General features: G+C 40.3%; 3 protein-coding genes across 14 annotated transcripts in view; 2 read left to right on the forward strand and 1 right to left on the reverse strand.

Moving 5' to 3' along the window:
* Positions 1 to 6349, reverse strand: part of elavl3 (ELAV like neuron-specific RNA binding protein 3) — a 12535-nt gene extending 6186 nt beyond the window's left edge. For 5 of the 12 annotated variants that reach the window (XM_037689115.1, XM_037689112.1, XM_037689109.1 and 2 more), the window contains exons 1-2: positions 5819 to 6349; positions 1 to 166 (exon numbers count right to left, since the gene is read on the reverse strand). The exon at positions 1 to 166 is cut by the window's left edge and continues 54 nt beyond it. In XM_037689115.1, coding sequence (XP_037545043.1) covers positions 1 to 166; positions 5819 to 5827 — 175 coding nt within the window. In that variant the 5' untranslated portion in view covers positions 5828 to 6349. The remainder of the gene's footprint in view (positions 167 to 5818) is intronic. The other 7 variants (XM_037689114.1, XM_037689111.1, XM_037689106.1 and 4 more) reach the window with 4 other exon arrangements.
* A 9252-nt stretch (positions 6350 to 15601) lies between these two features.
* On the forward strand, positions 15602 to 43632 carry LOC119421757 (dedicator of cytokinesis protein 7). The gene is made up of 50 exons (XM_037689116.1): positions 15602 to 15855; positions 17238 to 17325; positions 18134 to 18309; positions 18517 to 18585; positions 18736 to 18862; positions 19211 to 19423; positions 21094 to 21179; positions 21280 to 21346; positions 21637 to 21786; positions 21870 to 21950; positions 22144 to 22300; positions 22432 to 22562; positions 22882 to 22975; positions 23508 to 23670; positions 26183 to 26300; positions 27713 to 27783; positions 27882 to 28020; positions 28119 to 28220; positions 28324 to 28410; positions 28919 to 29150; positions 29267 to 29431; positions 29554 to 29726; positions 30158 to 30259; positions 30600 to 30686; positions 31105 to 31200; positions 31744 to 31884; positions 32160 to 32273; positions 32372 to 32542; positions 33050 to 33189; positions 33334 to 33503; positions 33606 to 33754; positions 34035 to 34217; positions 36426 to 36552; positions 36627 to 36711; positions 36803 to 36899; positions 37002 to 37136; positions 37304 to 37456; positions 37555 to 37713; positions 37797 to 37897; positions 37976 to 38168; positions 38243 to 38386; positions 38510 to 38641; positions 38734 to 38748; positions 39110 to 39235; positions 39995 to 40084; positions 40310 to 40546; positions 40620 to 40763; positions 40906 to 41012; positions 41108 to 41281; positions 43244 to 43632. Exons 1-50 carry the CDS (start codon positions 15806 to 15808, stop codon positions 43272 to 43274), a joined length of 6342 nt encoding a protein of 2113 aa, XP_037545044.1. The 5' UTR covers positions 15602 to 15805; the 3' UTR covers positions 43275 to 43632.
* A 6114-nt stretch (positions 43633 to 49746) lies between these two features.
* Positions 49747 to 71431, forward strand: part of kank2 (KN motif and ankyrin repeat domains 2) — a 26098-nt gene continuing 4413 nt past the window's right edge. Inside the window, exons 1-9 of the mRNA XM_037689117.1 lie at positions 49747 to 49848; positions 60922 to 61006; positions 65323 to 65401; positions 67582 to 68943; positions 69232 to 69417; positions 69505 to 69613; positions 69814 to 70359; positions 70447 to 70534; positions 70828 to 71047. Of these exons, the coding sequence (XP_037545045.1) occupies positions 65365 to 65401; positions 67582 to 68943; positions 69232 to 69417; positions 69505 to 69613; positions 69814 to 70359; positions 70447 to 70534; positions 70828 to 71047 (2548 nt within the window). The 5' untranslated portion in view covers positions 49747 to 49848; positions 60922 to 61006; positions 65323 to 65364. The remainder of the gene's footprint in view (positions 49849 to 60921; positions 61007 to 65322; positions 65402 to 67581; positions 68944 to 69231; positions 69418 to 69504; positions 69614 to 69813; positions 70360 to 70446; positions 70535 to 70827; positions 71048 to 71431) is intronic.

Here is a 71431-nt window from a genome sequence, read left to right on the forward strand (position 1 = left end):
ACAAGCTTTTGAACTCTTCCTGGGTCATGTTCTGAGGCAGATAGTTGACGATCAAGTTGGTTTTGCTGTCGTCTGTGGAGCCGTTTGTGCTGATGACTGGGCCATTAGGCAGACTGGTTCCACTTGGACCGTTGGACACCTGCGTTTCCATGGTGCTGATTATCTGCTGAGAAAGAGGGCGAAGTCAGACTCAGAACTCAGACACAGTGGTATAAATATATCAGACATTTATTATTTAACGTATTATAATCCAAATGCTAATGTAAGACATGTGCATAGCCACAGACGGTCCACTCTATATCTGTCAGAAATGCAGGTTAATAATCAGCATTGCTAAAATGGAGGTGGACAGGCTCTGATTTATCATGCTCCCCTCCTCCTCATTTGCTCCTCTGCTGCTTCCTGCCTCTGGTCCTGCAGATGTCACAGTCCCTTTTCCTTATGTCTCCCCTCCCTCCCCCACTCTCTCTTCCAGGGTCAAACACCATTGCATCATTCTAATGGGATGGATAATGGTAGGAGAGTGAAAGAGATGTTCGATGGATTTAACACTCCAACAAATAAGGCATTTATAGTTGGTAAACACAAAATCACACATTCATTCTTCTGTTTTTGTCATCAAACTGCTTTTTTTTTATTTTATTTTAGTTTTGTGTCTCTTTTGTGTGTATTGAGTGAGCCATACTGTCTAATTTATGTCAAGTAAACTGTCAAGAACCATTATTGAAGAAAACTTCCTGCTCCAGTTCTTCCTCAGCACTGAGCTCTTTTCGTCTGATCAATATTTTGAATGTTGCGCTTCTCTAGAAGAAACTTTGATTTGTAGGGGGTGATTTGAAATCAATTCAGTTGAATTTTACTTTGTTAATTGCAAACATTTTTAAAGTGTATAAGAAAAGGAAACAAACAAAACATCCAAGGAGTTATAAAAAAGACTTATCGTAGTTTCACGTTTATTTGAAGCTAAAATACATTTGTATGAAAATATTTTGCGGGGTTTTACTTTAGTTTTAAATTGTCTGACGTCATCCAGTTTAAATTTAAACGTCAAAGTATAAAAGTGCACTCATATGGATGAGTCATGCAAATATTCATGAGCTTTATAAAAACATTTTCAACATGTCTGCAACGTATTTATTGTGTTGATTTAGATGCATTTGGTCACATTTAGTTGACCACTCTGGAAAACATCTGTACAAACAGCTGCATGCTGTAAATGGATAATATTCCACTGTGGCATTGAAGTGTTGATGGTCACTTACTTATGCTATGAGTCAAAAAGGAAAAAACAAGCCCCATTGAAGCTTCTGGGGTTGTAGAATGTAGACCCAAGAAACAAAACTAGTTATTTAATAAGTCTCAAATAATTTAAAATAGATTTTGAATGGTATAAATGCCACGTCATACATATAAACTAATAACTGATACTGTTAATAGCTTTCTGAAAGTTAAAAAGCAGCAGTTTATGCTTCTTTAAGTGTCTTTTTTTTTAAATAAATATTTAAAGAAAAGGTATGCTTTTTTCTTATCAACTCATGTAACTCAAGCAGCATGTTTTTATTTGTACAAACAGTGTGCATCATAAAAGCAAACCACTTAAACTAAACTAAACTTCTTGTTTTTTTATGTCTCATTTGATGGGTTCATTTTCTTTTCCTTAGGTCTATAAACTGGTTTGTGTACAAAAATAATTTTCCCATCGTCTCTGCATCCAGCTGTCGAGCTTCGAGCCTCACCTTGACTCTTGTTGCCCAGGTAACAGCCCCCTCAAAGACGACATTGTTTCTAACGTCTGACAGGATGTTTTATCCTTTATGTTGAACGTTTGTCTGATGTGCATATATTTACATATGTTTAGATTGTATGTCTTTGCAAAAGCAACAAATCTCAATAAGTCAAATGAATGATGACAAAAGGAAAGCAGCGTGGTGATGGTTTAAAAATAAAATAAAATACTTCAAACACATCAGTGCACCGGGAGTGAATAATGTACAACCAGCAAGCTGTCACACAAAGATTAATGATGTGCAACTAAGACAGAGCCTGAATTTGTTTTATTATTTAGCAACAAAATGTGGAGTTAACCTGCTTTCTTGTAAGTGTTATAATATTAATGCAGTACATTGTTCTATGATGCATTTGACGAAGAGAAGCAACTTACTGTGCCCCAAAAATAACAACATTTACAAAAAAGGGGAATAAAGAGAGATATTTTAGGGACACATTTGACTCACCAAGTGGAAAACCCTCAGCCTTGCAGCTGAAACTTCACCAGCAAACTGTGTTGAATTATATAAGTCACTAAAAACTGGTCGTGGAATATAAATATTTGGATTTCCATAAATAAACTAGAAGCAACAAGATGCTTTTAAGCTATTTTAAGGCAGCTTGAGCTTAGTTTTAAGCTTTTATTTTATAATGTACAGCAACAAGTACAATATTGTGGCCTAGCTTTGGTTTTACAGTAAGCTATAGTGACTTAATGTGATGGTATAGCAGTAAAACACACAAGTAATCAGAAAATATTTAGCAATTGCAATAACAGATACAGAGATTTACGACTAAAACCACAACTAATAACTAATTAGCTCAGTGTAATTTGACTTAAATACTTCCAATCAGGATAAAAACAGAATTCTGATAATAACTCTCCAGCACTTCTGAGTCCCACACCGCTGCTTTTCTTTCTATTTCAGGGGCTCTGTGACACCCCCCTTAATATTTAATGGAGTGCCTCAGCTTCGCCCACACATGGTTGCAGACTTGCACGCATGCAGGAGCCCAGCCGCCGTCGCCAAACAAACACACACCACCTACACTGTGCACAATTAAATTACAAAACACGCAAACAATCCAAGGCTGCATGTAAACGCAGCCTGTGGCCTCATGCTTTCTGGTGCATTTTGTTCATTTCTGCTCCAAATGCAATACAGCATCTCCAAGCTGTCACAGTTTCTTAGTTCATGTGTTTTTCCCAGTGTATGTCACAAAGTGGATGTTTCATGAAATGTGTGAAATTATGTTCTCACAGTCAGGGGCCCCATTTAGTTCCAGCATGTAAGTGTTGGTGAATCATAAGCTTGATGCACCAGTAAATGTATTTGCTGCATGCCATTTTAGGTTAGATAGGTCTAATCACTGCTTTAAGCTCAAAGAAGTAAAAAATGTTGTGTTTAAATAACATTGTGTGTTATCTTAATATATAACCCACATTGTCTAAAGATCTTTTTTTTTTCTGGAAGAGATCAAATAAATCCAAGCACATAGGCTAAAGTGTAAATGAGCCTTCTAAATAACACAGATTACAGGATTATCCCAAACAAAGGGCATTTGCCACACTCTCTGCAGCTTAAAGGATCATGGTGGCAGTTGGATCACAACAGGACGAGCAGAGTCACAGTTTATTTATTTATTTATTTATTATTTTTTGTCTCAATTTTTCCCCTCTCAGCTCAACAGAAGACAAATAAAAAGCTAGCTCTCTGGGTGTATGTGACAGAGATGATAGCAGACAGCGTCAGAGGCCTGGAGGAGACGGATCTGTCTCACAGGTCCTGGAGCACGAGGGGCGCTATCCAGCGTGCTGAAAAGGGAGTGGCTTTGGTCAGGCTCATTTCAAGTCGAGGAAAACAACCAAAGATCATCGAGTTTATTTTGTATGCTTTGTTGAAATTTAAATAGTTTGACATAAATTCTAATATGGTCAAATAATACATAATGTCCTAACATTTCCTGAGCTGTCCTTTAGACGCCCGGCTTGTGCGCTCTGCAGGCATTCACGGAGCGCAGCGCCTATTTGCTGAATAAATGTATTGAAAGGAGCAAACAAAAGAGCCACCCGTTCCTCCTCTTCTCTCTGGCAGAGGCTATGGCAGCACTATGAATATTAATGTAAACAGTGGCGCTTTGTGCCGTGGCCACAGGCTGCAGGACTCTCCGGGAACAATGCTCGTTACAGTTGCAGCTCCAAGTCAAAAAACGCAAGAAAGGGTCAAATATCCAACTAAAATAAATAAATACAGTCAGTTTTTTTCCCCTTTTAGAGTGGGAGCACTTGGATTATAGGCTACAATAAAATCCAAATATTTAGACAAGTTAGTGTTTTTATAAATATATATATATTTGTTTATCCTGGATAGTAATAAAAAATAAACGTTCTGTAAGGTTCTTCTATACAAGATTTATACATATGAACAAAAATAATTGTTTTTCCTTACAAAACAAACAACATAACGCATTTATAAGGATAATTTGAATGATTTGCGTCTGCTAAAAAGGAAATAAATCAAAATGTAAGTAAAGATCCTTCACGTTTCAGCTTGAGATCACAGCTGGTTTACAGTGGTGGCCTCGCCTGTCCTTGTCCTTGAATTGTGTAAGAGCCTCGGAAAGGTTATCTGACTCAACGCTTTTATTTGCTTGGCACTGCGGTACAGGCGTGAGGGACTGCGGACCACGTGGAGAAGATGCTCCCCACCAAAGAGGCCCGAGAGCAACAAAAGGTTCAACAAAGAGAACATCTAACGTGCGTCAAGTGGACAGACTGAGCCAAAACAAATTTCTCTGGTTCAGTATTGCCACGCGCCTCTCTTTGTGTTGGTGATTTGTTCATTTTGCGCACTAAAATTAGCCATAAACTAAATATTTTAGACCTGTCATTAATATTATTTCAATGCAACTTAACGAATTTCTTCTTATTAAAAAAAAAAGTAAATTTTTATAGGCAACGCTGAGGTTGTATCATTCCTCGTTTCCTTTAATGATCCATTTTTCCTATTTTTATGTAAAATGGGTTGCTTTTAATTGGTTTGCTTAAATAAACAATGCGCAATCAAGTCAAGAGGCTAAAAGAATAGGTCGTTTGAGGCTTCAGGGCCCTCATTTGATGCTCCAGTCCAGCAGAGAGACACGCCCAACCCTGCCGCCGGCGCGCGCCTCATTTATCATCGCCTCCATCTCCTTCTACCCACCATGCGCCCTGTGAGGCATGGCCATCTTGCAGCTATACGACGCGATTCCTGAGGAAATTCGCTTAAAATGGTGATGTTCGCGCGCGGCCTTGCGCGCCGCGGCCTCGTTTAATCGGTTGCATCGCAACGAGAACCCTGAGGATTTGGGACTTTGTTTGATTCAAAGCGAAACCAATGGATGCGTAATCTCTCCCCTCCCTCCCTCACCGAGTGACTCGACCCTTTTTTTTTTTTTGCCTTGCTGGATGGGCCCTCAGCCTCCGAGGCATCATGTTTTGTCCCCAGCATCCCTGTGCAGCATCCGGCAAACCCCCCCCCCCCCCCCCACACACACACACACACACACACACACACAGCTGAGCACGGCGCCTTATTGCGTTTCTCCATCTCCATCACTATTATAGCATGTCCAAATAACGCAACGCGCGTTGACTTTTAAGCTTCACAGAGGCTGTGGTGGTGAAATGTAAAACCCGAGCCATCTAAAATGGCAGGATAATGACTTTCTCCAGCGCAGAGGGTGACTGCAGGCTGGAGCGCAGCATGGCGCATCACACACTGCCTGCATCGATCCTTAATCTTGTTAAAAGAATACTGCGTGGCATATTGGACGACAGCGTAAAGGACACTAATTCCAAGTGTGTGTCGGCATGTGTGCGCAACCACGCCGCTCTGCTTGAAAATATACTGATTTCTGCCCCCCCAAAAAAAGGCACGAGAAGGCGCGATTTCCATTGACATCACATGTGCACATGCAAAACAAATCAAAAGGCGTGCGATTAAAGCGTATGCGCGATGATACAGCATCCCCATCATGAATGGAAGAGGGAAAATAGAGCCATACGTACAGTAACCATTCTTGACGTACAACGAAAGATATCTAGGTCCTTCTTTCCACTGGTCTTCAAGCTGAAAGCTGAGTCTCTATCAGGCCTTTTATGATATGGCCTTTAAAAATGAAAAGAAAAAAAGAAAAAAATGAAAAAACGACAATCTTCGCCAAAGGATCTCAGCCCTCGGAGGTTGTAGGTGTCCTCTACAAGGATGAAAATGGGAAGAAAGGTGTTTTCTTCTGGATGATGGTGGTGATGGAGAGCGTCCTCTCCGTGTGGCGTGGGCGATGGTTCAGGAGGAGAAAAAAAAAGAGAAGTGATCCTCGGCAGGGTGTGTCCAGGGGAGGGTGTTCTGGCTCGGCTGTTTTGTATGTGTGTGTGTGTGTATGTGTGTGAATGTGTGTGCGTAATTCCTCGCTACTCTCGCAGTCTCCTTCTGTGCCTCTGCTGCAATGTTCTTCTTTTATGCGTCCTCCTGGCTGGCAGAGCGCGCTTCTGATTGGCTAATTGTGCAGAGAGGGTACTACATGGCAGCCATTGCAATGCGCCGCTCTCCCATTATCCCCTTCAGGAGAAATCACCAAGAGCCCTCCCCTCCCCTCTTTCCTCTCCCATCCCTGCCCTTCCATCTCTCCACTCCCTCCTTCTCACTGCCCTTCCTTTCTTCCTGCCCTCCCCCTCCTCCTCCTCTTCGCATACAAGCAGAGCAGAGTGAATAGGACTCCACCTGCACTTTCACAACAGATGGATGGAGCAGAAGACACTGGACGTGCCTTTTCCCTTCTCACCATTTTGCACTCAGTCCTGCATTTCCAAAGCTCCTTCCTTTATCTGCTATTCCTCAATTAGCCCTGTCTGAAATGATTGCAAACAACTACACCCTGCAGGCCTTTGTCTTTGTGAATAAAAGCAATTCACTCAGCCGGCTCTCACATTTTTGCTCATATTCACTCAATTAAAGCAAATGGGAGGAAAAAGACAGTTAAATGCAAGCAAAAACAAAGCATTAAATCCATATTGCAACACCGAGTGGTTGATTTCTAGACTTTTTGTATGCAAGGCAGATGGTTCACCATAGAGTCAGGTGCAGACGTGGGAATAGTAAATTAGACACCCCCAGAAAATTCATTAAAATCCATTCAGCCATAACAGGAGAACTGAGATTCCTTTGACTCTGATCAAGCTGCATCAAATTATCTTTTTTATTTTATTTTATTACCAGAACGACTGTAGCTAGCAGTGGTATTCTTTCTTATTTTACTAACACAGGATCTCCTCACTGAGGCGTTCCCAGCCCTCTATGCCCACCTCCTGCTGCTCCCTCCCATGTGCCTGGCTGGATGGTAAGTGCTCACCGAGACATGCTGTTTGGACTCATCTATAATGTATCCCCTGCCCCGAGACATCATGTGTGACAAATGACCTATTTTTGTGCAGACCCCCAACGGGCCTTGACCTGGGGCTGGGGAGGCGGGGTGCAAGTTTGCATAAATTAGTGCATGCATGTTTATTTGCACAAGGGTCTCTGAGTTCATGTGAGGATGCAAGACCTTAAACGGTTTGAAGAACTGATGTCTTATGGATATTTTATGACTTTTGATTGAAGTGGCACCGATGTGATCACTTCCTTTGCTTTGCTGTCCGTATTTGACCTTGAGAAATCCTCAGATAGCTCTGGCTGTGAAGACTGATAGAAGGAGAAAAAAATGTTTGCATTATTGATGCTGGTCACTTGGCCTTGATTGATTATGTGGATGGATATTAGTCAGTACTTGAAGAAAAATAGCAGGAAACACAAGTAATTCACTCCCTGCTTCTGCCATGTTTACGTTTGTCCTTCCAAATCTCTCCTGTACAGCCCTCTTTCCTTACTGTCACAAGCCTCTGAACATTGGCTCTGTCTGATATTTACATAATTGCCTTACATAAGTAGCAAGCCTGGCTCAGAGCTTGGATGATATTAGTGGAGATGAATATTGCATGAGGAAAGTGCTCGTTAAGCGTTAATAAGAGGATAGAGATGGAGCCCCACTGTCAGTCTGTCTTAACCCCGCCCCCACTGTTCTGACAAGCAGTGACTCAACTCAGCCTGGATGCGTTGGAGCTCTTGAGTCAGTTTTCATAGAGAGGGAGGACAAGTGTGTGTCCATGTATGTGTGTGTGTCTTCCAGCGTGCATGGAAGTCTGAGAGGAGATGGCGAGATTCACTCATTAGGTGCTTGTGTTTTTTCTCTTTTGTTGGCTGGATAAAAGCGGCTCTTGTAACACAAAGGCAACCAGGTCCGTTGACTGACTGCAGTTCCACTTACAGTTCACCCTTAATGTGAATAAACGGGCTTAATTGTGGCCTCTCATTAAAGCCCTGGTTAGTAGCATGGCAGCTGAATCCTCTCTCTGTGGGTAAGAGGGCATTTGAAGCACCTATTGTATGTTACTAAATCATGGATCAAGCATTAGTTTTGCTTAAAAGCCTTTTTTTTGTTGTTTCACTGATTATTTCCTTATAGTCCCCTAAGAGTCCCCTCAGTGGTGATTAGGAGTCTTGAAGCAGAGCTCCTTTTGTCTTTGTGTATCGTGCAATGCACCTTAGAGCCAGAGAAATTTATACAACCCCAATTCCAAAATAGTTGGGACATGGAGTAAAATGTAACTAAAAACAGAATGCAATGATTTGCTAATCTCTCAAAGGCACTTTTATTCGCAATGAAACATATTAAACAAATCAAATGTTTAAACTAAGAAAGTGTATCATTTTGTAAAAACATGAAAAATGGTAATTTTGTGTTTTATGGCAGCAACACAGCTCAGAAAATTTGGGACAGGGTCATACAGTATTTATCACTATGAAGCTACCCCTATTCTACTCATAACAGCCTGTAAATGTCCAAGAACTGAGGATCCCAGGAGACCAGCTGCTGGAGTTTTAGGAGGAGAATGTTGTCCGACTGTGGACTGATTTTAACTGTTCAACCATCCTGGGTTTTCATGGTTCATGAATACAAAAATGTATTCTTGTAAAACCTAATATCCTGAATTGATGGTGCCTTTCCAGATATGTAAGCAGCCCATTACATACAAACTAATGCACCTCCATACCATCAGAGAGGCAGACTTTTGAACTGGATGCTTATAACGAGCCAGATGTTCCCTCTTCTTGTTAGTATTGTTAGAGTTATCCTATTATCATGCGGAGACCCCCGGTCTTGTCTGCACAAAGTCAGACTAGTTTCTGGCCCAGTTCTGTACACATGAGATGGGCCCAGCTGCTCTGAGAGAACTTCCCAGGGTCAACACCCAATAAGGAGTATTTTTTTATTTAGTTGGCTTCAATCACATATATAGATTTGCACTTTCACCCATTTTCACCATCAGAAACAGATAAGACCAATGATGTCACTCAGGGTCACCCCACTGATACTCACTGATAGGCTGCACTCCTGGAAATGAAGGCGGAGCCAAGGGCCAATATAATCTGGGGAGTTCTGTTAGACGGGGCCTCCACTTCCGTTTCCGCTTCCGGGTTAAGACAAGTTGGACGGACGCCTGCAGCGCCGAACCTGTAACTTTCTCCTGCCTGATGAACATTAAATTGGTAAATGGAAATTATATATCTTGATTTATTTGAGTTAGAGCGAGTTTCCTCTCCATCTGAGAATAAAAGAACCAGACGCCAGAGTTGGGGAGTTGGACCAGTTTTAAGGACGGACCCAGTCCAGATTCTCACAAAATGGTGCCGAAACCCGGGACGTTTCTCCCGGTCCAGATTCTCACAGTATGGAGGGCATGGCATCTGCAGTTTACAGAAAGAGTTTTAATTTTCTATTTGTCTGACCACAGAGCAGCTTTCCCACTTTGCCCCGGTTCATTTCGAATGAGCTTCGACCCAGAGAAGATGCCATCATTTCTGAATGGTGTTCACGCATGGCTTGTCCTCTGCATGATGGAGTTTTAACCAGCACTTGTAGGAGGAACAGTGAACTGGGTTTACGAACAATGAGTTGAGAAAGTGTTCCTGAGAGTTATTTGTAACAAATTCAATTCAGTTTTTAATGCAGCGACGCTTGAGGCTTGAAGATCACGAACTTCAATAATGACTTTCATCCTTGTCTTTTGATCACAGAGATTTATCCAGATTAACTTAATATTTGATGATATTATAAACTGTAGGGTAAGTCTTTCCAATTGTATGTTGAAAAATACAATTCTGAATTTTTTTAGATATAGTTTTTCCTCATACTGGTAAACCTCTGCCCATCTTTACTTATTACACCCTTTTACGGACCTGTTGCCAATTAACGTAATTTGTCATAAAATACTTCTCCATCTGTTTCTTATTGTTTACAGCCTTTTGTTGCCACCTCTTTTAGATATGTTGCCGTTTCGTTTTTAACCTTTTTTGGATTTTCTGCTACAAAATGTTTACAGTACAATATCTTTGTCTCAACAATTGTTATGTTTGCTTCATTCCATTGTGAATAAAACTGTTTATTTATTCATTTGATTTTTGGATTTACAACTGTTACATTCTGTTTTTACGTACATTTTACACAGTGTGCTATTTTTTTCCTTCCACAATCGGAGTTATAAGATTAGTAAATTGATTTTGAACACCAAATAAACAAATACGTAAATGAAAGTTTTCAGCTTTGCACAATAAATCTAATTGAGGGAGCAAGTGCAACATCAAGCATTGTAAATGGTAAAACCCCAGAAATTCTGAGTGCTTCAGACGGTCTATCTCTGTGGCTCATCGTTATTGCACTTTCAGTACATCAAAATGAAAGCCTGTTGCCATTGCCCCGCGGTGAGGCCTTGTCTATTTGTAAGAAGGAGAGAGGGGGAGAGTGACACTATATGACAGTGAATCTGGGGGATGGGGAGGGTGATTCAGCCTGCAGGTCTGGGTAATTCAGTGGTCCCCATCCACCAGGCCTGGCTCCAGGCTTCAGTGGCAGCAGCAGTTACTGCTTTCAGGGAAGATTCCAAAAATAAATTAGCCTCTTTTTTTTTAAAGGACATTTGTTGAAAGTGGCAACTGGCCTAATTCAACCCTTTATGTATTATTTGGCAATTTTCTTGTGGTCTCCCTCATGGGTTTACTTGCACTTTTTCCTGTCTCTTTTTCTCTCCATCCTTCTCTTCTGTCTGTCTGGATGTGTTGTCTCTGGGCTATTATTAGAGTAGACAGGCTGGTGGGAGGAAGTCTCTGAAGTAGATGCTCTTGTCATTTTTTTTTTTTTTTAAATTCATGTATGATATTCTACTTTCATTCTTCCTGGTTAATTCTTTGTATTCCTATAGAAGTTTTATTTTATTTTATGTAGTCATTACTGAATAGATAAGCTTCATTGTTTGGGTATTAAATCAAATAAAATTTTGGCATAAGCTTATTATCACTAATAAGCTTCTCTTTGTTACAGGTGTATTCTCATATGAACATTCATGGTTTAAACAAGAGAAATCTTAAAACCTTTTTGAATATAAAGCCGTGGTTATTAATTTTTCATCTTGTCCTGTCTGAGCTGGAATCGAGGGAGAGAGACCTTAAACACACAAAGCTCTGAAACGTTCTCGATAGTCTCTTGTTTCTCTCTTTCTCTTCTGTTGCTCTCTATTTATTTGAAATTAAAAGAAAAACACACGTTTGATGGACATGAAACAAATAGAAAAAAGTGTTCTGTTCACATGTGCTTTTCTAGCTTGTAGAAAATCTTAATGAAAAGTAAATATTAAATAAGATAAAACAAATTCCCCATTTTCACTTGATGTGCTTTCATGTATTTTATGTATTTACTTGATGGTGATAAGCAGTTTATTATATAAGGCGGGCTCTCTGTGAGGAGTACTGTAATGTTTCCAAGGAAAGCTTCCAGCTTTAGCCATCATACTCCATTTTCTCCTCCTCCATCACACCCCTTCCTCCTCTCCCGTTTCATTTTCTTGCTTTTGCTCCCTGTAGTCCAGCTTTCTCCCCTCATGGCCTCCCCCCTTCGCAGTAATAGGAGACTTGAAATCAATAGCACATTAGTCTTCCTGGAAACTCTTGCGGAATTAAATATGAATGACTGAGATTGCAGCTTTACCTGCTTCGGAGAGAGACATCATTGCTCTTGGGGATATGGATTTTTTCCCCCCTTCCTCAAGTAAACAGTCTGGCCATTTTGTGCTGTTCCTACAGCTTGCCAGATCACTGGGCAACTTAATTTTGTTGGCAATAAATAAACAGATCCTTGAATTTTGCGAGATATTGTTCAGGGTTGTCATTTTGTCCTCTGCACCAGACAGATAACATAATATGATCGAGCAAATGGGATCACAGACGTCACAAAGCCGCGACAGCTGAGGAGGCGAGAAGAATCAGCCGGCCACACCCTTCCTCTGAGCACAGCAGTGGCACCATTTAAATATGAAAGAGCACTTTGCTTATTAACAGATTGCATATGACTTTGGTTTTTGTGCTCTCATTTTCCTCACGCTTTCTGTTCAGCACTTCCATTTAGGAACTTTTTACATGTAAATTTTTGTTGCTTGGACGTGCATCATTCGGTTCCATTTTCATTAACTGGTTCACTGTGCAAAGTGGAACAATTTCTTCTAACACGCTGCTCAGCTTAAAAGCATAATTTGGGAGGTTGCTGGAGAGTGCTGGCTGGTGGGAGGAAGGTAATACGAGACAAAAAGCTACCGTGCATGCTTCTGGGAATTGATAAAAACTTAGGCAGTGGTAAGTTAATACACAGAGATGATATAGAAGAATATATCTCTGCAAGCTATATTTCACTCCATCAGAGATGAAACAGTTTGTGACAGATGGAGTGATATTGTTCCCTGTATGGCCCATAAGTAAAGCCCCTCCTGCTTCCCCTCCCTGACAGATGTACCAGGAGGACCACAGTGCACTTTCCTTTCTTTCAATTGATTTGGGTGTTTGAACCCTTAGGGACTGAAGGATGATGCTAGGCTGGGGGTGACGTTAACGTAAATGGGGAGGTTTACTCATTTTCTGCAGCTCAGTAAGCAAACGAGTCCAAAGCAAGTTATATAGAGAACTCATATGAATATATCTGCATAAATCCAAACATGAAACTGTAATAGCACTCAGTTCTGTCCAACTAAGGAAGAAGGGAGAAGTATTTCCATAAATCTTGATTACTGAGTGACAACTTAGCTTGCATCCATGCATGTAATAGGCAGATGAGAGCTCATGGCTGATCATACTAATTGTATTCAACCGATTTACAGTGGATTAAAATAGAAGCACAAGTTTTTTTTTTTTTAATTGAACCTACAGAAGACTGAAGACTGGGTGCTAAACGATGCTGGTCTGTGTGTTTTGGAGCAAGTAAGCTGATACTAAATGATTCAGCAATGATGATCTTTAACTCCTCTCCCAACCCTGACTGTTGGATCATCATTAAGAGACTTAACAGCTGTCTTGTAGCAGATGTGTCCTGTTGCTATAGCAGGCTCATCGTCCCTGGAGGGGAAAGGTCAAGACAGGGGTGGAGGTTGACGCAGAGATTCTCCTAAAGATGCTACGTGTTTATGCTTCAGAAAAAAATAAACAAACAAACGAGCATCTGTTTTAGATATGCGGTGCCATCAGAATTTGATGGCAAATATCACTTCAGTCCTTCTTGAGTCAGGCTTGCGTGCAACCCAAACAAAATCTAAAATGATCTTGAATATTTTTATGTATTGCTTTTTATGTAAAATATTTTTCCTTGTTATTTGGAGAAAAAAAAATAGGTATAATTGTATAAGAAAAGTGATAATGATTTTGATACGACTCCCTGATGGGACAGAATAGAGAGGGGACGTGCCCCGGCCATAGGCGCGTGGCAGAGTGGAGCAGGTGGATGACGGGCAGCTGAGAGGTGGACTCGGGGGGGAAGGAGGAGGAGGGGCCTCCATTTTGAAGGACTCTTGGGGTTGAGAGAAACCCTGAAAAAAGGCAACCCCATCTGGAAGTGAGGTGGGGGCTTTGGTGTGAAAGAGATCTAGTGGGTGGTGTCTGACACTCTCTCTTTTGTTCTTTGGTACCGCAGCAGTGATGGTGGTGGGGCTCTCACTGCCGTGGGGGCTGGGCACTCAGACAATAGTGCCGATCTAGGATTTGAAAGCCTTCGATGAACAGAAAGGCAAGGAAGCATGTAAGGAAGGTGTGGACAGAGGGGAGAAAAAGTCGACCTGTGCCCCCCCTCTTTCAATAAAGCAAGGATGCTGCAATCTCACTCAGAAACACACAAGAATGTAATGTTAACATTCTTGTTAAATATTCAAGAAAACGTTTATTTAAGTGGGTTTTAGATGCACATCCAAATGATGTGATAAATCGATCATAAAAGCAGAGTTGTTCGATAAATCGTACTTTGCTGAACCTGAGAAGTAAGGAAAGAAAGACGAGTTTTGGCGTTGTGGTGGAAGCGTGCTGGAGCTTCATTTGTTTTCATTAGCCGAGTCCATGGGCCAGACTCGTGCCTGCTGTAAGCTCTGATGCAGCACTAAGAGGTGTTCCATGCATAAACTAACACCAAATATCCCAGCGACGTCTGTCCTTGCTCGGCTGCAGCAACGCCTCTGTCATGCAAGGTTATTTTCCTCCGCTCATTTACCCTTTGTTCATTTTTAGCATCATCTCTGTACAAGCCATCAGCCATCTCACAAAGGACAGCTGAGTACCTGCAGCAGCTCTCCAGGGTGCTGAATAGGATGACTGTGGGGTAGAAGGTGAGGGGGGGTTGGGCTGTATGTGAGTGCCTTTATAATTTCCTCATAGGATGGGGGTGGAGGTGGGGGTAGGCAAGAAGGGAGATGTACACCTGACATAATCATAAACTGACAAGTTTTACATTAAAGGTAAGAGAAAGCGTGATGGAGTAATTTGATATTTGCTCAAACAGGACGCAGAGAAGGCCTGTAAATGCAGTCGCTGACATACTTGCTCCATGTCTCCCCCTCATATCCAGGCTTTAAAGTATTCATAATCAATAATAATCTCTAAATGATGCTGTAGCTATTCTTCGCTCCTTTGCCTGTGTTATTCTACTTTCATTGGGGAGGTCAGATTTGTAAAATGCATCTTTTTGGGATGACTGCTGAGACAAGGTTCTCTTTCACAATCGTTTACCAATCGTGGTGAACAGCGACATCTGCTGGTAGTTTTAATATGTAATTTTATTCGTTTTAATTTTAGGATCGACATATAATGCATTTTTGTATTTATTTATTTAAGATCGTCATCTAATGCATTTTATCTGCATTAAGTAAAACATAATAAAAGTCCTTTATGGGGAGCAAAAAAAAAAAAAAATCGGAAAACACAAGTGCATGTCCAATGTATGTCAAAGTATTATCTTATTTAAGAAAACACACGCGCTCTTTCAGAAAGGATAGGTCTTAAATCGTTTTTCGTTTTCTAAATTACAAACAGAACTGAAACATGCGAAACCGTAAACTGTGTCGCAACTGCGCCATTACCAGCTTTCTCTAAACCGGTCAGGTGAGATTTCCGCCAAGCGGATGTAAGGTAGTTACCTAGCACAACAAAATCAAGACAGAGGGGAGCAAGAGCAAATCCGGAAGTGACGTAAAATAGCGTACAATTAAGTTGCTGTTATCCTATTAAAATAAATTAATTCTCATCCAAATTGAAAAATCCTTTTACAAAAAAATAGTTTTAATATAATATATAAACTTTCATTTGTTTATTTCCAATTAGGATAGTTAAAAAAAAGCATCAGAATCGAGTGTGTGGTTTTATTTTTGAAAATCACCGGATGTAGTATTTGTCGCACTCGCGCAGCTGTCATGGCCGCTGCTTCAGCTCCCGGCCGCTAGGAGGAACAGGGAGGGTTCCTTGTGTTTGGTCGGAGAGTGTGGAGAAGGAAGAGATACACATCCCAACACAAGAAGACTGGTCCGAACCGAAGCCACGACTGGCAGAAGAGGAGCCGTTTTAGTTTGACTTTTATTTTGACTTTCTTTTCATGGGGACGAGAAATGACATCTTCGACGGGCGAAAGGAGGGCGTTTGCTCATAAAATCAACCGGTGAGACCGAGACTCAAGTTATTGTTTCACTGCTACTAGTCACATTGACCCGCTGGACCGTATGCACACACATAGCAAGTATGCTAGGGTTTGAAATGAACTACAAAATAAACAATGCAGCATACAAAAGTTTATAACTGTTTATTAAAGCCGAGGACAAAGTATTCACCTGTATTCACCAATAAGCTGAAGGCTGTTCTGCAAGTTTTTAGCTGTTTGTTTGGGTGTGTGTTAAATCCTAAAAAATGCGTCTCCTTCAATAATATTTACATCGCTGTGAACTGGAAATCTTCTGTTTCACACGATTACACCTGCGGGTAATAAATAAGCTGCTTATCTGTGAGACCCATCTTTAAATAACGTCTTTTAAGTGTGAAGTCTGATTCTTGCCTGAGGCATTTTCCAGTCCTGTTACCTTCACAATAATTTACTACTGTCTTTAAGAAACGCCTTACTATTGCAGAACCAGATACTTCTTCCTAATCCTGCTATAAGACAAGGTGATAAATTATCATTCACTTGTCAGTGATTATTTTTTCATCCCAGTGAAAATCTTGTTTATCATTCCTGGTTTGTAACTTTGGTCTATGCTGCATCAGATGGTGGACCAGTTATTAATGTGCAGGGCTATTCACTGTATACCATAGCATTCCTCAGATCCTGTCTCCTGCAGCGGGTCCAAACCATTGTTATGTGCCGGATGCAGGAAAGGGTGGGGAATGGGCTCTCTAGCTATTGCTTTTGCAGCTGTTAACTCTCCTTTTCCTGTTTTCAGTTGAAATGTGCAGTTTTCTCACTACTCTGAGCTGCTTCATTAAGCACATGTAAAAAAACAACAACCCTGATGTGTAACTTGTGTCGTAATTAAAGCACGTTTTGCAGGTAGGAGCAGAGGAAAGCATGGATTCCAGCTCTAGTTTGTATCCTGGGTGGAAAGCATTTGCAGCTTTGATGATGATGAGTGAAACATGCAGTTTGTGGATCTAAAGAGACAGCTGTTTGCTCTCTCTGGGAGGATTGGGGTTTTCTCCTGCTTTGTCTTTCAGTTGGCCATTTGCTGTTGATAACAGTTTGGATCAGGGAGTCTGGCTCGGTGCCTGCTCTGGGGAGCCAGCTTGCTAAATCTCTGTGAGATCCAAGTTTCTAGCAGCTGCTGTCCTTCAGAATGGGAAATAAAGCTCTTTAGTTCATAAAGGATTTGCAAGTGGAGCTGCGTCTTTAACTTTGCTAGGAGACGTATAGATATTGAAAGTGAGAGTATGATAATCTCAGTAACAGATGATTACATTGACATCAAGCACACAAATATGCCAGTTTAGATTCAGTTATTTTTGTTGTTGCTTCTGGATTTGAACTTCATTTTTCTTCTTTTTTGTACTCAGGACGATTGCTGCAGATATCCGAAAACAAGTGACAAGAGACTATGGCTCACCTCAGCTCAACAAGAAACGAGGAGGTGCACACCACCCCGTGAGTCATCCTGTATTTAACATGCCAGAGTTGTAGGCCTGCAGGTTTGAAGTTGTAATTAACAAGTTCTACAAGCGAATTGGTGTATTAGTTTTAGGTTTATATATGAAGACGATGCAAGCAAAATCTGTGGAAAGGTCATTTAAAAAGTTCTTGTTGCACCTGATCTTAGTCAGTAATGTTTTCTTTTGTTTTCCAGGTAAGATTTAAACACACAAAATTATAGTTGTTTCAAAGGCTGTTCTTTAAATATCACGTTTTGTCATTTCAGTGCCTCTAAGATGTAAACTGCGCTTACATTTTTGTGAACACAAGTGTGAATAAGAGTTTTTTGTTTGTTTTAGACTTTTCGATGTAAAAGCATTAGGTATGAGCAAACATAGAGGTTGATAAGAGATCACTATTATTGCGGGACAATCCAATAAATATACGTGTTTTCTAAAAAACTGTGATGTGAGATCTTAAATCTAAAAATAAAACATATATTTATAGAAAACTACAGGTTTCTGTGATATATGAATTTAATCAGACAAAATCATATAAATTAAAACTTTTTGTGGCAAATGCTTTAGATTAGAAAGTTAAAAGATTTATATATATATATACATATATATATATTAATAACAAGTCTTATAAGTTGTGTTATTGTACATATGCCAGAAACTAATTCTGGTCTTTAATAATGTTGATTTGTCTCCTTATTGTTCTGTCCTTTGTAAATGTTTCTGGTCTAGCCGATCAGATTACAACCCTGTCATGATGGTCTTGCCATAGTTGTGGTACATAACATCCTAATGATTGCTGACAGTTGCCCCTGACGGAGGTGGTTGACCCTGTGGACTTCGAGGAGTATTTGAGCAGTCACCCTCCTGGGGTGGAGCTCGGCCCCCTCAGACAGCTTGTGGAGTTCCCCCAGGATGACCTTGAGCTCCTCCAGCAGGAGAAAGAGTGCACTACGTTGGAGCCCCCTCTGCCTGAGGAGGAGTAAGTCCAGCAGCTATTAAGACAGCTCAGGGTTTAATATTTTCCTTACAACCCCTCTAAGGGATTTATGTTACTGCATGCACAGTGTGCACTGTAATGGAGCGATTGCATTAGTAGGGAAAACAACTAAGCCTTTCTCTTTGCCACTGAATCAACATAAATATTGAAGCATGTGTTTCTAAAATATTAAAGAGCTTTTCTATGTAGCTCCCTGGATCCCAGAGTGAGAGATGCCTTGGCAGTCTACACAGATGACTGGCTTGTCATTCAGAGAAAGTAAGTGGCTCCAGTTGTGCTACTAAAAGAACAAGTTTCATTTGTTATCAGTTGTTAATGTTGACTATGTTTGCCTGTGTACGTTTAACACAATGAACAGTATCAATATTAAATTGACTTTTAAATTATTAATTCTTTGTTCCCCTGTAGATATCAGCACTACAGCACCACGTACACACCTCAAAACTCTGAGCGACAGAGAGAGAGGCAGCGAGGGCTGGTCAAACAGACCTTTGAACTGGATGAGGCTGCTGCTTCTGAGCGTCAGGATGACCAGGTAGCTGATAGTGATGTTCTACAGATTTACTATTTTAAACTGGCACCAGCCCACCTGCTGGCCATCGTGACATATTTCTGCTTTAAACACTCATGTAATTTCAATCAAGTGTCAGGTCACAAGTAGAGGATTTCTAGAAGCAAAACTCTAAAAGAAAAGTATAAATTCACTGAAACTTGTCATTTTCTGCACGAAATAATAGATAAAGATGATGGCAAGCCACTATAAGTTGCATTCATGTCAGCATCTGTTATAAATAGGAGGCCCTGTCTGCTGTCTTTTCTTTTGCTCATTCTTCTTGCAAATTCTATTAAACAGGTAAAAATGTAAGGGTATTGTGTTATTCAGGATGACTCAAAGAGGCGGTCAGTTAGCCTGGATGAGACTCCTCGGGGGAGCTGGGCCTCCAGCATCTTTGATCTGAAGAACTCCTCCCCAGATGTGCTGCTCCCGTCTGTGCTGGAGCGAACAGCAGCAGAGGACATGGACCGTCTCAACACTGAGGCACGCTCACAGGGACGCCACGGTGACCTGCTCGGCTTGTTTCCTCCCCCTGACGAGGTGTGTGCTTAGCTTGTACATGAAATTCAAATCCTGTGGAATAATTTCACAAACGAATACATAATTCTTGATATATCAGCTAGTTTTTTTTTTAGGGATGATTTGTTTTTGGCATCATTGCCTTTGTTAAAGTCAGAGGACAGTAATACTTATTTTAAAGGTATAAGGAATAATCTACCATATTTTCCAGTGTATAAGTTGCTCTGGAATATAAGTTGCATCAGTCAGAAAAAGCTTCATGAAGAGAAAAAAACGTATCTAAGTCACTTTGGCTTATAAGTCGCATTAAGTATGCATCACCACTGACCCGCCGCATTTATTATATACAGCTTCATTTTGCCTGGGTGGAGCAGCACCATCCATCCATCGCAGCCGAATCCCCTAGCTCTCCAGCATTCCTCCGCCTGCACCAGCTGAGTGAAGCGAGCAGGCACGGGAGGACTCGTTGTTGCAGTTCTTAGAAATTTTAAGCGTCAGTCAAAAATTGTGTTATGAATATAGACAAAAAATGTATATAAGTCACTTTGGCGTATACGTCGCAGGACTGACAAATCTATAAAATAAAAAAACTGCAACTTATATGCCGGAAAGTACGCTACATAGAAAACATAATGATGCATATATTCAGTGATTTTATTTTTAACTTTGTTCACAAACTACTTTAAACTTGAGAATTGAGTTTTCTGTTCTGTTGTCGGTCTTAAAAACAACAAAATCAGCCTTTTTTGTTAATTCTGGTTTAACTTATAGGCTGCTCAACTGCTGTGTTCATCTGCAGTCCTTTCTGTCCAGTTCAGTGCTAACTTTAAACTACTAAGAAGAAGGGACTCGGACTCCACACTGATCACTGACTGCACAATACTTTATACACAGACCTGCATACATGAATCATTCTTTATCCTCCTGAGACCTGAGCTCTGGTCTGAGATGCATTTTTCATATCTCCTGGATATTTGTGATTAGATGGACCCGATTTATGTATAAATAAAGCTTCCTCTTCAAACAGGAAGTTGTATTTTGTTACATGGTTATGACATACTTTTGTAAAAAAAAAAAAAGTCCTCATATGTGTAAAATGGGCTTATTTTACAGCATAACACAACATTGTTAACATGGCTTAACAAAGTATAAAACACTATTGAACAGAGTGAAGTATAAGGTACAGCAAAGCCAAAATGTAATGTCCCCATATGTGGATGCAGGGTCTCAGGAGGTTAAACCTGCATACAAAAGGTGATGCAACCTCTTACTATGGAGGAAAATATATCCATTATTTCTAAAAGCAAATCTTTGAGCTAGAATATATTAAAGGCTTTCACTTCTAGACTGAAATGTGCAAATGCTGCATTCTTTGCCAAATGTTGTCAGCAGGAATCCAAAGGAAAAATAGTGAATAGAGTGGCCTCAAAGATTTAAGACATTATTTCAGCAGCGCTGATTCTTCAAACTACCTGCTCTGGTAGAAATGTTACAACGTGTTGTTGCTGTTTCTGGGACGTTCAGTTGTGCTAATGTGCGCACATAAAGTGAATTTTATGCCTTTCTTTACTCCGTTTCCACATTTTCTTTCTTCATTTGTCTTTTTGTTTTATGTCTTGTGTACTCAACCTTTTTTGTCCGCTGTGACGTCTGTGTAAATGCTGACATGTGGCCTTTGTTTTCTTTGGCAGGATGAAGCAGTAGAGAGATGCGCTGTGCCTGAAGTGCCCAAAGAACATTGCGGTCAGAGGATTATGGTCAAGTGTCTGTTTTTGAAGTGAGGAACAAACTAATCAGCTTATTAACTTAAAAATAATAATAAATACTCCAACGTATTTCTTATTTCACAGCATTTGTTTGTCATGAATGTTTTCCAGGTTTGAAATAGAAATTGAGCCAATATTTGGATCACTTGCTCTTTATGACATCAGGGAAAAGAAAAAGGTATAATTTGTGTTCCATTCATTTTCTCTCTTCTTAGAATCAGCACTCGTACACTCAGTAAAGCCACTTGCGTAACTCTGAGCTCATAGTGGACTAATTGAATTTTCTTTGTCTGAAAAAGCTCTTAAGTGGTTTTGCAGATCAGATCATTAGGTCAAAACTCAATTAAAAACCCTTTAATGTGCATCACTATTATTGTTTTTCCATGTCCATTCTCCACTTTTCCCAACTTGTCTCTCTTCCCACTATGGTTCAACTTAACTTTTTCCCTTTTGTCTTTTCTCCATCAGATCTCTGAGAATTTTTACTTTGACCTGAACTCAGACCAGATGAAGGGATTGCTGAAACCTCATACACCTCACATAGCTATATCCACACTGGCTCGCTCGGCTATCTTTTCTATCACATACCCTTCTCCTGATATATTCTTGGTCATTAAGGTATTTAGAAGCTTGAAATGTATAAATCAAGAATAAGTGTTTCTGTTTAGTGGCAATAACCTTAAGCATGAATTGCATTTCAGCTTGAAAAAGTCCTTCAGCAAGGAGATATTGGTGAATGCTGTGAACCCTACATGGTGATGAAAGAATCTGATTCCTCTAAGGTAATGAAACCAATATGTGATGCTGTTGCAATACTTTGCACTTGCAGCCAGTGCACACGTTGGACCTTTTAAAAGTCTAGCCACACATATTACTCAATTCTGTCTGGACAGATGCAATATGTCTAATGTCCAGTTTGATGTGGTAACTTGGTTGGCTGATTCAGCATATTTTCATCCTCCTGTTCCACGGCAGCATAAGGAAAAGCTGGAGAAGCTGCGTCTTCAGGCAGAACAGTCTTGTACTCGTCTTGGTCGTTTTCGCATGCCTTTTGCTTGGACAGCCATCCATCTCCTAAACATCGTCAGCAGCGCGGGAAGTCTCGATCGGTCAGACCCAGACTCCGATTCTGGTACAGCTGACACCAGATGTTGTCTTTTTTTATGCACTCTATTCAAAACGTTCCTTTTTTCTACAAACAGAGCGTTCAGCCGTGCACATTAACAAAAGCATATAATTTTACATGTTTCGTCTTTCTGCTAGAACGAAAGGGTCTTGGAACCTGGAATGAGAGAAAGAAGAAGGGGTTTGAGAGGATAAGTGTCGGGGATGAGATGTGTAACTTTGCTACTTTCCGCCCAGCAACACTTACTGTCACCAACTTTTTCAAACAGGTCAGACTCTGTAAAAGTGACTTAAGACTCACTGAATGAAACTGGATAAAGATGAATTTTCTACACCAATCTGTTTTTATAGTTGAAGCAGTTCTGTTGTGCATCTGCAGGAGCAGGGAGTAACTCCTCTTCCACCTCTTTTCTTATCAGCACCTCCTTGCCTTAGAATAAACAATTTCAATTTTGTAACACAACTGAGCTCCTTCTCAGTGGCAATAATTATTACTTTGATGTTATTTAGCGTCTTTCTATTTTTTACAATTCTGTATACAAAACTAAACACGTTACGAACACTGCTTCTCTTTTTGTGTATACCAAGGAGGGTGATAGGCTGAGTGACGACGACCTCTACAAGTTTTTGGCAGATATGCGCAGGCCGTCCTCTGTCCTGCGACGACTGAGACCTGTCACTGGTAAACGTACTCATAGTCAATTATCTTCCCCTTCTTCATTATTTTCAGAGCTTTCTGGACTTCACCCTCACTAATCTTTCCCACTTCCTGGTCCACAGTTTCTATGACCTCGCTACTCTTCTTTCTCTTTCATTCTCTTCATGCATTAGCTCCTCAAAAAGTACTCCTTCCATCTTCCCATCACATGCTCCTCACTTGTTAGAACATTACCATTCATATCTTTAACAAGCCTAACCTGCTGCACATCCTTTCCAGCCTGATCCTGCTGTCTCACCAATCGGTACAAGTCCTCGCCCTAGTGTCCATCCTCCCATACAACTCATCATTTTTATTGTCTGTAGCTCATCTGTGTTCTTTGTTAGGTCTCTTGTAAATGAGTCCTCGTGACTCATGAGACTAACCTGTATAAATAAAGGTTGAATGAATTAATGAATATTTATATGAAATTGTGTGACTAAATGCCTAAAGGTCTATCACTGGTGTTGATTTAACTTTCTTTTTTTTTGGTCTTGTCGTGTATCATTTATTGTAGCTCAGCTGAAGATCGACATATCTCCAGCTCCAGACTTGCCGCATTATTGTCTGTCACCGGAACTGCTGCACGTGAAGCCTTATCCAGACCTGCGTGTTCGGCCCACCAAAGAGGTGCTGGAGTTCCCCGCTCGCAATGTATACACACCGTACATCACCTATAGGTGAGTGTTCAGCCCGCGAAGGTGCACCCACGTAAACAGAAGCTTGACCTATTGAACAAATGTTCACCCAGTCGTTGCATGCGTGCCTGTGCACGCGTAGCTTTTTGGTTCTGCTTTCATGTCATTCTGTAGTTTTACAGAAAACAGAATAAATTCTTTGTTCAAATATAATTTTATTGACATGATGTATTTTTGCGTTTAAGACGAAAAAAGAACAAAAGCAAGTGATTAAAAAAAAAACTTGTTTAAAGTATGTACAAATAAAAAATAAATCTAATACAGTTTTTAATAAATTAGCTACCTTTTGTGACATTTTCTTTTTAAAAGCATTGCTATTAACATGAAGACATAAAGGACACAAAACATCAAACAGGACAAAAACAAGGTTAAATTAAAAACATGTGAATCCACAGCACATCTCATATTGTCTGTCCAAACAGGTCTCACTTGTAAAAGAGTCTTTGAGGCTCAACGTGATTTATCTGTATAAATAAAGGTTGTATTGAATTGAATATCTTAGTCAGAAGGGAGTGCAGCGAGATTGAGGAGTTGAGCTCTAGATAGACTTTATTCAGAGCAGTGGTGCATCTTGAAACGTCTACGCCATCACTCCACTCTAGAAGAAGGATGAAAAACAGAAAAGTTTGTGGAATTAAACTGGTTAAAATAAAAAAAATCATAAAATGTGTTGGAACTAGCAATTTACCATCTTCTGCAGTTTGGAGAGCTGCTTGTTCTGATTTTTGATATTCTCTTTTTGAAACTGCGTGAAAAGTTGTAAATTTTGCAAGATGTTGGAGTGCTCCTCAGCTCGATCCTAAAGGATGAAGTTACAAATTAAAACATGGTTTATTAGATTTTTGTGACACTGAGTTATGTTTAAGTGGTTTTGGGGGGGTTCAGATTTACCTTGAGCTCCTTGATGCTGAGTGCAGGGTTGCTGAGGAACATCTCCAGCCTTTCCACTTTTGTCTTCAGTTCCTCCTCGTCCTTCTCCAAGTTATTCAGCTGGGTTTTAGTCAGCCGAGTCTGAGCTTGTTGCTTTGCCATCTGGGCCTGACAAAAGAGCATCTGCTCACGTTATTCTCTTGTTCGACAACGGTCTCAGTGAAGCTGGCAGCTGCCTGTCCCAGAATGTAACATACATCTCTAAGGCTCTTCAGTACTTTAGCTTGAATGGACAAACATGTTCTATTCATGAACAGGAGGAAAAAACAGTAAATGAAACCATCATGAGGTGATTATGAAAAGGAATAGTTAGAACTAAAGTAGGTGATGTTGTTTTAGTTATGTCTATAGCAGTTTAATCTGATGGGGACTCACTTGATACGCTGCCTGGACCCTGCTCTACTTCTGCATGTTTTTCCACACATTATCTCAGCTTCACATGAAGAATTCATTGTTTACATTGTTCCTACCTGTAGCAGCTGTACGTCTTCTTTTATCTGTTGCTCCGTTTCTGCAGCCTGCTCGGTTTGCTTCCCCAGCCTTTGGAGCGTATCTTCATGAGCCTTCAAGGTCCGGCTGATTTTCTTCATCTTTGCTTCAGTGGTTTCAAACGCATAGCTGAGCGATTCACCTAACTGTATGACTCCAAACATGAGCACGTTGACTTCTTCCTGTGGCGCGGCCCTGTCAGCTGTCTGGCCGGTCTTCCTGATGGGGTTTGCATGGACTGCTCTTAAACCGCCAGCTACACAAAGCAGGCACAGACTCCAGATCATTCTGATAACTCTTTCCTAATCACTTTTCTCAGGTGTTTAAAATGTGCTGTTCTTTCCTACAGCAATATGCCCAGTTCCCTCCAAAAAAGGTTTTTTGACGCAAACTTAGAAATTATTGCTGTGAAAATATGTTTCAGTCTCAGAGCTGTGCAGAAGTTGACATCAGCTACAAGATGATGAATCTGGAGGCTTGTGTGCCTTTTATAGTGAGTGCACATGCAGTGTGTTAGTAAAACATTAGCCTTTTTGTGGTTTGATCACAGGTCTAGTGCATGGCCTTGGTCTCAGTGACCTTCTCTTGAAGCATGACCACCTAGACTCTAATTTTGGCATTTAGGTCACAAACTCTTGCACCGTTCACTCTAATATATGCAAAACATTTGTTCAAAGCTAAAAAAAAACAAGTATCGGAATATGTGCAGTTATTTGTTCGTGTTTAAATTTTTCAAGGAGAAAATTCAGCTCCTCTTTGACATGTCAAATATCAGCTGTTTCAAAATATGAACAATATTTACTCCTGATGTTTGTTTTGGACAGGAGGTGGTAACATTTACTAGTAAAAAAAAAAACAGTGCTGGGTCACATGTGTGCACATTTTCTGAGATCCAGACTTTTCAGGTTTGTCAGGAATGATTGAAAAAATTATACGAGATATTATTTTTGTAGCTGACAAAATGACAGAATTGGGAGGTAATAGAAGATCAGTTATCACAGCTTTACATTTATGAACGTCAGCTTTTCTTGTCTCCCCTTTCTTCCTCGTTTTCATGCAATATTCGACCTCCCAGGAACCTTCTCTATGTTTACCCACAAAGTCTGAACTTCAGCAGTCGTCCAGGGTCAGCGAGAAACATCGCTGTGAAAGTTCAGTTTATGGCTGGAGAAGACCCCAGCCAAGCTTTACCGGTGAGTTACGCTCAACGACAGTTGATCATGTGACTGTTAAGCTTGTAGGAAAATGAAATGTCAGCTACATAAAAAAAACTGAAAGCAGTGATATAGATGTAGTTTTTTTAAAAAGTTGTGTGACTTCTGTGTTTTGGACATTTCTTTTTAACAATGCACACTACTGTATCTTATATCTGATAATTGAAATACCCATGCCCTGGAGATTAGAATTGAGAAATAAATATATTATAAAAAGTGAAAATATCAAAACATTTTCAAAAACCGGACACTGGACAGTTTCTTTTTTTGTTGAGACGTTTCATCCAAAGGACTTCATCAGTCCAAGGAGCCACAACAAACTCAGTCCCACAAGCAGCACACTCCCATAATGGACCAACCAGTTTGCTGGTGATATGATGGTTTCTGGGGCCCACCCTCTCCCCCCTCAACGACTCCGAGGCAGCCATAGCCAAAGTGGTTCAAAACATCAAAGTCCATGCTCGATAATCCAGGTAAAAAAATCCAACAAAGTTCAGTCAGGTCATCTGGATGGTTTCTTTTTTTGCTGAGACATTGCGTCTTTCATCCAAAGGACTTCATCATTGATCCATTGATTATTGAGCATTAACTTTGATGTTTTGAACCACTTTGGCCATGGCTACCTGAGAGGAGTTGATGAGGGAGAGGGCGGGCCCCAGAAACTATCTTATCAACATCAAACTGGTTGGTCCACTATGTGAGTGTGCTGCTTGTGGGACTTTTTTTTAACCTGGATTATTGAGCATGAACTTTGATCTTTTAATACTTTTTTTAAAAAGTTTTTTAATACTTGGTCTTATAAGGGGCTGCTGCTTAATGTGCATCAACTTTTATTTTCACTATCAATTTTATTTATATAAAACAACACAAGGGTTAACACTGCAGTTAAGAATGATCATTCTTTCTTTAAAAATTTAAATTGGGTCTAAGGAACTACTAATAATCTTTGATTAGATGACTTAAGGGTTTTCTTGAAGTGTTGCGCAAGTTTCACAAGTGAAAAATATACACCGAACTTTAATCATTCAAAGTTGTGAAAGTTAACACCCAGATTTTAAACTAATTTTAAAAATACAAGTAACCGCTGAATGTACAAAAAGAAGTCATGTTTTATTTTTATTTTCAATTTGAAGCCTTGCTGCAGAATTTTCTTCCCTTTGAGTACAATTAAATACTTTTTCATTAAGGCAAGTAAAGACAAGGCTCATGAGTGACTTCTCAGTTAACCTTTAAGTTTTGTGAAGAAACGCCTGTAGACTTTTGAATAGTTTGTGTCAAATAAAACTGTAAATCACACAGTTTACCGTGTGAACCTGAAGGCCACAGAGACTGTTAAAGAAGAGGCTTTGTATAATTGACGACCAGTTTTATACCGTTTCCTTTTGGACCAGGTTTTCTTTGGCAAATCCAGCTGTGCTGAATTTATGAAAGAGGCGTACACTCCCATCATCTACCACAACAAGTAAAGTCCAAGCACCCGTCAGTCTTTTATCTGAGTCGGTCCAACTCCTTATTTCCAATCGTCTTTTTGTTAAATGTTGTTTAACTTTTACTTATCAGGTCCCCTGAGTTCTATGAGGAGATGAAGATGAAGATTCCTGCCAATCTCACAGACAACCATCATCTTCTGTTCACCTTCTACCACATCAGCTGCCAGCCCAAACAGAACACTCCTCTGGAGACCCCCGTGGGCTACACTGTGAGTAGACTCTTGGCTTACATTTAATGCTTCCACCCACACATTTCACTCGTCTCACAGCTCTTTTTGTGAGAGATCGCATGTCTTTGTGCCTGTAGTGGATACCGTTGATGCAACACGGCCGACTACGCACCGGCTCCTTCAGTCTTCCCGTGTCTGTGGAAAAGCCTCCGCCTAGCTACTCTGTGCTCACTCCTGACGTCAGTGTTTTTCTATAAACTATAAGAATATCAATTCGCCTGCCGTCACCTGTTCCTTTGTGAGGCTGCTGTGAATCAAATGAGTTCATTCTCACTCTTGCAGGTTCAGCTTCCAGGCATGAAGTGGGTGGATAATCACAAAGGAGTGTTCAATGTCGAGGTGATGGCAACCTCCTCTGTTCACACTCAGGTACACAAATATGTTCATTATGCTGAGTTTTCTACATACCCTTGTGCTGTTTTCTTTTTGCGTTAAAGCCTTAAGCTGTATTAATTTAGTCTAAAATATCCACTCAGACTTGTATAATAGAATGTAAAACGCTTTAGGTACTTTTGTATCATTATTATGACTCGTGTTACAACCAATTAGTATCATACAGTAGTGAATAACAGCTTTGTAGAAATCTGTAGCAGAGAATTCCTGTAATTTCACAGTTACCGTATTTTTTGGACTATACGCTGCACTTAAAATCCTTTAATTTTCTCAAAAATTGACAGTGAGCCTTATAATCCAGTGCACCTTATCTATTAATTCTTGTTGTGCTTACTGACCTTGAACTAATTTTATGTTGTTATTGTGAATGAGTTGAATAAAGTTGACTTATCTGACTGTTTACTTTCGCTTAATGCGCCTTATAATCCGAAAAATACGGTATGTGAATTCTGCTGATAAATCTGCATTATTGTTCTACCTCTAGGATCCCCACCTGGATAAGTTTTTTACTCTGGTCTACGTTCTTGAGGAGTACTCCTTCCCTTTCCGCCTTAAGGATGTAATTATAACTGAGGCCAACATGGAGGCGGAGCTTAAGGCCAGCATGGCAGCTCTGAGAGGTGCTCAGCTGGATACCTGCGTCAGGTTCTTACATCAGCTGCTCAACAAACTCATCCAGCTCATCGTGTACCCTCCAGTCATTGCAGGCCAAATTGGTGAGTGGGTTGTTTTACAATTGGTCCTACTTTAGGAGATCTGAGGTGTTTTTATTTTATTTTATTTGAAAATAACGTTTATAAATAATAATAAATGTACTTCAAAATATCACTAGTGAATCTGGGCCGAGCCGCTTTTGAAGCCATGGCTCTGCTGGTCAACCAGATCCATAAAAACCTGGAAGGAAACCAAGATCAGCATGGCCGCAACAACCTGCTGGCATCTTATGTTCATTACGTCTTCCGTCTGCCCACTGCTGAACCGGCATTGCCCTCAACAGGTGAGTACTGCACTGTGCAACCTGCTCATAGGAAGCAGCAAAAACAGGTTAAAGCTCATCACTTTGTCAGGCTTTTCTATCTTTATTTATTATTATACGTGTCCCTTTTGTCTCCTGAGAAGCAGGCCTCCAGGCCTATGAGATGCCTATGCAGTATGCTACCTTGTCCAGGGTAACAGCCCGCCCAAGCAGTCTTCAGCTGTCACGTTCAAAAAGTATTAGCAATTCCAATCCTGACCTGGCTAGCACACCAGTTTCCCCGGACGAAGAAGTCCAAAGGATCATAGGAAGCAAAGTGAGTTTCAGATTTTACATTAAATATGATCTCAAGGTTGTTAACGTTCAGTGATTTATTTTATTATACCCTTTGTTTAATTTTAAAAATTTATTTTAAACCAGTTATTTTTGATTTAATGGCAATGTCTTGACTCTTCACAGCAAATTCAATGACCTCGAGTCGACTGAAAACTGTGCCAGCAGTAAATCACTGCCTAGTCATTTGTGCTTTGTGCCTTTTTTTCTTGTTTCTGTTAGTTCCTCCGTTTTGTTCTCCCACATTCCCCTCTCTTTCATCCTCATTTTAATGTCCTAACTTTTTTAATTTCTTCCTGATTTTCACCCTTAAATAATATTTTGTGATTATTACCCTTCCTTTACTCACTGTGTCCTTGCCTCTCGCCACACTTTGTGTGTGTTTGTGTGTGTGTCATCGGTGGCTTATGGCAGGGTATTGACCGTTCCCACTCCTGGGTAAACTCTGCTTATGCCCCTGGGGGGTCCAGATCTGTGCTACGCCGGAACCCCAACTCCAGCTGTGAGCTCAAGCAGGTGCCAAATCGTCCTTCCTCCTCCTCATCTCCATCTCAAATGATCTTTTTTATGCGTTTGTGTCTGCATGCCTCATTCGCTGCATCCCTCGTTCTACTTTTTTATATCATTTCCATCTTCTCTGTCATTCCAAATTCATCTTTTCTCTGCTGCCTAACAAGCCGTTTGTCTGGCATCCAACTGACAAAAGCTCCGCCTGAGGCTTTTTAAGATTTCTTTCCAATCTTGCACTCATCTGAGTTCACAGAAAAGCTCTCTGGTCATTCACCCATTCCCTATTCACCCATTTTCATGTCACTCTTTTCATCCCTGTGCTCACCTCACCATCACTTCATGTCAGGCAAGCGACCAGAGCAGCAATCGCATGTCTGCCTTTTTGGACAGCGTGGCCTTGTTAACTGTTCCCACAAGGCAGATTATAAAGAAGGTAAAACTGGAATCTAATGGAAAAATAAAACAAATAAAAGTGGCATTCTTAACAAGAAACCTAACACATACTGACTTACATTCATGACATGTTATCATTAACATTCATTATATTTAACAAATGCATTTCTGAGGTGGTTTGAAATGTGTCTTTATAAAAGATACTGAATAAAGTAAACTTTTATTGGACTATCATTAGTTTCATTTAATTAGGTATATTTTTATATAAACAAAATGTATGTTTTTGTTAGAATTATGAAAGGAATTGACTAGTTTTTAGTATTTTTTCTTAGACTTTTACATTCAAAATTTATTATAGATGACTTTTAGTTAATTCAACATAGAACCATTCTAAATTGGTAAAGTTTTGTTGTAAAATGGTTTCCTTAATGTTAAATGTGCTGTTGCTACGTGTTTAGTTGCTCCACGAGGAGCTGGCATTACAGTGGGTGGTCAGTACCAGCACCGTGAGGGAAGCAGCTCTGCAGCAGGCCTGGTTTTTCTTCCAGCTAATGGTCAGTATATATATATATATATATTTATATTATAAAATATTACAATACCTTTCACTGTATATTACGGGTGCACCACCCCGATTTCCTTAATTTTGGGAAATCGGAAATCGGCCGATACTTGCATGAGAAACCGATTTTACAGATTTTTTTTTAGTTTTAACAACAATTTTTTAAACTTCATTTATATTTCTGAGCACTACCTCATGGCCAGTTAAAACAAGTTTGTATTGTTTCTAGGATATTGTTCAAGGGTATGTTTTTCAATAAAATAAGATTGGAAAATTGAAGGTGCATGGTGACCTTATAACACCTGACAGTGTTGCTTATAAAACTAAATCGGTATCGACCAAAATTGGAATCAGCAGGTCAGACTTTTTAGAAATCGGTGATCGGCCAGAAAACTGCAATCGGTGTACCCCTACTGTATATGGCTGTATAATTTAAGTACTTCTACAAGGAATAGATCAAAATCCTAGGTATTATGACAAGAAAGGCAATATTATCATAAAGTGTTAAAGTTTTCTTTTCCAAACCTTCCTACAGACTAAAAGCATGGCTCATCACTTATTCCTGACCTCCAAACTGGACGTCCCCAGGCGTCAGCGTTTCCCAGATCGCTTTGTTGATGACATTGCTGCACTTGTGTGTGCCATCAGTGCAGACATCGCCAGTCGATACCACAAGGTACGAAGCCCTCAAAGATGCCCCACACTGAAGAACGGCCTGCTTTCAGTCCATTTAATAACAAGCTGAGCCCTCTGAACAACAAAAACGAGTGATTTTCATGTCAGACAGAATGTTTTTGTGTCTCTTACCTACAAATGGAGCATTGTTGATTGTTTTGAATATATAATAGTTTTTCTTGTGCAGTGCTTCCATTTCTACATACTATCTTCCTCAATATTGATCTTTCTGTTTTTCTTTCTCCCTTAAAACCTCTTCCTCCCTGCTTCTTTCAGGATGTGGAGCTTGTGGAGAGGTTAAATAGCAGTCTGGCCTTCTTCCTGAATGATTTGCTGTCTCTCATGGACCGGGGCTTTGTCTTCAACCTCATTCGCACCTACTACAAACAGGTGCTCATTGATCTCTGCTTCTTTTCCCAGTAACGTCAAACAGACTAAAGGTTTTACTTCTCGTCTGACTGTTGTCCGTGAAATTGTGTGTTTAATAGATTGCTAACAAGCTCCATACAGCACAGAATCCCAGCTCTCTGAATGCCCTGAGGATGGACTTTATTCGTATTGTCTGCAGCCATGAGCATTACGTTATCCTCAACTTACCCTGCTCTACTCTGAGCCCTCCAGCGTCCCCCTCCCCATCCACCTCGTCCACAACGTCACAGGTACTGGAGCAGGCGGGAAAATTAAATATGACTGAAGAAATAAACAGAGTGTGAATGCTGAGTGCATGAGTGTACAGGATAAGCTAAAACTTGAGGTTTTAAAGCTAAAAGATCAAAACGCTAGCTAAATGATAAAAGTAGGATAAAAGCTAGCTAAAGTTAGCATAGGTCTAGCTAAACATGGACAAATGGTAGCTAGAAGTAACAAAAGGAAAGTCAATATAACAATATACTAGTTAAATGCTAATAGTAGCAAAATGCTAGCTTTAAGCTAAAATGAGCTAAACATGTTGCTCATATAAATGGCTAAAGTAGCACAAAATGTACAGAAAATACACACGGAAAAACTATTGTTAACTCTGATTCAGCCTTTACACAAATAATTTGAACTTACGTTAATGTAAACAATTAATGTTCTGTGTTTTAAATGTTGTTCCCACATGGAACAGGTTTTTATTTCCCAACTTTTTTTTTTTTAATTCATCGTTTTTTATTATTTTGTTACAGAGTTCAGCATTTTCAAGTATGGTGCAAGACCAGGGTGTGGCCACCATGTTTGAACTCTCCGTCCCGTTTCGCCAGCAGCACTTCCTGTCTGGCCTGCTGCTCAGTGAGCTCTCTCTCATTCTTGACCCTGAAGGCGAAGGGTGGGTTCTTTGTAGAAGTCTATGCCTCAGTGAAAAAGTCTTTCAGAGTCCCTTAATTGATTTCACATAAAATATAATGAAACTTGAAGCATTCTGTGAGAAGTACAACAGAGATGAGTGACCAGTTTATTCTGTCCCCTGCAGGGTTTTCTTCCTCCATAAAAAGGCTATCAGTGCTGTTCACTCCCTGCTGTGCAGCCATGATGCAGACCCTCGCTACAAGGACTCTCAGGTCAGAGCCCACCTTGCTAAGCTCTACCTGCCGCTCGTCCCCATCGTCATGGAGACACTGCATCAGCTCCACGACTTCTGTGGTCAGCAGAACTTTATGTGCAGCTAATATGGTTTTCCTCTGCATAAAGAATATTTCACTTGCAGCAAACTCACCTGAGAGTTCTCTTCTCATTTCTTTGCAGACTCTTCCGCTCGTGTCCGCCTTGCTTCTACCATCGCTGAAGATATTGACCCAGACAGTGGCAACATTATTAGTCAGTCTGTTGCTATGGCAATTGCCGGCTCTCCTTTGCCGCATGCCAAAGCAAACCCATTTGCACTCCCCTCTGTGGTAAGTGATAGCAGCAAGGGTCAACCTGTTCCCCTAGGCCCTGCAGGCTGATGGGTCACAGATCAGCCTCTGTGTAAAAGGAAACTTCTTCAGTTTGACAAAAGATTTCTCAAGAAAAATACTTGCTTAAAACAACGTTCAGCACTTTTTCATTATTTTTTTTAAGGTTGTTTGCTCTTTTGTCCTGCAGGTGGCTCTCTGTTCATCTTCTTAACACTTTTGTTCTGCTTTGAAGAATGTTACAAGAGTGGCTTTGCATATGTGTGTTTATCTTTACCAGGCTCCTCGCCAGTCCAGCTCTCTGTCTGCTGAGTGCAGCAGAACCCTGCTGGTGTGTTTCCTGTGGGTGCTGAAGAATGCAGATGCAGCTCTCCTGGAGCGCTGGGTTTCTGATTTGTCTGTACTGCAAATCAACCGTTTGCTGGATCTGTTTCATCTCTCCGTCTCCTGCTTTGAATACAAGGTACAATAACTGCAAACTTTTTACAAGTTGAGTAGCATTTTATTACTCCTGTGTCATGCAATAGCAATAGGCAGGAATCAAACTTGCTAATTCTTTTGTCCTTCCACACTCAAAAGCTGCTTTTAGAAGGGAATTATTTACAAAAGAACTATTCATGACCATTTTTTTTCATAAAAAATTTATTTTGATTTAATCAACTACCTATTTATTTATTTATTTATTCATTTATTCATTCATTTAAAATAAACAAAACAAATTCATCAAAAAGAAAAAACATTGAATGAAAAGGGTGCAGAAAGGAGAAAAAAAACTTACATCTGCCCCTTGTTTAAATAAATAAATAAATAAATAAATAACTTCAAACAAACAACAACCTACACTTGAACAATCTCCACATTGAAAACAAAAACCATCAGGCATCCTTCACCTGGCACCATACCTTCCTTACAATTAACTATTATTGTTAACTAATCCCAACTATTAACTCTAATTCAAAAATATTTCAACTTTATATTGGGGTTTCTGCAGAACTTTATAAAGAGTCTAAAATGTAATCTTTTAAATTTTAGGCCTTAGGAGGGAATGCTCCTGGGTCGGCGTGGGGAATTCGGCCTCCGGTGGATGAGTTCAAGTATCTGGGCGTCTTGTTCACAGAGTGATGGCAGGATGGAGCAGGAGATGGATCGGAGGATCCATCCTCAGTAATGAGGGCGTTGCTTCGGTCAGTCGTGGTGAAGAAAGAGTTGTTGAAAGGCAAAGCTCTCATTTTACTGGTCAGTCAATGTTCCAACCCTCATCTATGGTCATGGAGTTTGGATCATGACTGAAAGTGTCAGTAGAGGTGGTTCAGGCATCTGATTGAAATGCCTCCTGAACGCCTCCCTGTGGAAGTTTTTCAGGCTTGTCCCACTGAGAAGAGCCTCCTGGGTAGTCCCAGACTTCGCTGGAGGGATATTAGATTTTCTCTAGGCTGGGAATGCCTCGGGGTCCCTCAGGAGGATTTGGATGGTGTCACTAGGGAGAAGGATGGTTTCTCTCCTGGACCTGTTGCCTCTGTGACCTGACTATGAATAGACGGTTAGAGATGGAGAATGTTGATCCTAAACAGCCCAAATTTTCCATTTTTTATCTTAAAATACGTTCCCTCCTAAATTTGTACACTCATTCATTGCTTCATCATCAACTTTTTTATATTCGTCTGCGTTCATTAATTCTTTGTGTTGTAGTTTTGTAGCTCTAATTAGAGCCTGCCTTGTAAATGAATGATTGCTCTGCACCTGAAACTTATGTCTTGTAGTATTTTTATAATTTGGATTGAATTTGATTTTAAATGAAGGGCGATAAAAATAGGAAAAATTTCAAAATGACTCATATTATTCATATTGGTTTTAAATTTGAATCGTAATGTCATTAAAAGTTCATAAATTTAACAGTGCAATTTTCATTAACTCTCTTCTACGCAAACACCAGATGTCAAGGAAAACGTGATCAGATGGGTCCAGACATTTTTCACAGTTGTTGTTCGCAGCTGTGCATCACAAACTGGGATTTCCTGCTGGAAATGTGTTCTCACGGCATGAAATATAAGCAAGTGTGTGCAGCAGCTACTCAAACTAGGATTCACACTTAAAGGCTTAAAGTAATGCTGAAAAGAACTGGCTCTTGTTTTTGCAAATTGTTCCACCCATAGCTCTTGAAAACATTTAATAGGGGTGTTTAAATGCAACAGGAAATCCAAAACAAGCGCTGGAGACGTGTATTTTTACTCTTCACCTCTCCAGAAAATGTATAGATTCTAAAGTGAATCAAGTGTAAAAATGATTTCAGACTTTTGCAGAGTGAATAACTAAATTTAAGAAATCTGATTTTCTAACAGTAACTTTGTGTAGCCATCCTCGAACTGAAAGTAATATCTAATGCATTAAACATTGTTTAGTAAACAGAGGCACATCTGTTTTCCATTTTAATTGTTTAACCACTCACTGTGAAAATGACTGGAATAATCATTTGTTTTGCAGGATGCTGTTATTTAATAAGTGTGCTTCAAGTATTTTTTAATATATTAGTGGTCAATATCTTTGTTTTCTTATTTTTATTTCTAAAATGGGTGAAAAAAAATAAAACCTACTTCACACATTCATGCATCTTTCACTATACATTTGTGCTGCTCGGATAATTTCTGTCTGATTTTGAACATCATTTTTGCAGGGGAAGAAGACTCTGGAGAGAATCAACAGCCTGACATTTAAAAAGTCTCAAGACATGAAGGCCCGGCTGGAGGAAGCTATCCTGGGTACAATAGGAGCCCGCCAGGAGATGGTTCGCCGCTGTAGAGGTAAATATCAAGGGAACTCCATATTATAGCTGGGAAAATGTGATTTGTTCACTGAAATGTTTTTGTTCTCACAGAAAGAAGTCCTTATGGCAGCCAGGAGAATGTCAGGTGGAGAAAGAACGTCACTCACTGGAAACAAAATACAGACAAAGTTGACAAGTATGTCTTTATTTTAGCAGAGAAATGCTAACGTTATGCTGTACTGTCAGACAAAAAGAAGTGATGACTATTCTAAAATATTATCTTCCAGGAGTAAGGCTGAGATGGAGCAGGAGTCCGTGGTGGATGGAAATCTGGCTACTGAGGCCTCTCTGATCATCCTGGACACATTGGAAATTATCGTAAAGGTAAAAACAGAAAAAAGATGCGCTTTTCTTTCTGTCATCACACGGTGTTGCCCTTCTATGTAAGTTTTATTTTTTGACGTTTATGTCTCTGTCGTCTTTCAGACTGTGGTTGCATCTGAGCTGAAAGAAAGCGTTTTAGGCGGGGTTCTGCGAGTTCTTCTCCACAGCATGGCAGGCAACCAGAGCGCCCTCTTTCTGCAGCACTGCTTCACTACACAGAGGGCTCTTGTTTTTAAGGCAAGAGCAGTTTCTAATAGTGTACAGTATTAACCGCGTCACTAGATTTTCTGTTGATTTTGTTATTTCTCACTCAGAACCTTCAAATTGCAGAAAATATAAAGAGACTGTTCGTCACAGGTTTTCATCTTTGTGTAAGCTTTATTAAAAATGTGTGTTTTGTGCAGTTCCCAGAGATGCTCTTTGAGGAGGACACGGAGCTTTGTGCAGATTTGTGCCTGCGTCTCCTCCGTCACTGCAGCAGCAGTGTTGGTCCAGTCAGAAGTCATGCATCGGCATCTTTGTACCTGCTCATGAGGCAGAACTTTGAGATTGGAAATGTAAGTATGAAATTGGTTTACCTTGTATGCTTTAGCCTCTTAATAGTCTTGTTGTTACTCATGACTTTACAAATGATCTAATTTTTATTTTCTATTAGAACTTTGCCCGAGTAAAGATGCAGGTCACCATGTCTCTGTCCTCGCTGGTGGGAATGTCACAGAACTTCAACGAAGAGCATCTTCGTCGATCATTAAAGACAATTTTAACGTACGCTGAAGAAGACCTCGAGCTGCGAGACACACCGTTCCCAGAGCAGGTAGATGACCTCTAACACTGTTTCAGGCTGTTTTTCTAAACTGCTCAAATGGAAAATATTTAACGAATGTGATGTTTGTACAGGTCCAGGATCTGGTCTTCAACTTGCACATGATTCTGACTGACACTGTAAAGATGAAAGAGCATCAGCAGGATCCGGAAATGCTCATCGACTTAATGTACAGGTAATGGGATACCAGTGAAGAAGGCAGGTAGACCGAGAAAGTGTTGTATGTATGGAATTGTTTCTTTGTTCGTTTCAGGATTGCCAAAGGCTACCAGAACTCTCCTGACCTTCGTCTGACGTGGCTTCAGAACATGGCAGGGAAACACTCTGAGAGAGGGAACCACGCCGAGGCGGCCCACTGTCTCGTTCACAGTGCAGCGCTGGTGGCAGAATACCTCAACATGCTGGAGGATTGCCGCTACCTGCCGATTGGCTGTGTCACATTTCAGGTCAGTTCAAGCAGTTCAGTTTAGTAACTTTTGGACAAACTTAAACATCCTAACATTTGTTGTTTTTCACACAGAATATTTCATCTAATATATTAGAGGAGTCAGCAGTATCGGATGACATCTTGTCTCCTGAGGAGGAAGGCATTTGTGCCGGGAAGTATTTCAGTGAGTCTGGTCTGGTGGGCCTCCTGGAGCAAGCAGCTTCCTCCTTTAACATGGTACGACTCACATTCTCTGACTCCATGGTGACAGGCTGCGTGCAGCCAGACATGGCAGCATTAACATGGCTGAGAAACAGTTAGGTGATTGAGTGGTTTGTTTCATCGTCGTCGTAACCACAGGCGGCGATGTATGAGGCTATAAATGAAGTCTACAAGATCCTGACGCCCATCCATGAAGCCAACAGGGACTTTAAGAAGTTGTCAACTGTCCACGGAAAGCTGCAAGATGCTTTCAACAAAGTCTACAGCCAAGTTAGTTACCAGTCTGATCACAAGCAAATAAAACATAAACCTCACTTTAACCTGCATCTAATGTTTGTCTTCTCATTTCTTAATGTTTCCAGAGTTCAGGATGGGAGGTAACAAATTCAATACTTTTATCAAGTATAACCAGTTTAAAACTGATTAAATACTGTGTATTTCCTTTTAGCATTGATAACCTTATTTCCCATATTATTTCTTTTTCCCCAATTCTACATGGACAACGTTAATGGTGAGTGAGAATGACAGTTTCTTCCTTTTTTGCTTTTTTCTGCTGTTCAAAACCTTTTTACATATACTTTTAAAATCAAGATGAAACATCCAAAAGCTACATTATTGTCCACCAACTCAAATGGGACATAAATATATTTTCATCTTAATTACATGTATGTATTTATTTCCACCAGCTGACTTAACTTGTTGCGTCTTCTTTCTTGTTGTCCCTTCCACAGTCTCCAGAGAATGTTTGGGACCTACTTCCGTGTTGGTTTTTATGGGTGCCAGTTTGGAGACTTGGACGAGCAAGAGTTTGTCTACAAGGAGCCTTCAATCACCAAATTAGCTGAAATCTCCCACAGGCTTGAGGCAAGTACCGTACTTGCTGCCATATAAGTCGCATCAGTCCAAATATGTCTAATAAAGTGGGAAAAAAACATAAATACGTCGCTTCACCGTATTATGCGTCACCGCTGACGTGTCGTGTTTGTTACGCGTCACTACTGACAACCCAGAACTGTGGGCCGGTGTTGTGCCAAAAATCGATTGGCTGCCAAATGGCGGCCGCAGGAGCGTGCACGGGAGGAATTAACAAGAATTTAACAAGATTATCACTGAAAAACAATTATTTGTTTGCTCAAAATTATAGCAAAGGTGTGTCTCAGTTGAACTTTTCCTTAATAAATGCAATATATTGGTCAAATCAGCTGCATTTCACCTGGGCGGCGCGACGAAATGCAGCTGATTTGACTTTTGCTCCAGGAGTTTCGGCGTGAGAAGAAGGTGGTTGTATGGCAAGCCAAGTGTCTCATTAATAGCCACTTTTACCTATTAATGAGACACTTGGCTTGCCATATTAGTTGAGGGTCCTCTAGTGGCTGAAAATGGTAGTGATCAATATTCTCCATGTCAGAATTAATTAAATCATCAGATCTCAGCCAAAAATTGGTTATAAATATGAGGGGAAAAAACACATATATGTCGCTTTGCTGTATAAGTTGCAGGCATGCTAATTTATGCAAAAAACTGTGACTTATACAGCCAAAATTATGGTACATTTCACAATACTAATAAAAGTGTCTTTGGAGATTTATGAGCAACTTATCAATATGTTTCTTTGTTGTGCAGGAGTTCTACTCAGTCAAGTTTGGTGATGATGTAGTGGAAATTATCAAGGACTCCAACCCAGTGGATAAAAGCAAACTGGATCCTAATAAGGTAAGAAAGCATATTTATTTATAATTATTGGCAAAAAATAGGAACGTTTAAAAAAACTTTTTAACTGTGTGCTTCCATCTAACAAGGTTGAGTTGGGTCCTCTGGGCAGGTTCTTCTTTGTTGAAGTGAATGAACAAAGAAGAACCCTTCCAGAGGACCTGACTCATCCTTATCAGATTTATCTACCTGGATTATTGAGCATTAGGGCAATTTGTATTGTTACAGGCCTACCTCCAGATCACTTATGTTGAGCCTTTCTTCGACACGTACGAGCTAAAAGAAAGAATCACCTACTTTGATAAGAACTACAACCTGCGCACCTTCATGTACTGCACTCCCTTCACTCTGGACGGCCGGGCCCACGGGGACCTGCATGAGCAGTACAAACGCAAAACCATCCTGACAACATCTCATGCCTTCCCGTACATAAAGACCCGCATCAATGTCATCCACAAGGAGGAGGTAGGTGTCTGTTTCAAAGGATGTTTGTAAAATGAAATACTCTGCATGACACCGTTCGTGTTTGTTTTTACAGATTATTCTTGTCCCCATGGAGGTGGCAATTGAAGACATGCAGAAGAAGACTCAGGAGCTTGCTTTTGCCACAACTCAAGATCCTGCAGACCCTAAGATGCTTCAGATGGTGCTGCAGGGCTGTGTGGGCACTACTGTCAACCAGGTGCCTGTTTTGATTTACAACCTTTTTCTGTTTAAAATGTCAAATCAAACCACCTCAAGTTTTCTTTAAAGTCGGGCTTCAGTTCTGGGTCAGTTGAAATACATTCCTCAGCCAGTATGTAACTTCTTCTCCCCCTGCACAGGGTCCCCTTGAGGTGGCGCAGGTCTTTCTCTCTGAGATTCCTGATAATCCAAAGCTGTTCCGCCATCACAACAAACTGCGCCTGTGCTTTAAAGACTTCACCAAGAGGTGATGACACACGCCGCACCTCGGGCACAGACTAACGTGTAACCAAGAAAAACAAATCCAGACTTTCTGCGTCCTCTCTGTTGGTTGTTGTGCAGGTGTGAGGACGCCCTGCGGAAGAACAAAGCCCTGATTGGACCAGACCAAAAGGAATACCACAGAGAGCTGGAGAGGAACTACAATAAGCTGAAAGAAGCTCTGGGTCCTCTCATCAACCACAAGATCCCCCAGCTGTACAGAACCCTGCCAGCTCCGACCACACAAACACAACGGTAATTTGAGACATTAACATGTGCACATGGACACACACACAGTGAGCTCATACTTTTTTCTTGAACGCGACAATGGAGAAACATAAAACCAAACTTAAAACTTACACTTGTGCAGTTCTTGATAAGAGTTAGTGCACTGATTACTGAACTGAAGCTTGTTTGACTATAAATTATCACCATATGGTATTTTTCTTTGTTTGTTTTCATAATCTCTTGGCTGAAGCTTTGTCTTTACATGTGAGCGTCAGCGGTCTGCTGGATTATAATCAGAAACAGAGCTGGAGACAATGACGCTGCAGGGCAATAGAAATAAAACAACTTATCTTTTTTTTTTATTTTTACAAACTTCCAAACACGTTTAAAAGTATTTGATTTCCTTCGCTCTCTGGTTTGCTAATAGTGCATTAACTTAAGCTCTTTTATGCTTTTTAGCTACTTTTAGCTACTTTTCAACTGTTTCTTTTGCTACTTTCTGCTTTTTTCAGATAAATTCCACTTTTTTGTGCTCGTTTCTCTGCTTATTTCAGCCTAATTAGGCAAAAGTGTTCTTTCTGCTTTCTTCTGCTAATTTAATCTGGGAATTTTTCAGCTAGCTTTTTAGCATTTCTTAGCTGATTTCAGCTGTTTTCAGATAAATTCAAGTTTTGCATGTTCATTTTTGCTACTTTCAGCCGAGTTAACTACTTTATGCCCATTTCAGCTTGTTATGCTTTCAGCTTTTTTCTGCTAGTTTCAGTTTTTTCTGCTCTTTCAGCTACTATTTAGCTGATGTTTTTTCAGCTAATTCCATATGTTTTAGCTAATTTCAGCTCTTTCTGCTTCCTTCTGGTAGTTTAAGCTCTTTTCTGCCTTTTCTTCAGCTATTTTTTTTTCTAGTTTCACATTTTTTAGCTAATTTCCTAATTTTTGTGCTCATTTCTGCTTATTTAAACCTTCAGCAAATATGTTATTTCTGCTTTATTCTGCTAATTCAGGTTTGTTCTTCTATTTCAGCTACATTTCAGCATGTTTTAGCTAATTTCAGTTGTTTATCGGCAAGTTCTTCTGCAATAAACATTCACACTGCATTTTCGCAGGAAATGCAATTTCTCTAGTATAATTTCATGTTACTCTTAACCTTCAAACAGATTTTTAAAAGTGATATATTCCCTATAGAAAAACTTTATAGCTCAAATTAATAAAGAATTAAAAAGCCTAGAACTCCTTGAAAGAATGCATAACGTCCGCCGTCTTTCATAGAAGAGTTGTAGACAACGATCAGCTTGTATTGGAAAATGATGGAGTTGAAGCCATTTTGCTCAAACCTTGAAGATTACCAGTACATTATCCACATGTTCATGCAATCTCTGGCGGGACCTGTTAGTCCTTGGGCTGTGCTTTAAACGACTCACAGCTACTACCACGTCAACGTTTAGCTCAGTATCTGTGAAATTCCCTGAGGTATCGTTATTTTTGTGTAGCCTACGGTTAATTAACAGCTGTATAGATCGACTCCATTAGTAAACTGGTTATAGATGTCCATCCAAGAAAGTTTCAGAAAGTTTTATTGAAATCATTCACTAGTTCATGGGATATTTTGCTAACAGATAAACAAGGCTGACTACAATAGTTAGTGCTGTGGTTTTAAGTATGTGTTGGGAACACTGCTTAGCTACTAACACACCAAATATAGTTTAAAATCTGTTAAATTGACCAAGTTACAGCAACCTTGGTGCCTTCTGAGGTGAGCAGGCTTCCAGTAGTTGACGGCAAAGTTTTCAACACAGATCTTGTGCATTCTGTTAGTGCTCAAAGTACAAGTTGGCGATGAGTCTCAGCAGAGACACAAGCAAAAATGTTATTGTCGTTTTGCCTCCAACGGTGGGCAATAATAAGAAATTTGGTCGTGCAAAATAAAATTTGTAATATGACTTTTACAGTGACGAAGAAAGCCTCTAGTGACCTTTTCTTTTTGTCTCACAGAAACTCCTACACCAGGTCGAGCCCCCGCTGAGGTGCAGAAAACTGGAAAACACAGGACAAGCTGTGGAAATGATCACATCTCATCCATGTTCGCTGCCCCTCCCCCTCCACGGCACACCAGCTGTCTCTCACACTCGCACCATCCTCTTCCTCGTTATTTTACCCCTGCCCAGCCTCTCAGTCAAGCCTGAATCCCGCCCAGTACCACCACTACCGCCACCACACACACTGCTAGTTGTCCATCTCCCCCATCACCACCAGTCTCACACCTCTGTTAGAAAAAAAAACAATCTCAGCTGTTTATACTGGGAGGTTATCTGCTCTGTAAACATTGTCATTTGGCGTCAGGCCCTTCAGATGCCAGAAAGCTTTCCAAAGTAATCCACTCACTGGCAACCCAACGTAATCTCTTTGAGCTCATCTGGCTGCATTAGTTTTTATGACCAGACTGCAGCAACCAAACGTTTTGTATCTTGTTGTCTGTTTAGTGTCATGTCTTTACTTTTTATTTGTAAAATACTGTTTTAAGACAAGTCTGGTAAAAGCCGCTACCAAAGTTTAAAAATGCTTTTCTTTTGTTGTAAGCGGACCAAATAACTGACATTCCTTCCTTCTCGAGCTGTAACATTTATCCGCACGCGTCTCGTTATAGGATTTCTTGAGTTCTCGTTCTGCGCACGCTCCGGACTCAGGCTCGTAAATCAGGAAAATGACAGAACTGAGGTGTTTTCAACGTTTTTCGTTTTAGCTTTTAAACTGTGAAATTCTCTGTAACGCACTGCAGTCTCATCGGATGTTTATCGCAGAAGCACTGCCTTCAAATATCTCCAAACTGTGGCGTCTGCAGTTCAGCGTGATAACTGAATAACCTGTGGAGACAAGTGCTCTTCACACTGTGGGATCTACTGTTATAAAGACTCTACGTGTTTGTTTTATGCTCACCTCTATCAAAGATTTATATGTTTTTGTAGTTTTTTCCTACTGCTGTATGCATTACATTGCACTATTATAAAGATAAGTGTGGCACATTAACACTGTAACAAAACTATACTGTATGTGCTTTAGTTATTTTATTCTTTTTTGATTAAAATGTTTTTTTTACCATTTAGATTTTTATTTATTTGTCTTTAAATAAACATTTCTTTCTACAAAACTGGCTTGGTAATTTACCGTATTTTTCGTACTATTAGGCACACTGGATTATAAGACGTATTAAGCAAAATAAAAGTATTTTGACATATTTTTGAGCGCCGTGTACCACATAAAATCAGTTCGGGGTCAGTAAGTACAACCAGAATTGATACGTAAGGAGCACCAGATTATAAGGCTCACTAAAGGATTTTAAGTGCATGCGCCTTATAGTCCGAAAAATACAGTATGGCATTTTGCAATGAAAAGGTACTGACAGTGCTTTGAAATTGTCAAATATTTATTTTATTCTAATTTTTATAGGTTAAGTCGGGGGGGGGGGGGGGGGCAGCCTATGGGGTCTGGGGACACGTGGCTCTTTGGTCCCTCTGCTGCGGCTCTTTCAGGCTTTGACCAAAACTAAAATAAAACAGATTTTTATTTAAATTATTGCCAGCAATGAAAATGGCTAGTTTTAGCAGATGTCCTGGCATTTTCAAATACATCAAGAATAGTACAAATACAAGGTGTAAAACGTGGAATATGTCATGCTAGTAGTTTGTTAGCCACTTTAAGTCCACTTCCAGTCTCTGCGTGATCTTTCTAAAACCACCAGAATGTTTTGGATATCTTTTAAGACAAGTTGCTGAGAAGGAATATGGTGAGTAACTTTGATAAAACACAAAAATACAAAGTCAAAAACAAAAGTATTTATTTTTATTTGAAAATGTAGTTGGATATCCAACAAATTGGCCTAATTCTATACTGTTTTTATGCTTTAAGAAGGATATTTAATTCTTCAACAATTAAGAGAACTCACACCGGCCTGCAGAGTTCAGTGTTAAATTTTCTTCCTTTATATGAATCTGGTCTTTTAATGTAAAAATATCAATAAATGTTAATAATAGTAAGACATTTTTCCTTTTATAAGATCAACTCCACTGGCTGAAAAAGCCATCTCCAATGAACTTGTAGTGGTCCACGGGCCACCAGTTGACCGTTGTAGTGAACTTAACCTGATGTCAAACTAAGCCTAAGGTCAAAACCCTTGACCTTAAGAACCTTGTGGGACAGAAACTGTCATTTCATTGATCTGCATCCAGAAATACAGTTTGACCCATCCTGAGACTTTCTTTCTTGAATTAATCAAGTGGAAAAGGCAATCCTCTATGATCATTACTATTTTACAAATGTTTTGATAATCAAATTGTGTTAGTTCAAACAATGTTTACAGGTTGAAGAGAACTACTCATTTTATTTACATAAACAGTAAGTAATGATTTTTATTCCTCATTCAAAGAAGAAATCAGGGTAATATGCATTTCTTGATTTTTCTGTCTTCAATGAGCAAGTTTGTAAGTGTGTTAAAGTTCAGGTTTTGGTCAACTAGAAAGTTTACTGAAAAGAAATGTCATGTTTAACTTTTACAGCAAGATACAGGAGAGTTGACTCCACGAAGTCTGAAGTTCTCCAACAATCTTTCTGTCTGTTTTAAACAATCTTAATCTCTATCCTTGAATTTCCATAACACCTTACATCACAAACCACACCTCTGTTCTGGTCCATCCACGAATCAGAAAGCTCTCAAATGAACCGGAAGTCGAACCCATTTAAATGTGGCGACTTCCCAGTTCAACAGCAGAGTTGAGACGAGATGTAGAGTTTTTTCAGAGCTTGAAAGTTTTCCCTGGAGAAGAGTTCCAGAGTTTAACTCTCTGAAGAGAGTTAAAGAGTTCAGAGTTCTTGGATGCTAACGCAGGCGTCCAGGATGCTTCTATTAGAATCAAGCTGATCCAGAGGGATTTTGGGAATTATAACTTCTGTTTGGATAACCTCACACGACTCCTAAGGGTTTGGCTGTCCTCACGGAGACGCTGAAAGAGTCAGAAGGGAACTCTACACCGACGCTGATTCTACCATCTGCAAGGTAAAAAGTTCTATTTCGACCAAGCGTACCGTGGCCAAGCTGATTCTCCAAAGAGCGTGTTGTTCTTGTACCACAGATAAATTCCCTCACACATCTCTCTGTAAGATAAATCTCCATTTTCCATCTTTAAACTCTCCTTTCTCCTAAAAATTAATCCAGATGTTTTCATTAATGTCTGTGGTGATGCAACGGAAAATCATGGCCGTATGATTTTCCTGATTGTAAAACTGATTAAGTCATGTCTGCCGTTTTAGCTGAAAAGTGAAAACAATCGCCGCATTGTTCTCACTTCCTGTAAAACTATGCTGTTGTTATTTTCATATTTTGCCAAATTAATGTAAATGTTTGATGTTAATCTTTGATTCTGTAAATAAATGACCGCATTCATTTTGATGGGTCAAAGATAAATAACGTCTCTCGTTACATTTCTGTTAAATTCAATGCACGACATTTACACAGTTCAGAAAAATGAAGAACCCGTTAAAGTATGAATATATCTGCACCCTGTTCATACTACACCGTACACAGTTGTAGCAGGTTTTGCGGCTGTGGAAACATCAAAATTATTAAGCAAAGTGTCAAAAATGGCTCTTTTTATCACAAATGTCGCAGACTTCTGGGTTAAGTAAATGTACAATAATAATAATTTCTCATTTGTTAGATTTCTCAAGGTGTAACTTGGACTGTAATTTTACCATAAAATTGTTTTATTGGACAAATTCTAACCATTTGTATACATGTTGCGTGCGCCAGTGGTTCCCAAAGTCGGGGGGTTCATGAAACATAAGTTCTTAGATAATCTCTTGGGGAAGACTAATATTCAGAAATAAGCACAATAATCACAAACTAATAAAGCCTGTTTACCATTATGCCTTTTGTTTAATAAGATTATCAGCAAGTTTGTACACTTCAATGGGTCAAAAGCCTCCGCTGTTTTGTGGGTTCGAAGTTGAACAAATTGGGAATCGCTATAAGTGACGACGTTCAAATCGTACACATTGTTTGCAGCTGCACGTATCTCGGTGGCAGGCCTCAGACTGATCAAGTCTTTCAGATGAAAGACGAAACGTTTCTTCCAAGAAGAATTGGTCCAGATGACACGATTTAACTCTTTTTTTTTTTTTTTTTTTTTTTGTGTGTGATTTATGTATCTAGAGGACTGAGCTTATAATCTTTTTTTTTAATATATAAAAAAGTACACATTTCTGTAAAGTTGTGGTTTAGTTTAAAAACACAATAATCAAATGTTTTAAGGTTAATTTCAGCTCAAACGTACCGTGCAGTGTTTTGAAGGTCTGGTGTAAAATACGTGAACGACTCTGCAGAAACGCTCTTACTGATCTGTTAGAGTTCTTATTATTAACATCATGTCACACGAACATGTACAGAACTGTGCAATAGTTTATAAGCATCTCTGTTTCTTCAGATAATATAGACTGCTCTTGATCAGCAGGTCTCCAGGCTTTCTGAAGGTCTTGAACAGTTTTTTGATTGTTCAAGATTTTTGCTCGATGGTTAACAGACTTCAGCCTCTTAAAGCATTTAAAGCATGCAAATTGATGAAGTTGCTACTTTTTAAGACCTGAAGATTCCCAGCTGCTCTGGGGTTTGGATGGTCCTTGAAGAAGTTTTGAACTCATCTGGAGACTGAGGGAGGTGTTTGTATTTTCATAGGGTTAGGTGAGGCAGTCTGCAACCTGTGGCTCAGTGGTTCCTCTGCAGCGACTAAAAATAACATGGACATTTTCTTCCTGAACCACAAGGAGAAGCTGATTGTTGCAGTTCTCTTCTCCAGTTTTCTGCAAATGTCGATATTTGTTTTGTAATTGGATGACGGTATATTACAACGAGGAACAAACATCAATTAATTATTTGTTAGCCCTTCATTTAATTCCCAGCCACACAGTGTGGTGTTTAAATTCCTCATAAAATTTAACATTTACTGAAAGTTGATGGGTGGGGAAAAACAAAAGTTGTAGTTTCACAAACAGACTATATGTTATATAAATGTATTCTGTAGAATATGATGTGTTATTCTGAGAACAGTGAGAATCAGAAGTAAAAGCTTGTTTTTCCAACTTAAGACAAGTTTAAATAAATGAAGATATCAGTTATGAGAGAAATTTCACTGAGTCACGATTACACATCAATAATTCATCAAGTAAATGTGTGCATTATTATTCAAAGTGAAGTACCTCATTTCCCACAGATATATGGACTCGCATTACCCTTTGTAATTTAGTTATTACCATTATTAAAAGGTGTAAAAACAATTTTTTTTCTCCAAGAGTTTCATCTCTCGATCCTGCAATGTAGAAGTAGCTGATAAAAGTTAATAGTTTTTTTTTTTTTATCTTTAATTGCAATGTCTTGGAAGGTGGTCCAAACTAAAAAATCATAAAGTAAGAAACAACATTGACACTTTTTTCATATACTGTGTCCTTATAATCAAAATAGAAATTTAAGCAAAAGAAACAGGGATTGAAAAGTTTGACATTAGATCTGTTGAGAGAGAAAAATCTGCTTTGTTTACATTGAGCATTCCAGAAACACATATCTTGAGAACTGCTCCTTCAAATTGCACCATTTGATAAAGTTCAGGACTTTTTATTTATTTATTTGGATTTTGTACCTGGATGATTGAGCATGAACTTTGATGACTTGAACCACTTTGGCTGTGTCTGGGAGGAGTTGACGGGGGACAGGACAGCCCCCAGAAACCATAGCTCCAGCAAACTGTTTGGTCCACTAAAGGAGTGTACTGCTTAGTGGGGAAAACAGTTTACTTGGGACTCCTCAGACTGATGAAGCCCTCAGGATAGAGGGTGAAACGTCTTTCCACAAAAAAAGAAACTGTCCAAATGACCTGATTGACCATTACTGGACTTTTTAAATGTTTAATGTCACAATTTGAGTACTTTTAATCTCAGATTACAACGAGTCTTCTTCTCTCTCAGGGGTCACCACAGCAAACTAACTCGCACAAAGACTTGGCGATTGTTTTTATGGCTGATGTCCTTCACTGAGCTACCACAGCCCTCTGTGTGGAGCAGAGAGCTGCTGTCTAGGGCGCCCAGGGGTGCAGACGGTGGGGGTTAAGGGCATGCTCAAGGGCTCAGGGTGGGACAAATGAGGGTGGAGGAAGGTGTGTGCTCCACATTTTTTGATGTTATCGGTATAGGCCTACGAGGAGTCGAACCAGCGGTCTTCTGATGAAGGCTCACCTTTAACCTCTGCTCAATTTTCTATGTGTAGTATTTACATAAAACCCAACAATGAGCTGCAATAATCCAGTTTAGATCTTCAAGCGGGATTTTGTGGTTCTGTACAGATTAGATGATTGGCTGATGATTGTAGAGGAGCTGGTGCCCAGTGCACGAGCCTCGGGGACGCGCGTCCGTCTGTGAGCTGCTGGCCCTTTAAGAGGAGCGGAGGAGGCTGGGGGGAGGGATGGCGGAGGGATGGGGTCCGGAGCATCTCGGCTGCGGTGTTTTTGTCTGTCAGTGAGCGCTCCAGGGCGGACAGGGCTGCGAGGAGAACCGAAGGACGGGTAAGAAGTTTCCTCTCCCGTGTCTGTAAACAAAAACAACAACAAGGCGCGTGTTTGATCAACGCGCTCGGTGCGCTCCGGTGGACGCGCCTCCAACGGGACTTTCTTTTGTGAAGCGTCGGTTCTGCCCAAAACGGTTCGGCCGGGTTTGTCCGAAGCGACTGATCCCCAGAGACCTAAAACCTTTAAATGCGGTTAAAACGTTTCTGTTCGGGGTTCTGTCCAAACGGAGCCGTTTTGAATGTTTGGGACGGCCTTTCTGCAGAGGTCGCTTTGTTTGGAGCATCCCCTCAACAAACATATGTCCTTAATTATTCTAAATTAATATTTCTACATGAGCTGAACCAGCTTCAAACAGGGCTGCATGCGCAATGTGATTCTGGGTTTTTAACTGATTTTTGTGGAAATAATTCAGTTTCCATCCAGCAGCATGTGTGTGGTTCATTACAGAAAACTCCTGGACAGGACTTCACATGTTCAGCCTTTTTTAAATTTTATTTATTTATTTTTGAGCTGTTTTAAGCTGGTGACAATTTTCTGTTGACTATTTTTCCACAAGAGCTTTACTCTATTTTCCAGAAATGAAAAGCAAAAAAACCCCCCAAAAAAACATTTGGGATTTTTTTTTGTTTGTTTGTTTCTGACTCTTTGCCAACGCACAAAAAAGGTTTTTGTGTTTCAACATTTTTAATTTTATTAAAAAATATGGAAAAAACTCAATTAAGCCTGAAAGGGCTCTGGGGAGAGGGTGGGTCCTGAGCTCTCATGACTTCCAGATGTTTTTCTTTGCACTTTATGTCTCCAGATTTGTTGGATTCAAAGGTAGTTGAGGTTTTTTTTTTTTTTTAATGAGAAAAAGCTGAATAAATGTAGTCCAGGTGAAGTACAAATCAGCTGCGTTTTGTTGTGGCAATACTTTCTCATGAAGCTCTTTGAAGACTAAAGTTTTCAAATATAATAATTGAAGCATTCCTTCGCCTGCGGCCTTTCATGCCACAGTTTTAGACTTTTAGTTTGATCTTATTCTGAGAAATCTTGGCCACGTAGCCATTTTGAATGTAACTTGAATATATTTACATAAGCTCATGTGCAATATCTAACGTTACCGTCAGCGCTCTGAGTATAAGAACCCCCAGCTACTACCAGCTCCAAATTTTAGCTCAATACATGTAGATTTCACTGAGTTATAACCAGTTTTGTGTGGACTACGGTTGATCATCCGTGGCAGCCGTCATAAAATGGGTGCAATGATAGCTTTCCGAGAGTTTCATTGAAATCCATGGAGTGGTTCATGAAATATTTTACTAACAGACGAACAGGATCGAGCTCAGCAGTTGATGCCAAAGTTGTCGGGCAGAGTTGGTGTTGAGGACGTTGCTCAGCTTCCACATTATTTAGCTGAATATCTGTGAAAGTAACTGCGTTGCAGCCGCAGGTTGTGTTTGCTAGGATTGCTTTGCAGTGGCAGCCATCTTGAATCCCATTGAGACAAAAACTGAATCTGTAGATGTCTGCCCGCCGTTCTAAAAGTTGCATTTCAATCCGTTCAGTGGTGCACGAGACATTTTGTTAACAGTACTGACAAACAAACGGAGACAAAGTCAAAAACTATCACTTTGGATTTGGCCTGACGAACAAAAATGAAGCATTTTTTATCAGAATTCTGGTGAATTGTAACTTAATGCAGCTGTTTGAGATCATTAACGGCTCATCTTTGTATGGGACGTGATGCAGACTGTGCTACATTGTGGAGATTTGTCAGAAAACACGTCAGATGTTGTTATGGAGGACTTGACAGGATGTGGGGGTGTATTCATCAGCCTGTTACGCTACATCTCACAATACACCACTGTCCTGCTCGTAGTGACTTTCTGGTGTATGAAATCGCCCAACGGGCTGCTTGTAGCAGCTGCGTGGAGCGGGTACCCCACAGTCCTCATGTTTCTCCTCCGTTCTATCTGCATCCAAACAACATTTAAAACAAATACAGTATAACTCAAAACCACTGGTCTATTCCGAATCTTTTGTGCGACCACTGCAATAACAGTGAAAGTTGTCGACGCCACATTTTCAGAATCTTTGTTCAATTTTTCATCATCATTATTTATTTGTCCAAGCTGGAATGTGATCGTCTCATTACAGGGTTTGGACCGAGGGGTGCTGTGGTGGAATGCAGAGCCATAAAGCCCATTTGCACACCAGGCCACACGCTGGGTATTTAAATGGTTTAGTGAGACTAATGAAATTACACCCTGAACCTTTATATGTTCTGTCACACTGTCCTGGGTCCATTACAGATTGGCTTCTCTGAACACTTTAATGGGATAACTTGTTGTTTTTATATTTAAACAATATACATAATCATTCTTGTTTATTATCTATCACTTTAAGGACGCTTTAGGTATTTAAATTGTTGCTAATTGGACCTTTTAAGATTATATAGTTGTTTGTTTTGTAGTTCGTCCAGTGCTTTACCATAAAAAAACCTGTTGAAACTTCAAACTTTTCACTTTAACTTTTGATTTGTCAGCTTCTGAACAAGATAGATTAAGAAGTACTCAAACTTTAGCACAATATTTTTTTTAAATCAGTTCATTTATAGCCATTTATGTGCTTCCTTTGTTGTTTGTGTCAGCCATTTTGAATTTGGTTGACCCCCAAAAGTTAATTATCCAATTCCGTAAGTTTTTGTTAAAATTTGTTTGTGTTTCGTGAAATATTTTGCTAACAGACGGACACGGGCAAAAACACAATCGCCTACATTTTGAGGTAAAATACTTGCTTTCATTGTAAACTAGTAACACTGGATTGTTTTTAAAACTTCCTTATCCTCCTAAGACCCGGACTCTTGCATATGTGGATGCCAGGTCCTAGGAGGTTAAACATTATTTCATATGTGAATAAAGGCCCTGTTTACATGTAAACGATTTTGAGTGAAAATGGAAAAGTTTTGTTGCATTCGTACTGTTCATTTACACGAAAACAGCAAATGTTTTCTCTGACAACGACACAGTTTGAGAATGGGCCCAGAGCGCAAAGGTTCAAAAACGTCCTGGTGTCCGTTGTCGTGTAAACAGGAAAAAAAAAAAAAATTCTGTCAGGGAATCCCTGGCTCATGCGCAGTATGACACAAAACACAACGGCTTTCTACAATCCACAGAAGAAGAAACTATCGACAATGGTGGATACAAGTATTGTTTGTGCTTCTGACTCTTATAAATCTATAAATCTGACTACGGCACTCAAACACAGTGCTCATTTTCTACCTCTTTACTTAAATCATGGAAGACGGAGCTCATACAGCTCCACTCAGTTACGTAACGGACGTATGCAAATATTATTATTATTATTATTATTCTCTGCCATCTCGACCATTGTAGCGGCTTTACTTTTTTTTTTTTTTTACTCAAATTTCAAAGAACATAGCACCAACTAGTGGCGTGGTGAAGGAATTGCACCTTTCCCCACGTCTACCGTTGCTGTGTAAACAAAGACTGTAATTAGAATATTTTTATGTAAATGTGTTAATAGAAATGGGAAAAAATTTCAGTTTTCATCGAATCGTCGTTGTGTAAACGGGGCCTAAGTCGCAACAGATCAGAATAAATGAAATGCACTACTTTTTAAAATTTAATCTTTTTAAAGCTAAATGAGTAATTTATATTGTCACTAATAGTTCTTTGAGCTGATAGACAAGATTGTGCATAAATTGGATTAGTTTTAAGCTTGGGATAACTCAGTATTAATCTCTGCTGATGCAGAAAAGACAACAAGTTAATGCTCCTACTTAACATTGTTGACTAATGAAACTAGTCCTCAGGTTTATCGTGAGCATATGGTTAAATGTGGCTTCTCTAAACCTAAACGGAGTAGCTGATTATCTTCCTGAATATTCGAAGTGATCTCTTTTAATACATTAATGACACAGATGGTCCGTACTGTCCATTAAGTGGTTTAATTGTGATGGGATACTGTGTGTGGATGCTTTCCTGCCCTCGTTTGTTGTTTTTGTGTCTTCATTAACAAATCTTTTCAAATCAGGAAGTAATCGATGAGATCCTTGAGAAGGAACCACTTAACTGCTTCACCGTTTCAGGAAGTTTACTTCAGCTGCAGTGCTGTCCGCTCGGCGCTCGACACATGCTGATGTGATCTTTAAACCCGCACCTTGCTCTGACCGGCCTTTTCTTGTGTCCCACTGCTGTTTGGACTTTGTCGTCCTTTTTTTATTTTCCTCCAAACACTCCCTGCTTCTCTGCCCTGCATCAGTTTTAATCCCCACCTACACAACTGCTCAGGAATTTACTCCCAAATGCTTTTTTTTTTGTGTGTGTGCATTTGGTTTGTATCTTTTTTCCGGCGCAGCTCCTTGCCGCTCAGCCCCACCCTTGCTCAGTTTCCTGTTGGAGGTCAGCACAATGACCAATAGCAGACTGTCGGGTATTTACTCTGCTCCTGTTCCAGGAGAAATGTGAGCCGACCAGCCCCTCCTTTTGGCTTGACTCATGCTACCACCAGACTGCTGAGGCCCTGTTGCCGTCTGCTCTCCTACACCATCGCTTTTTAATGTGAAAAACAGAACTTTGTATTTTTTTTTTTCAAGAGAGCAGGGAGGCATGAACATCCCAGGGGTCGACATAAGTGGTTTCCGTTTGTCCGAGACAACTTGTGTTCGTCTCAACACGATCTCGCCTCGCCTGATGGACAACTAAGTGAAATGGATACGGATTAAAGCTTTCTGTCGCCGTGATGGATTTCCATCATCTGCAAAAATGAAATGGGCGAAAGATGTTTTCAACCATCCTGATTTGGGCGGAGCAGTCTCAGATTTTGCCCTCTTGTCCTGCATCCCGCGGAGGAGACGCGGGACAAATGTCCTGCATTTGACAAGAGCTGACCAGGCTCACCTGTTCATGCAGTCTGTGTGGGAGGAGGGATACAGGGGGGCTGTTTCTTGGGCTTCCTGCAACAGCAGGAGTCAGGTTGCCGTAACAATCCTATATTGGCTGTAAAGTGCAAGTTCTCAGCTGTCAGGAACTGCTGGAGTTTTTCTGATTGCAAAAACCATTCCAGAGTTACAGTAATGCAAAGTGAGCTTATGGATAACACACTCAGAATAAAATAAACATTTTGTTGTTAAAGTTCAGTTAAGTTTATTCATGGATTCAATCAGCAACCATCATTTATTAGATTGGAAATCTTTGCTTATTAGATTAAATATTGCTTGGGGGATTGTTTGTGTTTGTGTGTGTGGTTGTATTTGTGGGTAGTTTAAATGTGTAAAGGTTCACGGCGAAAGCAAATCATCTAATCTTTAGTTGTAGTCATCATTAGGGCTGAACGATTTTGGAAAATATTCTAATTGCGATTTTTTTTTTTACGTCTTATGTATTTTTCAACGAACACAAGCAATAAATCTGTTTCAGTTGCAAAAAAAACTCCACTGTTTTCAGCTCTGCTGCAACTCTGTTTCTACTTTTTTTTTTTTGTGTAGCTCCAAGATAGCAACTTAGCTAAAATATGTGCGCGAGGGCATTCTGTACCACTTGTCCATTGTGTTTACCAAAGCTGTAAACCCAGGCTTGGTCACTATATTAATGGGCATCATGTCTTTCACTATAAACTCTGTTATTGCTCGAGTTATTACTGCGTTCTGTTTCGAATTATGTTCATACGGAGTAATACCTTCGAACAGTTCGGTCAATGATCCCTGTCGGCTGCTACTTTGCCTACTTGAAGTTGAAGCACTGGTCGTTGGCATTCCAGTAATGCAACTATCATAAATGGCTTTGTGGTGTTTTTATAAGTATTGATAAAGATTTGTGTTCTGCACAATACACGTCGTTGCACAGCGTCTTCTTTATTATAGCCAAAATAATTCCAAACAACGGACGTGCTGCCGCTCTTTGGTACCAAACTTTCAAATGTTTCAGCTTCTGTCGAGCCTGACACCATTGTGCAACCAGTTAAAACGCAGTGTTGGCTTCTCCCACTCCCTGCTCTGCTTTGCTCCGCTCACTCGCAAGTCACGTAACCAGATCACGTGACCAGTCAAATTGCAGCCTTCGCAATTAGAAAATCTCATTTCATCAGATCGCGATATTATTACAAATGCAATTAATTGTTCAGCTCTAGTCATCATCAGTGGACAAAAGGTGGACTCATGATCGGTGGACACAGGTGTGTTTGTAGGGAAGCGTGTATTTTCTATTGGTTTGTGTACTTGTTTTATTTTACCTACCTGCTTCAGAGGATATTTGGTGATAAAAGTTCACAAAAAAGCAACTAATATGTTCTGAGTGTCGTCATCATCATACAGACGTGTTCAACTTGCACGTGTGACTAAACTCCAAAGGAGACGGCGCCGCCGTGGGAGCGCACAGCCTGTTTGAGTGTCTCTCAGTGAAACAGGCGGCTTTATTTCTTATGATTAAACAATAATAGCACTAATTTTTATGTCACAGAAAGCTGCATGTCTCCGTTTAGCTTGATTTTCCCCCAAACTCACAAAGTTCTTTCTGTGAGAGAGTCAGTTTCAGGTGTTTGTAGTTTATCAACATTATCTGCAAAATTCAATCTTGTGTAGTGTTTAAATAATAAAAAGGTGTTCTGACTATTTTGATGTGCTAAACTTGACTATATTTACAAGTGAGAGGTAACTACTGTGATAGATGTAATTCAATAAATGATCAAATATGAAAACTACAAAGTAATAAATAAACCATTGCATGAGCTAAAGTCCTGTAAATGTGAATGAAATAGTCACTTTAGTGGAGAAATCTGTCAGTCTGACGAATAAAAAATACATTTTTACATTACCATTTATACTCTGCCAAATAATTCCTGTTCTATATATATTAAAAAAAAAACATCTGACAACTGAAAACGCTGAAATGACATAAAAGTAAATTACAGAAAAGTTGTTTAAAAACAGTTTCTTATCTGTCAGAATAATGTTGGTCTTGACGGTGCAGGTTAACGCTTCATTAGGGGACACTATGCTGTGTACTTTTACATGTCTGCAGTGTACTGTGTACTTATAAGGTCACGCACACAGTATACGCCTCTTTATGTGAAAACTTTTGAGAAGTGGCCTGTATGCAAGAATGAGCTCTTGAATGTGTGGGAATGGGAGTGGGGGCAGATTTGGGTGGTTGTAGAACAAAAGTGTAGGTGTAGAAAAAATGTCAAAATATTTCTTTCTGCTTTAATCCCCGAGCCTTAAATACGCTGCCGAGAGCCTCTCTTGCAAAGTCTGATGAGAACGAGGAAGTTCCACTCGAGAGCTTGAGATTTTTTGTCGTCTTCATTGTAAAAGTTGTGGGCAACCAAAAATGTTGGCGAACAACCAGATTATATAAAGACAACCTGGAAATTTTCCTTTAGGCTACCCCTGCATCCCTTTGGGTTATAGTTTTCCTGTCCTGAATTTAAAACCCATATTAGTCTTAAACCACATTTCCCTTCAGAATGCATTCAAACAGTTAATGTTAATATGAGATCTGGCTTCGCTACAGCTGGCAAAGGACTTGTATTGTAATGTATATGTGTGACGTACTCCATGCTGTCACTTTAACCCTCCTTCTGCCCGTGGGTGAAAAGGACCCTCAGTTTTATTTTGGTCATTTTGACCCATGGGCAGCAGGAGGGTTAAAGCTCAATGGCAGCACAGATTTGACAAACACAAAAACCTCTGAAACCACATCTACTTTTGTGACATTTTCAGTGAATTTAAGTCTCGTAAACATCAATATTGATGATTTTGGTCTTTTGCACCTAGAAGAAAATAAAAGGTCAAAGTGTTTTTTTATTTATTTATTTTTATCTCAACCATTGTGTGCCTTTTCCATCGTCTGTCTATTGGAGGTTTAGAATTAACAAATTATGTGATTTGCAGTGATTAAGTTTATAAACTTTATTTACTCACTTGCACACTTTTTGTTTTTTTTTAGAATTTTAGAATATATTTTTGTCAACTAATACACACCAAATACCTCTGGGCTACAAACAACCCAGTGCTGTGTCAAATTTAGACCGAGCTAACCCTGGGCAGCTTTAACTCTGCAGGATCAGGGTTTTGGTTTGACTGTGTTAAGTGACCCACAAATTGTTAAAATCTGTGTATATTTATTATTTTGTTGGATGGTTTTTTGTGTTTGGGATCAGGTTTCTGTTCCCTTTTGGTTTATTATGTTTTCTGTATTCTGGTACCATGTTGTATCTCGGCTGTTCTTGTTTTTATCATCAGCTCAGGTGTTTCTGGTTCAGTTCACTACTAAAAGGTAAAGTTAGAACTTGGGTTGGTGCTAGTTAGCAGGGACTAAAAGAAAAAGAGCAAGTGCGCTCAATCATCCAGGCAAATAAATCACCAAAAAGCCATTTCCACCGCGGACTGGTTTGAAGCACCTCGATGGGGTGCTGTTTGGTGCGATGGATCCTGTTGGTGGACCTTGGACTGATGAGGTATTTTGAATGAAGGACGAAATGTTTCTTCCTAAAAAGAAACGGTCCAGATGAAATGATTTAACTTCTTTGTGATTTATTTACCTGGATGATTGAGTGCACTTAACTCTGAACTAAACTTTTCACTATTTCCATCGATTCCTTTATGTCCAGGTGACTGAGTTCATCACTTTTTAAGGGTGTGGTACCTCTAATTGCATTGTCCAACAATGAAAGCTGGTGTTTTAGTCGAGATGATGCTAAAAGATCTTGTTCACCAACTATATTTAAACTCTCCTGATGCATGCTCAATAATCCAGGTAGACAAATCTAGAATCTAAAAAAGACTTCTCAGACTGAAGAAGTATTTCGGATAAAAGACGAAACGTTTTAGCAAAGAAGAATCCGTCCAAAGATCTGATTCAGCCTTGTTAGATTTATTTAAAATCCTTGTTTAGGGCCAACTCTCGGTATTTAAAATTCCAGATTTATTTGTATTCCCATAAATTGCTGTAAATTCCCTTGGAATATTTCCAAATTTGAAAAAGTTCGTAAATTTGCAGCCCTGGTGAAGAAAACTATGAGTCATCTCTGATCCAAGCACTGGGTCGGGCCTTTTGACCCAACATTTGGTCAAACCGAACCACCTATGACTCAACAGTTAGTGACTTTTCAAAAATAACCCTAGTTTTAGTGTAGAAGACGATTTAATTTGGTCTCAGCTGCAGGATTTGATGAAGATCCACATCTCTGACACGTTCCTCTCATTTAAAAAGTTTCCATCTTGAAGTCTTGGCAACATTTATTCATATTTCTCCTTTTAATTTTTTTAGTTTTGCCCCCTTTACCTTCACGCGCCCCTACATTTTCTCCCATCTTCCTTCAAGTTGCTCTGTTTAGCTTTCCCACTCTCCTCTCATTTGTGCTTTCCTCCTTGTTACTGTTTCTCCTGGGCTGGGAGGAAGTGACTGGTTTATTTTTGTGTCCTTGGGGAGCACAGAGATGAAAATCCCCTTCCTGTAACCCTTTCTTCAGTAGATCTCAAACCGCTATCTGTTCAGCAACAGAAATGAGCTTGATGACGCCGACATAAACCGAGACCTTTTGACCATTCAAAAAAAATGCATTTTTTCTCATCGGGCTGCAGCTGATGGTTTCTCTAGATAAAGTAAAACCATCTACCACTGGTAACGTTTGTGCCCTCAACTGAATAAATCATGGTAGTAGGTACAGCTGTGTTTGTTGATCTGTGGGAGTCTTCAGGCCTCAGACAGTGTTGACGTGTTGGGGGATCTGTGTGTTTTCATGTGTGGTGTGGGAGGCGATGGGAGTTTGGTTAGGCTCCTCTGTATCCTTAAGTATTTGTCTTGCACAAGTATTTGGTATCCGTGCCAACGCATGGTTTATAAAGTGACTTATCTGCAAAAACTTGCTTGTTTTAGTTCATTCTGTATAGAACTTCTTTTTTTACATTAATGTGATTTATAGGTTTCTGTTGGGTTTGGGATGCGGCTACGTTGAGTTTTCTTCAGCATCTTTCCAAAACAGAGCCACAAATAAACCGTTCTGACAGCTATGGAGCCCCGGTTCATTCTGACAACGGTTCAAATTCTGCTCCTTTTATTTCCACGTTCTTTCAGGGTGCGGGTTCACAAGAGCACTTCATTAAATGTTTGTTTGTTTTGAGGCGGATTTCTTCGCCGCACACTCGTACACTTTATGTTTTTCTCGGTCTCTCTGTCTCTGAGATGCCCCTCCTTGCTTTCTATTAGAACCAGCTGTGGAGCCGGAGCCCGAATGAATGGCTCTTTGTCGAAAGTCTTTTTCTCCCACTGCCCCCCTCCACCCTCAATGGCACCGGCTGACAACACTGTGAAACAATGGACTGGACAACAGCGGGTCCTGTTATGATTTTATGCAAAGGTCACACATGACTGAGAACGTTGCAGACAGAAAAATGTTGACCACGCTTTCCCGCTGCATCCAGAGTCTGAGCTGCTAAAGCCCGAGTCTGAGAGTTAGCAGACGCTGTCACCCAGCTTGTCCAGCAGCTAATGGAGGGAATGCATTAAAACACTCGTGAAATCTCTCGCGCCTGCGTTGGTGATTACTTTTCCCACCGAACTGGAGGGTGTGCTTCTGTGCCACGAGATTTGGGAGCGTTAGTCACAAGTAAACAACCCGCGTTACCCAATCACATGGGAGGGCGCCTCCCGCTCCTAGCCTTGAATTGATTAGAGCGCCCTGAGGTGGAGGAGGAACAGGGTGGGGATGCTTTCAGAAGGCTGTGAGAGGTGGATCATCCATGAGGTCGAGTGAGTGGCATCTCATATGGGTATATTCTTCACATCCGGCTTGTCGGTCAAAACCACTGGAATGTTTGGGAATGCTTTTCCTGGCTTTTCAACTTGTGTTTAAAGTCTCATGGGGGCCACTATTTTGTAACCTGTCATAAGCCTGTTTTTATCTCTGTGTCAACAGCTCTGCACCTTAATGGGGTTTACTGTATGTCTCATGATGACTTAGTCCAGATAGTGCCCTTATTTTATTTAATTTTTAAGGTTTTTAACAGTTGCAGTATAAGCAGTGGCAGGCAAAGTTCAAGTTTCCTTTGCTCGTGTTTCCCCACAGGTGCTGACTGTAAAAGGGCAAGAAGAAGAAAGAAGAGCGAGGAGCCTGGGGAGGAGACGGCACATCCTCACAGCGCAAGCAGCTGGTATGAAGCTGAAGCCGAAGTTAAATCCCTCTTTTCCTGAGTCAAAAACCATTCCTCAGTAGACTTCACCAAAATCAGAAAGGCAGAGGGAAAATCCATAAAGAGCTTCCCTTGGAGTGGGAAAATGTGATTCGTATTGCCTGTCAACAAAAGGCAATGGTGGGCAATAATGTTTTTGCTTCTGCTTCTTACAGAAGATCTCTAATAACCCACTGAACACATTTTTGTAAAACTTACAGGAAGTATTCAGAATGAACATCTTCAACCAATTAAGTTTTGGAGTCAAACCAATTGGCCTCAGATGATTGATTAAAAAAAATATATAAAACGTCTCAATTTTTCCAATATTAAGCCAAAGTTTGGTGTGGTTAGAGCTGAGGAACCTTCACAACACATACACCAAGTGCTACTACATGCATTGCAGGTCATTGTTTAAAATCATAATCAACTGTCAAAGTGGACACCGTTTGTCTGTTAAGAAAATAAATCATGACCAACAGGACACATGTTAACGAAACTCTCAGAAAGTACCGTAATCTTTAGATTTCACATCTACAACTGACAAACTTTGGAAATTACTCCAATTCAGGATGGACGTCACAGCTAATCCATCTTAGGCAACACAAGAATTGAGTAAATTTTACAGATTTTGAGTAAAGTTGGATGTGGTAGTAGCTGAGAGTCATTCACAAGACGTATGTATGCAACACTTTGTAATACGACATGAGATTGCACATAATGCTGTTTTAAGGCAGACAAAAATGCTACACCGTCCTCATTTCTCAGCACAAGATGATCTAAAACTCTTAACATGAAAGGTGGCAGGCGATATGCATTCCTTCAAGGAATGCTTGGCGATCATTATTATTTGGGAGTGCTCAGCTTTAATCTTCTGTAATGGCAATAATCATAAGGAGAGCCGGCAAATGGAAGCAACGAGTCTGATAAACTTAAGGAGAACCGAGTTCAAAATGCATCTCGGCATTTTAAACAACTCCCAGGGGTGGTCTCAATCCTCTGACACACCAAAGAATAAGAATGTTTGTTTGTGCTCTAAATTAAACAGTTTCAAACCTCCAGATGTGACGACATAAATGAAAAGAAACTGAAACAATTTGCACAATATAATGACAAAACCACCGCATGGTGTGTTTAGTTATGTGACATCCTACAGGACATACCACGGACATGTAATTTGTGCTGGATGACCTGCATCTTTCCCCCCTGAGGGCCAGCTTAATCTTAATAGCAGGGAATGGAGGGAGTAGACCAGGCGGTAGTTGCTTCCTTTACTTTGGTATCAAGCTGTAGAAGGTGTATGTGTGTGTGTTTCGGTGAGGATTGTCCTGGTTGAAAATGGCCAGGGTGAGTTGTTTAAACAATTGTAGTATGTTGCAGGTCAAAGGTGAACACTGGTTTCTGTTCAAGTGTCATTTCAAAGGAACTCTGTAGAAGAGCTGAAAGAGGGAAGAAGGTCAGACACTCCTCCTCCTCCTCCTCAGCAGACACTCATGGGAATATGTACACACATGCTAGCACATCTGAAACACCCAGTTAGCCACTGATGGAAAAGCAGATGCGAAAGTCGGGTGGTGTGGGCGTTTTTCGGGGGGGACTGATGTGGGAGGAAAAGCTTCCACAGAAGAGAAATTTGAAGCTGAAACAAATACGACTGTGAAGATATGAATTGAAGGGGATGAAAAAGAAAACCGCGGAATCGAGAGAGACTGAGTGGACGAAGCCTTTGTGTCTGGATTGGATTTTTGGTTACTAAACTACCGACTCTAATTATATCTCATCAACTGTCCTTCTGTCCTCCACCCTCCTGCCCACAGACTCTCACACTCTGTTTCTCTGTCACACATACACACACACTGTCCCTTCCAAACACTCCTCTGTGTCACTTTCTCACACATTTGGCCACACCGACACCACACTACATCATGCAACACGTAATCAGTTTGACACTTAACGCTGAAGGCAGACACTCGGAGTGAAGCGTGATGGCAGGGAGCCAAAATTCCTTAAACATTTCATGGTGTTTAAAATCAGCAATCCATCTTTTTACATCTACAACCTTCTATAGTATGTGCAGAATTTACAGATGTGATAAAGTGTGTTTGCGTAATGAAAGAAAAGTCCACAAAAGGTCAATGAAATAACTCAAAACTGACAAGTAATATTTAATTAAAATCAACTACAGAAAGTCGAGCATTGTTTTAGTATTTTTGTTGATCATGATAAAATAAAAAATAAACCTCGATCTCTTCAATTTGTCATTAATTTTTATCTTGCAGCCTCGTGCAGAGAGGTTGGTTACAGTCCTGTGGTCCTTAAAATTCTGAATAATTTGTGCAGTTGTAGTCACCAAAACATCAAGCTGCTTGGAGATGCTCTTTACCTATAGCACGCTGCTCATTATGTTTGTTGCTACGCTCCTGAGACAACTCTCCCTAGCAATGATGGATTTTCATTATTTTATTTTATTTTAATTTTCTCAACTTCTTGTTCTTCTTTTTTTATTCTTGTTCTTCATCTTGTTCTTCTTCTTAATACAACACGCTCGTCGTGTAAATATTTTATTTTAAGCTTGTCCTGATCACTATTTTTAACTTATTGTGTAAATAGTTTTGTTAAAAATCTAAATCTTCTTCTTGTTCTTTTTTGTTCTTGTTATTTTTTCTTCTTGTTCTTTGTCTTGTTCTTGTTCTTCATCTTGTTCTTCTTCTTGTTCTTTTTTGTTCTTGTTCTTCTTGCTCTTCATCTTGTTGTTGTTGCTCTTAATTCAACAAGCTTCTCATGTAAATATTTTATTTTAAGCTAGTCATGATCACCTTTTTTTAAACTTATTGTGTAAATAAAGTTTTGTTAAAAATCAAAATCTTCTTGTTCTTTTTGTTCTTGTTTTTGTTCTTCTTTTTTATTTTTTCTTCTTCTTACATGTGTCAGTTTCAACTTAGTTCAGTGACCTTTGTGGGTATTTTGTTGGGAGCAATCAAATGTATCCATATCTGTATGTAAGGCTGACTAACAGTTTATATCTGGGTCATTGGATAAATTCCTCATGCTCTGTCTAACTGTGGTTCTTCCCACCATTTGACGGTGATGGCAGTGGTAGTGACAGTGGGGCTTTAAATTTCCTTGTTGAATGGGTATACCGTGTGCATATGCATACAATGTTTCCACTGATGTGCAGCGTGTGGTCACCTCAGTACAGAAAGGGGATGAAAGAGTACAGATGAGGAGAATCACACAGAGAAATTGAACTGAACACAGCAGCACTTCAAAAATACCAAATCAGTTTAGTCAGTGTTTCCAAGTGCCCTACTTTTCACAAACGAGCAAGCACCAGTTATGGTCACAAGACTGAGACGGAGACAGGGGGAGAAGAAGAAACACGAAATGACCTCTTACTCTATCAAAATGAACATGCTTTAAGAAAAAAGGCTGCAGTTGTTTAACTTAAACTTGTGATTCCAGCTTCTTAAAGCTACAGTAAAATAATGATATTCAGCCTAGCTTAAACATTACATCTCCTGTTCCCACAAAGCAATGACCTAGAAAGTTAATATTTTCCAAGACAAACTCTGAGCAAAAAAGGCTTTACGCTGCTGCTGCCAACATGTTGCTTTCTGTGAAAGGAAAAAAGTCAATCATGTATTTTTTTTTTTAGATAAATTGATATTTATTCACTATAATACCTTTTTAGAAAGTGTGTTGATGGGGAGAAAAAAGAGTGATCATCCAAGACCTGCTGATTATCAGCTGATTGAAAAAGGAGAAATGCTCAGAAAACTGAAGAAAAGACTGGCAGAAAGTTAAAAAAAATAATGTAGAAGACAACAATTTTTTAAAAAAATAAAGTGAGGTGGAGAGGGAGCAGAGACTGTCTGCAAAGCTTAAATTGAGGGGCGAAGTAAGTGTGCACGGATGATTCCTAATAAGGCTGCAACTGGCAAACGTCGGTCCTGGAACTAGCTGCCAGGAAACTTTCCCCTGTAACTCCTCTCTGTGCTGCAAACAGAGGCAGATACACAAGCAGCCACCCTTCAGAAAACGAGTGGATAAAATTAGACATGGGGGGAGCAGGGGGCTTAGAAAAAAGGTGAACTTGTTCCTAATCAACTTGCATAAAGAACAATAAAGCCAAAAAATAATTTTTAGGCCCAATCTGAAACAAATGGCAGTGAACCGTCTGGGTTTCATTTTCATACAGGATAGTTTTCTTCCAGCTTAAGTTAATCATAATTAAAGAAAATGTGTTTTAAAGACTGTTTTTATGCTTATTTTGATTTTAAACGTGCATTTCCCAACAGGTGGGAGTTTTTGCATGACTGAGAGGAAGCCACACCCTCATCATGGCTCAAGTGCTGCACATGGACCCCGGTTTCCCAGGTGCGTTTATTTTACTCACAGCAACTGATATAAAGTCGACATACAAATAAGTAGAACAAATAAATAGTGAAATATTAAACATAGGAGCTAAACAAAAACAGATGACATATTTCACATAGTGACTTTTATATATCTCATAAATTTACATATTTTAATATAATTCTGAGATGTATAAAAGTCACCACGTGAAATATGTCATCATACATTTGTCGAGTTTAAATTAAATGTACATAAGCTTCAGTAAATATTTTTCAGTCCTAAAGTGAGATTTCTCCAAAGAGCAACTTTACTGTTTCATTGGATTTTCTATGCAACATTTATTTCCTGGACATTGTTTACTTGTATTTATACATTGTTATACATGTACATATTAATAGAATTCTAACAATGTATAAGTATTGCTCAATACTTTTAGTTAAACCAATACTCAATACAAGATCGCTCCTATGTTCGTATGCTCTTTGTGGACTTCACATCTGCCTTCAACACCATGATCCCCCAAACCCTGATGGACAAACTACTCACGTTAGGACTAAGCCCCTCCATTTGCAACTGGGTACTAGACTTCTTAACTAACAAACCACAGTCAGTGAGGATCCACTACTTCTCCACCACCATAACCCTCAGCACTGGCTCCCCTCAGGGCTGTGTGTTGAGCCCCCTCCTGTTCACTCTAACGTATGACTGTGCACCAACCCATCCAGGCTGTCATATTGTAAAGTTTGCAGATGATACAGCGGTGGTGGGATGCTTCACAAACAACAATGAGTCCAGCTACAGGCAGGAGGTAGAACACCTGGAGAGCTGGTGCAGAAAAAATAACCTTCACATCAATGTGAAGAAGACAAAGGAGATAGTTGTGGACTTCAGGCGGAACAAACACACCTACCCCCCCATCCCGAACATAGGAGGATCTGCGGTGGAAGTGGTCTCCAGCTACAAGTACTTGGGTGTACACATGAATGACAACCTCAGCTGGAGCAACAACACCACCAGCCTGATCAAGAAAGCTCATCAGAGACTCTACTTCCTCAGGCGGCTGAGACGAGCTGGTCTGGGAAGCTCAGTCCTCGCCTCCTTCTACAGGTGTGCAGTGGAGAGCATCCTGTGCTCCAGCATCAACGTGTGGCATGGAGGCTGCACAGCTGCAGAAAGAAAAGCTTTGCAGAGAGTGGTGAAGGCTGCACAGAACTCTGTTGGAGTCCGTCTCCCCACCATCACAAACATCTACACCTTCAGATGCAGGAAGAGAGCCACCTGCATCATGAAGGATCCCACACACCCAGCACACACAATTTTGCCCCACTCTCCTGAGGCAGGAGGTTAAGGAGCATAAAGAGTTGAACCACTAGACTCAGTAACAGCTTTTACCCTGAGGCTGTTAGACTCATGAATCTCTAACCAGAATAACCACTGTGAAAAAAATCACACTATGTTGCTGCTGATCTGTTTCATGTCGCTGCTGATCTGTTTCATGTTGCTGTGCTAATGCGTGCTCATCTGCTCACAGAGACTTATGTTTGTGCTGCTGTTCGGCGTATTGTTTTTATACTACTAGTGCTTAGTGTATTTTAGTTAAAGTTATTCTTAGTTCATATCTTAGATCTTATTACTGTTTTTCTTTTACATTTTAATACTTTGTTGGATGTAACAGGGACTCTGTGTACACAATTTTGTACACAGGGTCACATGTGGTGTGTATGACAAAGAACCTTGAATCCTTGAAGATAAGTAAAAAATATCCAGGAAATAAATGTTGCATAGAAAATCTAATGAATAGGTAAAGTTGCTCTTTGGAGAAATCTCACTTTAGGAATGACAAATGTTTACTAAAGTGTTTTTAGCTTATGTATATTTAATTTATACTTTTAGGATTTTTTTTATTACCACAATCTTTCATTTTATTGTAATTTAACAATTTTATCTCGTCTGTAGGATTTTATATAGTTAACTGATTAAGGTTTTACCTGACACTCATCTAATGTATAAAAATACTCACTTTTTATTTCTTAAGACCAGGTTAGACTCAACTTCAATCCATTTAGTTCTTAATTTGGTTCATCTTTCAGAGTGCATGCATATATAGTCATCAACCCAGAGATTATGTTGTTTTCTAAAGTCTGAAACAAAGATTAGACACAGATTTCCGTTTGTTTAAAGTTGATTTCCTTCCCCTGCAGGGAAACTCAACCCGCCTGCTCCTCCATCACTGCACACCAAAGAACAGGAGGCGCCTTACTCAGTGGAGACCCCCTATGGCTACCGTCTGGACCTAGACTTCCTCAAATATGTTAACGACATAGAAAAGGGGAACACAATCAAGAAGGTGCCTATACAACGTCGGCCACGCTATGGCTCCCTGCCTCGTGGCTACGGCTACGCCGGCTCCTGGTGGACCTCCACAGAGTCTCTGTGCTCTAACGCCAGTGTGGACAGCCGGCATTCCTCGTACTCTTACTGCGCCCCGGGTTACCACACGTCACAGAGGCCCAGTTTTAGTACTGCTCGTGTGGAGAAGACCCTTTTAGATGCTCGCAGGAAGCTGGAGGAAGAGAAAGAAGGGCGAAGATTCTCCAACCTGGGCAGCATGCACAGCAGTGTGGTGGGCTCGAACACCTCCATCAGCAGTGCACACAGCTTCAATCGGGCTCAAGGTGGAGGGGGGTCCTTCACTCCAATAAGCTCTGGCCTGTCCACACCAGTAACTCCAACCCCCGCCCACTTACAACATGTCCGAGAGCAGATGGCTGCAGCTCTCAGGAAGATAAAGGAGCTTGAGGACCAGGTGAAGACCATCCCTGTGCTGCAGGTTAAAATCTCTGTGCTGCAGGAGGAGAAGAGGCAGCTCAGCGTTCAGCTAAAGAGCCAAAAGTTTCTCGGCCACACGCTGGGTTTTAGCCGAGGTCGTACACGTGGGGAGCTCTACATAGACATTCCTGAAGAGGATGTGCGCACTGGAGCTAAGATTATCAACAAAACAGCCGAGCCTATATCTCCATCCACTGCTGAAGCCTCCAAGCAAGACTCGGGTTGTGAAATTGAAGATACGGTGATCGTTGGTGGAGCCCGACCAGATTCAAAGAGGGAAGTACGCACCATTGGTGTGGGGCCAGAGGGCTGTAGGAGCAGTCGTGATGTGGGAGTCTGGGTTCGGGAGAAGGATCTGGGTCTGCTCTCTGAGACGGAAACTCTTAAAGATCATGTAGGTCAGCTTGAGGGCAAGTTGAAGAGGACAATGCAGGAGCTGCAGGCTGCACAGCAGCAGGTCACAGCAGCCCAAATGGCTCCTAAGGCGGAGCATCCAGTAATGGCAACCAGCATGGGGTGGCAGGAGCCACAGGGCAGCAGTCTGCACACGCTGGTCAGCTTTACACAGCAGCCACATCAGAGACGGCAACGAACTGTGGGGATCCAGGTGTACACACTGGAGAAACCTACAGTGGTGGAGGTGGGCACGCTGCTCCAAGCAGAGCCCTGCAGCTCCCCATCACTGCAACCAGCTGGTGGAGCAACAGAGGGACACCACAAAGGACAAACTGAAGGTCTGAGCTTTGCTGGTGAAGTAGGACAAAATACACTAAATTATTTGTTTGAATATTATTATAAAGTTCTCTCTGTTGAGTTTACGTTATACCAAAATGCAAAACCTTAGACATACTTCAAGTCTAATACTAGATGACCACTAATTATAGTCTGAAAAACCTAATGTATAATCCAGGCTTTTTGGATTTCAACAGATTTTATTTTTACCATGGTGTCTATTTAACGGCTTTTCTTCATATATTTGTTGAAGTTCTTTAATTGTTTTTGTTTTTCCCCCATCTTTTTAGAAGGTCCAGTTGAGTTGCCGATTGCAGTTAGCTCTAAGCAGGTACGCGATGTCCTGAAAAGCGGGTTGTCTACCTCTGTACCAGTTGCTAATCCTGCCATTGTTGTAGCTTCTGGTAATCAAATCGGTTTGGTGCACTCAAAAGAAGAGACACAAACGGCTAGTGAGCACAGAAAGTCACAAGCAGGTATGAGGACTGAACTCCTCCACCAGTATCCCATTTTATTCTAATCAGGTTTCAACTTGGTGTTTGATTGATGGTTTCTTTTTTTAGCCTCATCTCCTCAGTCCTCACTAAGATCAATTATGAAGCGGAAAGCACAAGGTGAACCAGGCTCTCCCTCGACAAAGAAAAACCTGCAGTTCATTGGAGTCAATGGAGGGTAAGTGTCCATTATTGCAGACCAGCAATGAGCTATTTCTATTCACTGTGGTACATGTAGGGAAACAAAAATGTGTATTTTATTATTGTCCAGCTTCGCCTTTTGGTGGTGGATGATCACTATTTTCTGCTAAATGCAAAGGAATGCAAAGTTGCTACATTTCTGAAATGTGAAATCATGAAAAGCAAATTGTCTTTCAGTTATGAATCCACGTCATCAGACGACAGCAGCAGTGAGAGTTCAGATGAGGGGAGTGACTCGAGTGAATATCATGAAGCCAGAGAAAAGCTACCAGAGCCTCCCGTCCAGCACCAGCACGCAACCCTCCCTGAGGCTCCCCCGCCCCAAGAAGAACGCACCAGTGTACCTCAGCAACCTGCAGCCAAACCTCCTGACTCGCAGCACGATCATTCCACAACTGTAGACACAAGACAGTCGGGGAAACCTCCTCAGTCACCAGCGACAGACACTACTGTGCAAAAATGTGCCTCAGATTCCCCCTCATCTCCATGTCCAGCTAAGGATTCTGCCTCTAAAGAAACTGTTGAACAGTTATCAGAAAACACCCCGGAGATCACGTCCACGGCACCTACAGCCACGTCCACACCTGGTCAAAACTCCATTAAACCCTCAGCTACTTCTTCTTCAGCAACATCTGTCAATAAAAGCTCTGAAACTGCCAAACAAGAAACACCTGCCCCCTCCAGTCAGCCAGCAGATGCAGCAGCACCTTTCAAACAAGTCAGGTAAGTACGCTCCCAGCTAACCAGTCAGTCTGATGGTGAGGATTAAATTTGTGCGACTGATTGATGTTTTGCTTGTTTTCTGTGTAGATTGGAGCTGAGCGAAAGCTTCATGTCAGCTCTATATTCCCTGCAGAAAGCTTTGGGGGAACCAAATGCCTTCAGCCAACAAGGAGCAGTGAGTAGCCAATCTAATTCAGACTCTTTCTAGGAATTTCCCAATCTACTTGTTGCATTTTCTAAACTTTAGAATATTGCTTTCTTTAAAACTCAGTTTTGAAACCACTTTTCAATGTAAATTTAGCATTTTTACATCTGTGCTGAAAAGTCAAAGAATACTTTTGATGGATTTCAACAAACCCTGCACGCACTTTGATTTGCTTTACCAAGAGTTCAGGTCAGAGCTGTGATTTTCTGTTTGTGTGTTCAGTGTTTATTTGCTTTAAGTGTCCTCACTGTGTCTGATCTCAGAGGACGGCCTACACCACCGTGCTGCAGGAGTGGCTGCGTGTGTCCTGTCACAAAGCAGCCGACACAGCTGTTGTCAAGGCCTACATGGACACGTTCGCCTCCATCTCCCCTCAGCTGCTGGAGTTTGTGATCAACATGGCAGATGGCAATGGGAACACAGCGCTCCACTACACCGTGTCTCATTCCAACTTTCCCGTGGTGAAACTTCTGCTGGACACAGGTGAGCTCAATGTGATTGTTTACTTTGTACAAAACTATCTTAAGAGAAACTAGAGAAAAAACATTTTCTGCAAAAATGCAGAGAGCTGAATGACATAAAACATGGTGTTAAAGCTGGAAATAGCATAACACTAGCTGAAGACTAAAATAAACAAAACACCAGCTTAAAGCTAAGAACAACACCAGCTAAAGACAAAGTAGCAAACTTCTAGTTGAAAACTAAATGTAGCAAAAATCTAGCTAAAATTAGCAAAAGGCTAGTTAAAAGCTGCCCTGTGATGGATTTGCGACCAGTCCGGGGTGTACCCCGCCCCTCGCACAATGATTGTTGGACATGGGCACCGGCGACCCACGTGACCCAAAATGGAAGAAGCGGGTAAAAGAT

Source organism: Nematolebias whitei, chromosome 15, assembly GCF_014905685.2.
Source record: "Nematolebias whitei isolate Nwh7 chromosome 15, NemWhi1, whole genome shotgun sequence".
NCBI lineage: Eukaryota > Metazoa > Chordata > Actinopteri > Cyprinodontiformes > Rivulidae > Nematolebias > Nematolebias whitei.

Coding starts and splice junctions, on each gene's coding strand:
- LOC119421757 (XM_037689116.1), top strand. CDS start 15,806: ATGACATCTTCGACGGGCGAAAGGAGGGCGTTTGCTCATAAAATCAAC. Junction 33,190..33,333: donor CTTGACCCTGAAGGCGAAGG/GTGGGTTCTTTG, acceptor TGTCCCCTGCAG/GGTTTTCTTCCTCCATAAAA. Junction 37,457..37,554: donor AGAACTTTGAGATTGGAAAT/GTAAGTATGAAA, acceptor ATTTTCTATTAG/AACTTTGCCCGAGTAAAGAT.